General features: G+C 42.0%; 2 protein-coding genes across 2 annotated transcripts in view; both read left to right on the forward strand.

The window, feature by feature from the left end:
* The first annotated feature begins 25301 nt into the window (after positions 1 to 25301).
* On the forward strand, positions 25302 to 57698 carry LOC146621887 (protein mono-ADP-ribosyltransferase PARP14-like). The gene is made up of 23 exons (XM_085367585.1): positions 25302 to 25504; positions 26177 to 26259; positions 30477 to 30504; positions 30874 to 30942; positions 31765 to 31938; positions 32871 to 32996; positions 34582 to 34683; positions 35212 to 37387; positions 38494 to 38682; positions 38769 to 38835; positions 42053 to 42289; positions 45033 to 45254; positions 45648 to 45753; positions 46242 to 46391; positions 46489 to 46551; positions 50063 to 50245; positions 50594 to 50797; positions 51412 to 51536; positions 52492 to 52727; positions 52809 to 53077; positions 53259 to 53404; positions 54217 to 54391; positions 57395 to 57698. Exons 1-23 carry the CDS (start codon positions 25321 to 25323, stop codon positions 57676 to 57678), a joined length of 5598 nt encoding a protein of 1865 aa, XP_085223711.1. The 5' UTR covers positions 25302 to 25320; the 3' UTR covers positions 57679 to 57698.
* Positions 57699 to 72044: 14346 nt separating this feature from the next.
* The window catches only part of LOC146621888 (GTPase IMAP family member 8-like), a 2900-nt gene continuing 2855 nt past the window's right edge, over positions 72045 to 72089 (forward strand). Inside the window, exon 1 of the mRNA XM_085367594.1 lies at positions 72045 to 72089. This exon is cut by the window's right edge and continues 1207 nt beyond it. Within this exon, the coding sequence (XP_085223720.1) occupies positions 72045 to 72089 (45 nt within the window).

Consider the following 72089-nt stretch of genomic DNA (forward strand, 5'->3'; position numbering starts at 1 on the left):
GCCTCTGCTAGACGTTCCCAGCACACCCTCACTACCCGTTTAGGTGCACCAGGTCTGTCCAGCGTCCTCCCCCGCCACCTGATCCAACTCACCACCAGGTGGTGATCAGTTGACAGCTCAGCCCCTCTCTTTACCCGAGTGTCCAGAACATATGGTCGCAGGTCTGGTGATACGATTACAAAATCGATCATCGACCTACGGCCCAGAGCGTCCTGGTGCCACGTGCACTTATGGACACTCTTATGTTCGAACAAGGTGTTCATTATGGCCAAACTGTGGTTAGCACAGAAGTCCAATAACAAAGCACCGCTCGGGTTCAGATCAGGGAGGCCGTTCCTCCCAATCACGCCCCTCCAGGTCTCGCTGTCGTTACCCACGTGCGCATTGAAGTCTCCCAGCAGGCCAACAGAGTCTCCAGGTGGAGCACCTGAGTAGAGGTGAGCCCGACTATATCTAGCCGATACCTCTCAACCTCACGCACTAACTCAGGCTCCTTCCCCACCAGAGAGGTGACATTCCATGTCCCTATTGCCAGTCTTGGCAGCCGGGGGTCAGTCCGCCAGGGCCTTCGCTCCTGGCCGCCACCCGGCACACAATGCACCCGACCCCTATGGCGCCTCCTGCGGGTGGTGGGCCTGCGGGAGGATGGGCTCATGTCTCCTCTTCGGGCTGTGCCCGGCCGGGCCCCATGGACTAAGGCCCAGCCACCAGACGCTCGCCCTCAGGCACCCTCCCCGGGCCTGGCTCCAGGGCGGGGCCCCGGTAACCCTATCCAGGGCAGGGTAAACTGTTCCCTCGATGTGCTTTTCATAAGGGTCTTCAGAATCGCTCTTTTCTTGCTCCTCCCCTTTTGTGAGTGTGGACGCTTCATCTCTTTGCTCTTTGCTTCTTTTATTGATTTTTATGCTGATTTTTTTCCCTTTTTTCCTTATGAGCTTACCTGCGATAGCTTCTGGACACTTATAGATCATTAGGACTAAAGTGTTCTTAACAGAAACAGCAACATTTTTATAGTTACCTTATCCTCAGCGCTCCGTGTGTCTGTGGCCTAGACACAGCTGAAGCCTGATTACAGCGTCTGGGCACCGAACAGCCTCAATAGCCTGGAAAGGTGCTAACCGCTAGGCTAACTAGCAACAAGATGCCTTCCCTCTCCACAGATAACTACCACAGCCTCCTGCAGAAGATTGCAGTACTGGAGACAAAAATTCATCGCTTAGAAGTAAACGTGGAGGTAAATGGACTGTGTGGAAATGAAACAACCTTGCCTTTGATTCAAAACAATGGCGATGAGCAAGCTAGTACACAGCTAAGGAGCACAGATAACATGACCAAGAAAGTAGACTCTGTGCATTATTATAAATCCTCAAGTGATAATCCCCCCTTGGACTGTCTTGGTGCAAAACCAAGACATAAATCATGTCTCCTGGAAGGCGGAGGACGTACCACAGGCAGGGCACAGCGAGCTGAAATCTCTGAAACCGACTGGCCTTCACTTCCTACGAGACAGAGAAGCTCTTCTACCCCTGTATACGGGAGGAAACAGGACTGGACAACCGTGAATAGGAAGGTTAGCAACAAACCTCCAAAACAACTGAATGTGAAACTGCAGAACAGATTTGCTCCACTATCAAAGGACCCTGGATCTATATTGGACAACCATCCATCTAAAAGCAGCGAAGTAAGGTCTGAAAATCTGTTGAAAAGTGAAAGGCCACAGGGAAAGCTAAAGGCTAGGCCTGAAACTCTGATTGTGGGTGACTCTGCCGTAAAGGATGTACAAAGGATGTGCGGTAAGAACACTAAAGTCCTCTGCTTTCCTAAGGATATGGTCAACAACCTGAAGGAGAGAATTCTTCAAATTGCAGATGAATATCCAACTGTGACAAACATTGTTCTGCATACAGGGTCAAACGATGTGTCCAAACAACAGTCGGAGGTTCTGAAACGGGACTTTACTGGATTATTAAATACTGTAAACTCTCTGAATGCAGCTGTATTCATCAGTGGACCTGTACCGCCGGTCAGAGGAGGAGACGAGAGATTCAGCAGGTTGTTTACACTGAATAAATGGCTTATATCAGCATGTGCCGACCACTCAGTGCATTTTATCGACAACTTTAATATTTTTTGGGAACGCAGGCATCTGTTTAAAGCAAATGGATTTAATTTTAACAAGTCAGGGGTGAAACTGTTCACCTCCAACTTGTTTTATTCCATACGTCATCCATCTGTGCTTGGTGCCAAGGCTGAGATAAACGAGGAGTTATCTCATAAAGAGGAACAAACAGTACTCCAAGAACAGACAAAGCCCAGCAGAAACCTTGAGGAGGAGCTCCATTTGCCCCCACCCGGGAAGAGCCTCAGAAAGGAGAGACACCTAAGGCATCTGAGGAAGAGCCTCAGAAAGGAGAGTCATCTAAGGCAAGAAGAGGGGTCCCTATTTGCCTCCAACTCTCTCAACAACACCAACGACCAGGACAAGGGACCACGACCTTCCCCAGTCCCCAAAACCCCTGACAGGCCATCACCCTCCTCCCCCTCCCTTTCTCCCTCCTCCCCACACCTGAAATTCACTGAGGAGATGATGGAGCGGGTCAATGCTGGGCTCAGATCTACCCCCCGTCCCAATCCCTTTTTGTCCCCCATAAACCCCCCACCAGAGCGACCAAAGGTTCGCCATCGAGCCCCACCCTCAACAGAGCAATCGAAGTCACATTGCCCAGCCTCGCCCCCCTTAGTTCCTCCTTACCATCTTCATGCTCTGTCTCCGCAGTCTGATGCGTGATGTGTGAAGGGTCCGGGCTGCGAGGATTATGGCAGTGGTGACTTTTCCCAGGAGAAGCTGGGACCCTGTTTACTAGAAGGTTTTAAAATCTCTGTACTTTTAAGTGACAGGAGACATGTGGCCTGGTCAAAACACAGAGAGCTGCACTCTAAAAGATCTTTAAACATAGTAAACATACCTTGTGTGCCACAGATTGCTCCCAAACACGAGAGGACAAGTAATGCCTCTAAAACACTTAAGTTGGCTTTATTAAACGTTAGATCTTTAGCTGGGAAAACATTTTTAATTAATGATTTAATTACTGAGCACAGCCTTGATTTTATGTTTTTAACTGAAACTTGGTTGGACCAAAGTAACAGTGGAGCTGTTCTCATCGAGACGACCCCTCCTAACTACAGTTTTATCAGTGAGGTCAGGGCGAGCAGGAGAGGAGGAGGGGTTGCTGTCTTATTTAATGAATCATTTCAATGTAAGCAGCTATCTCCTGGAAGTTTTCAGTCTTTTGAATATGTGGCTTTACAGCTGAAGGCCCCATCCAAAGTTGTGTTTCTTAATGTTTACAGGCCTCCCAAATACTGCACAGACTTTTTTAATGACCTCAGTGAACTGCTGTCTGTGATCTGTGTTGATTTTGACTGTGTAATTATTGCTGGGGATTTTAACATCCATGTGGACAACCCTCAGGACAAAGGGACTAAAGACCTGAGTAACACTCTGGGCAACTTTGGGCTGACTCAGCATGTAACAGAGGCCACACATAATAGAGGACACACTCTTGACCTACTGATCTCCAAAGGCCTGAGCATTTCAAAGGTTACTGTGTCTGATGTGGGCCTGTCTGATCATTACTGTGTTTAAAATCTCAGCCCACACAAATATATCAACAACAGTGATCACAAAACGGTGTATAACTGAACACAGTAGTGAGATCTTTAACCAGGTCTTCCCATTAACACCTGACCTGCCCAGAGGGTCAGTCAATGAGCTCGTCAATAGCTTCAATGCTAACATGTTAAATGTAATGGACACTATTGCTCCCATTAAGGTGAAGGTTATCTCTGGAAGGAAAAAGTCTCCATGGAGAAACTCCACACTGGTGAAAAATGAAAAAAGAGAGTGTAGGAAAGCTGAGCGCAGATGGAGAAAAACAAACCTCCAGGTTCATTATGACATCTATAAAGAGAAACTTCACAATTATAATTTACAACTGAGGAATGCAAGGAGGTCCTACTTCTCTGACATCATCACTAAAAACAGCCATAATGCTCGGGTCTTATTTTCTACAGTTGACAGGCTAACAAACCCTCCTGTGTCAGTGGCAGCTGAACTTCATTCGACCATGGCCTGCAATGACTTTGCCAAATTCTTCACTGAAAAAATCCAAAAAATTAGACAAGCAATTGGTACATCAACAGCAGATCCAGGATATGTACTGTGTCCACCAAAAAACTGTTTAAACACCATGAAACAGTTTCAACCTATTAACAGCAAAGACCTGGAGGACATCTTAGGTCAACTGAACTCCTCCTCCTGCTGTTTAGATGTCCTGCCAACAAGTTTTTTCAAAAAGGTCTCAAAGACTTTAGAGTCAGACCTGTTACAGATCGTCAACTTTTCTTTATTATCAGGTGTGTTTCCAGAATCACTAAAAACTGCTGTAATCAAACCTATACTGAAAAAGGACAATCTTGACAAGACACAAATGAACAACTACAGGCCGATCTCAAATCTCCCGTTTTTAAGTAAGATCATTGAAAAAGCAGTTTCTCAACAGCTCAGTTACTTCTTAAAACAGAATAATTGCTACGATGCCTTCCAGTCAGGTTTTAGACAGAACCACAGCACTGAAACCGCTCTGACCAAAGTGTTTAATGACATATGTCTGAATACAGACAGTGGAAAAATGTCAGTCCTAGTTTTACTGGATCTCAGTGCAGCATTTGATACAGTTGACAACAACATATTACTCAAACGACTGGAGAACTGGACAGGTCTTTCAGGAACTGTACTAAACTGGTTCAAAACATACGTAGAAAACAGGAAATACTTTGTATCAATAGGTAACTTCACATCTGAGCAGACAAGTATCACATGTGGAGTTCCCCAAGGTTCTATCTTGGGACCCCTTCTGTTTAACATCTACATGCTCCCACTGGCACAGATTATATTATAAACAACAACAAAATAAACTATCACAGCTATGCAGATGACACACAAATATATATCACAATGTCACCAGGAGACCGAGGCCCTGTACAGGCTCTTGGTAAATGCATTGAGGAAATCAATGACTGGTTGTGCCACAATTTTCTCCAGCTAAACAAAAACAAAACTGAGGTAATAGTCTTTGGCGCCAAAGAAAAACGATTACAGGTCACCAGAGAACTTCAATCTATACATCTAAAAACCACAAACCAGGCGAGAAATTTGGGTGTAGTGATGGATGCAGACCTAAACTTAGAAAAACACATTAAGACAATAACAAAGTCAGCTTACTATCACCTCAAGAATATATCAAGGATAAAAGATCTGATGTCTCAACAGGACCTGGAAAAACTAGTCCATGCATTCATCTTTAGTAGGCTTGATTACTGTAACAGCATCTTTACAGGTCTACCTAAAAAATCAGTCAGACAACTACAGCTCATTCAGAACTCTGCTGCTCGAGTCCTCACTAAGACCAAAAAAGTGGACCACATCAGTCCAGCTCTGAGGTCCTTACACTGGCTGCCTGTCCGTCAGAGGATAGACTTTAAAGTTCTGATGCTGGTCTATAAAGCTCTGAATGGTTTAGGACCAAAATACATCAATGACCTCCTGACCCAGTATGAACCATCCAGATCCCTCAGGTCATCTGGATCCGGTCTTTTATCAGTTCCCAGAGTCAGAACCAGACACGGAGAAGCTGCATTCAGCTTTTATGCTCCTTATATCTGGAACAAACTCCCAGAAAGCCTCAGATCAGCTGAAACACTCAGTTTATTTAAATCCAGGTTGAAGACTCACCTGTTCTCAGCTGCATTTGAATAAAGCACCAAATCCACACTTTAAGCTTAAATTTCAAAACTTACATTTAACTACTGATTTTATCTGTTTTGATTTTATATACTGTTGTTTGTTTGTTTGTTTGTTTGTTAATTAGTTAGTTAGTTTATTTGCTTGTTTTAATCAATTTTAAATCATGCTTTTTATTTGTTTTTGTTTCTAATGTCTCTGTAAAGCACTTTGAATCACCTTGTTGTTGAATTGTGCTATACAAATAAACTTGCCTTGCCTTTGTCGGGTCCCTCACCCAGGACCAATTTGCCATGGGAGACCCTACCAGGGGGCAAAAGCCCCCAGACAACATAGCCCCTGGGATCCCTGGGACACACAAACCCCTCCACCACGATAAGGTGGCGATTCAAGGAGGGGATAAAAAGTGTTTGTATCTGTAATAATCAGAAAAATGCATCATTTGTGGCCTACAGCATTTAAACACTGAACCAGCTAATGTGTGTCATATTGTGTAATGTGGTGGGACTGGTGGAAAACTTCAGTGAAGAGTAGCTGACCTCTGGCTCTGATGAAAACTCAGAACACACACACACACACAAGTAATTGTAAGAAGACAGGCCTAAAGTCACAGTCTGGCTTTGCTGCTGGGCATAAGAAATACATACGAATTTCAACTTTATTTATTTCTCTATAAAGATTATAAAGATAAGTAGTTTATGTCATTGTTGGTAAGATTTTTAATGATAAACCTGTGTGCAAAACAAATAAAGGAACATTAACAGTTTAAGTAGCTCCTGTCTTAAACATTTATTTATGTGTTTTGTTCTCTTCCACCCAGAGAGCTGACTGACAGGAGGAATGTCAGGATGGGTGTGTACTAATGGAAAATGTAAAGAGGAACGCGGAAACTTTCATCATCTCTGAAACACAAACACAGTAAACGTATCTGTTTGACTGGCATGCAGTTCAACAGCTTATTAGTGAGTTTGTTTCTCAGAAGCATCTCAGGGTGACGTCACATGATTTGGATTTCCTCAGCCAACGCTACCTATCAACCTATCCCAACTTTGATGTGTGAAAAGCAGGATACATCCTGGATAGGTCACAGGTCTGTTACAGGGTCAGCACACGTACACAGATATGCAGCCACTTTAGGAGTAACATGTGTGTCTTTGGACTGTAGGAGGAAGCTGGAGTGTCCAGAGAGAATTGTCAGGGAAAACATGACAACTCCACACTAAGTGTTAAATATAATGTCCAAGCCTAAATTCAGTGTTTAAATGTGAATGGGATTTGTTATTACATAAACATACAACAATTAGCAGTAACTCACATTTTATCTTTTTTATTTTATACAAGAAATGCATAATAACTGTAAGTTAAAAATCATATTTATAAAAACGAGAAAGGACCATTTTATCTCTTCAACAATTGCTTTTTAATTTTAGTGAACATGTTTTGTAACCAAGGCAGCACTGTGGTTAGCACTGTTGCTGCACAGCAAGAAGGTCCTGAGTTCAATTCCAACATCAGGCCGGGGTCTTTCTGTGTGGAGGTTGCATGTTTGCCGATGGGTCAGTGAGATGTCGTCTTTCTCACCCGATGACACGGTCATGGCTGAAAACTCACTGATTCTGATCCGTCGGCGGGTCCGCGCTTTGTGTTTACGCTCTTCTTGTGATTATGAAGCTGCAGGTTTGATCTCTCTCCAAACAATATTGACTGAACCAACAGCAAAAGAAGATCCAAACTACACTTCACATAAACATCGTCATGAATTCCCTTAGTTTCGCTGTTTTGCTTCCACCACGGTAAAAATCACTTCATGCACAGCTTTCTCTCTCTCTCTCTCTCTCTCTCTCTGTGTATACTCCAAGAACAGTTTCCCGTCTAAAAATCTGTTTTCTGCATTATTCACTTGCTTGTTACGCACAAGTTGTTTACAGCTCTGTCAGACACTGTTTTTTTTCCTTTTACTTACTTCCAAAAAAAGCCCCATTTCTGCTGTTCAATGGGCTTCTCAACAAATTTAAACTTTTTAAAATTATGCAAAATTGCAAACGCTCAGCTGTGTCTCTAATAAAACCTTTGTAACTTTGCTCTGCTTCACTTCAGCAGCATCAGGTAATGTTCATATGTTGATTAATGGTTTTCTTTCGTTTTTGATCTACTGCAGAATATTTTTACAAAATCCCAGGCCAGGAAAATCACCTTCATGTTTTTCTCTGTTTTATCCTCTTTGACACAAAGGCATCTGCTGTGATGCTTATACACCTTTGCTGAAGTCTTGCAAGTGTCAGATTTCTATTTATAGATATAAAAATATAGAAATGTACTGAATGTGTCTGAATTATAATATTTCTGACTGTCTGAGGCAAAATTTTCCTGATTCAAATCAAATCGAATTGAATTGAATCCTAGATTGAATCGATTCGGGAACTTGTGAATTGGAATTGAATCGATTCTAGAAATCAGTGACGAAACCCAGCCCTACTTAGGAACACCTTGCTGGTGCTGGCTTGCACCCAGTACAGAGGACAGGTCAGAGCTAAAGAGAAACGACATCCAGATTACCTCAAAGTTTGACATTTAACAAAACAATAGAGAAAAGCAGTAACTTCCAGGACACAGACTGATGGGGTTCAAGCAGAGAAAGGAGGAAACAGCTGTCTTGTTTACCTCCTACGCAAACCGGATGTTTGATATAGAGAAACAAGAGAGAGAGGACCATTACAGAGTTCCTATGAGCAGCCACAGCAGACATGATTTCTCCATCATGCTTCTTGTGTTCTTGATCCATTTCTTTTTTTGAACAGTTCAGTCACATCCAGTAAAAGCCCTCATCCTTCTTTCTCTGTGAGCGAGTGTTTTGATTGCCTCCACTGTTCTGCTTCTTATATTTCAATACATGAATAAATAATAAATAAAGCAATCAATTATACTGTAAATGATCATAATTATACTGTATATAAATTTTGTCTATAATTCGTAAAATCTGGATATTTTAGAAATCCCAGTAAGTGCCTTTAAACCTTTTATGGACTCCATCAAACTAACTGAACCTTCAGGGGAGAAAAGTCAATGCAGATAAAAACCTAAAACTGGATTTCAATAAAGATTTAACTTCTGGCAAAGCTGCTAAAGCAAATGAAAACCATCAACAAAACTTCATTGCTGATGAAAAGGAAACATTAAAGAATTGCTCGAAGGAAAACCATCAACTACAGCTGGTACAGTCCTGCACACTTACCAATGAGAGAGTCCGAACAGGTTGAATCTCCCGTGGTAATACTAGGTATGGACCGATCCGATATTACGTATTGGTATCGGTTCGATACTGACCTAAATTACTGGATCGGATATCGGAGAGAAATAAAAAATGTAATCCGATCCATTAAATATCCCATAGCGTAACTCAGCTCATAACCTTAGCAGTATGCCTCACGTGATAGAGCAGCTGTGGCGTGCGAGACCTGTCGGCAGTCGGGTTGAGCATTTGGAGCCTCGCTACCAAACCAATATTTCATCTCCCAGAAAGTTATCCCAAGAACTAAAGCAAGTTTGTCTAGCAAAGTTTTGCCAGGGGGGCAGGTGGGGCATCAACAGGGAAAGGGGGGCACAAAGAAATATCTTTCTTTCTTATTTTCATTTAAAATGTCTAGCTTTTAATAAATAGTTATCTGAATCTTACAACCAAAGTTTTAATCTGATGTAAAATGTATAGAAATCCATTACTGTATATAGTAACTATTAAGTCTAATATACCCTAGTAAGCTGTAGTACTTTTTCCTTTGGGAAGGTGCCATCTGTGCAGTCTGCAGTTCTGTTGTAGAAAGATTTTGAATCTATTTAATTATTGTAGGAATATAATCGATTTCGGTTCAATTTTTTATTGAACGACTGGCGACCTGTAGCCCTGACCCCCATCGTAAGCAAATGCTTCGAGAAGCTGGTCAGGGACTTCATCTGCTCTGCACTACCCGACTCACTGGACCCTCTACAGTTCGCATACCGCCACAACAGGTCCACTGATGATGCCATAGCCCTGACACTACACACTGCCCTGTCACACCTGGAGAAGAGAGACACGTATGTGAGGATGCTGTTTGTAGATTACAGCTCAGCATTCAATACCATCGTTCCCTCGAAGCTGGACAGGAAACTGCAGGATCTAGGACTGAGCAGCTCCCTCTGCAGCTGGATCCTTAGCTTCCTGTCTGACAGACGCCAGGTGGTCAGACTGGGCAGCATCACCTCATCCCCCATCACACTGAACACTGGTGCTCCACAGGGGTGTGTACTGAGCCCTCTCCTGTACTCACTCTACACCTACGACTGCACAGCCACTAACAGCTCCAACATCATTGTGAAGTTTGCGGACGACACTACAGTGGTGGGTCTTATCACCAACGGTGATGAGACGGCTTACAGGGAGGAGGTCAGCGCCCTGACCCACTGGTGTCAAGACAACCATCTCACCCTCAACGTCGCAAAGACAAAGGAGTTGATAGTGGACTTCCGGAGGTGCAGAGAAGTACACACCCCCATCACCATCAACGGCGCTGCTGTGGAGAGAGTGAGCAGCTTCCGGTTCCTTGGTGTACATCTGGCTGAGGATCTTACGTGGTCAGTACACACAAACAAAACAGTGAAGAAGGCGCAGCAGCGCCTCTTCTTTCTCAGGAGACTGAAAAGATTCGGCATGAGCCCCCGCATCCTCAGGACCTTCTATCACTGTGCCATTGAGAGCATCCTCACTGGATGCATCACCACCTGGTATGGCAACAGCACCGCCTACAACTGCAAAGCTCTCCAGCGAGTAGTGCGGTGCTCTGAACGGATAATTGGAGGTGAGCTTCCCTCCCTCCAAGACATCTACAGGAAGCGCTGCCTGAGGAAAGCGGGGAGGATCATCAAGGACTCCAGTCACCCCAGCCATAAACTGTTCAGACTGCTTCCATCAGGAAGGAGGTTCTGCAGCATCCGGTCCCGTACCAGCAGACTGAGAGACAGCTTCTTCCACCAGGCCATCAGACTGCTGAACACGTCATAGACACCTCAGCTTCACTACTGGAACTTCAACATTATGCACTCCACACTGTATATAAATGCCACTTGTTTTGCACATATTCAACTCTGTATATTTTATATATTTTATTATTATTATTATTATTATTATTTTATTTTATTTTTTTACTATTTAATTTGTAAAAATGTGTATACACACACACACACACACACACACACACACACGTAGGAAAATATTTAGTATACACATCCAGAAATGCATACACTATTATATATTGTACATATATTTATTAGTTTCAGGTTGGCCATTCTTGTATTTTGCTCGTTTGTGTTGTTGTGTTTGCACATCTCTGTTGCTTGTGGGGCTCGCACACAAGAATTTCACTCGCATGTGCTGTGCCAGTGTGCCTGCACATGTGATGTGACAATAAAAAGTGATTTGATTTGTGATTTGTGTTATACATGCATTAAATTAAAGTTGATTACGTTGATTGAGCAGGTTGCTGGTTCGAGTCCCGGCTCCAACAGTCTCGGTCGTTGTGTCGTTGGGCAAGACACTTCACCCGTTGCCTACTGGTGGTGGTCAGAGGGCCCGGTGGCACCAGTGTCCGGCAGCCTCGCCTTTGTCAGTGCGCCCCAGTGCGGCTGTGGCTACAATGTAGCTGCCATCACCAGTGTGTGAATGTGTGTGTGAATGGGTGGATGACAAAATGTAGTGTAAAACGCTTTGTGGTCCATAGTAAAGCGCTATACAAATACAGGCCATTTACCATTTTTTTATACAAAAAGCAGCAAGATTTTAAATAAACTGTTTTATTGATTGAAAAAACACTATATCGGATTCATATCGGTATCCAAATTTATGATATCAGTATCGTCTCGGACATGGTATCGTGCCATCTCTAGTTAGTACTGGAGGGTCGAATGACTGCAGAGTGGACCCAGATCTGTACCATAGAGAGTAAGTGACACATTAAGAAAAAAAAGTTTTATTTTTCTGATTCTCCTTTATAGATGTGCACTAGCTGTACAGGAGAAAAGGGGATGACAGTTGAGTCAGTGTCACAAACACACACAAAGTTGTGTATTTAAGGGAAATGTAAAGAGAAGCGCTGAAACATTCATCTTCTCTGACACACACAAATAACAAAAATGTCTCTGTTTCACTGGCATGCAGTTCAACAGTTTATGGTGAGTTGGTTTCTCACACACACCTGAAGATGAAGTTGAAGTTGATGAAGTCAAATGCATTGATGAGTGCAGCACTCTGACATCCCAAAAGCTGTACAAATGTGAGAAAATGAGCCACATCTTGTCCAGAGAGCACGACTGTGACTTCATGTTAGACCCTCCTCAGCACTCCCTGAAATAAAACAGAGACACAGACTTTATGATCAGTTTATTTGAACATTTGATCAGGGCCTCAGTCGCAACTGTGTACTTATGTAAACCTGTGATTGTATATTCTTACTCTTTTCTCATCAATGCTATGTTGTGTACGTGCTTGGCTCTCTCTCTGTGGATCTTATCATAAATAAGTATGTCTGTGTTTCATTGTGTGTTTTTTTTAAAGGAGGATATATATTTAGTTTCTTTTCTGTGAAAATGTGATAAAGGTTTGCAGCATTACCCATGATCACAGTAAGTTCACTGGAATCCTGCTCATCCAGTTTGTTTTGTTGTTGTTTGTTGATTGTAGCTGATGTTAGAAAAGCTTTAGAAAGGAGTTCCACCTCCACTACATGCTACATCAACACGTTCTCACTCCTAACTAGTCATATACACGTAAAATCTCTGTCTTGTTCCTGTTTCTTTCATTTAAGGAATATTTCTAAACTGCAACATATGGTCTCCTTAGCTGAACTGGAAAAAATTGTCCATGCATTTGTGTCATCGCGTTTAGATTATTATAATTCCCTGTTTACCAGCTTGGATAAATCATCACTTTCTCGCCTCCAAGCTATACAAAACGCAGCAGCCAGACTACTAACTTGCTCTAGCAAGCGAGCTCACATCACTCCTATTTTATGTTCTTTACATTGGCTCCCAATAGATTTTAGAATTCGTTTTAAAATTATTGTTTTAACGTACAGGGCACTAAATGGCCAAGCCCCAGATTATTTATCCAAGCTTCTCACAAAATACACTACTGCTCGCCGTCTCCGCTCACAGACTAAGAGTTTGTTTGTTTCTCCCAGAACACGTCTGAAGACGAAAGGGGTCTGTGGCACCAATGCTGTGGAAAAGTCTACCTCTACAACTACGTTTGGTTGACTCTGTGGAATCTTTTAAAAAGCAGTTAAAAACTTTACTGTTCAAACAAGCTTTCTGTTGACCAATGCTTTTTACATTTTTATATTTTTAATTTACATTTAAACTCTATATTGTGTATATTGTGCAGCTGATTGACTGAGCAATGTCATGACGTGTGTGTACTGATGGAAAATATAAAGAGGAACACGGAAACATTCATCATCTCTGACACAGTAGAAATATCTGTTTGACCGGCAGTTCAACAGCTTATTAGTAAGTTTGTTTCTCATTATTATTTGTAAAAATGTATACAAATGGTTGGTTTTTTGTACTGTTTTTATCAATAAATCTCAGCAACAAAGGACAAACACCCATGTGTGTTGATTTCTCCCTAAGACGGCAAACTGAAACACTCCAAGTTGGTGACTTTTGGAGATTTATTTCCCTGGATGATTGAGAATGCATCAAGATGAAACACAAAAGGAAGTTCACAGCTTTTAGCAGCTCCCCCACCCCCTCATCCACACACCCCCACTCCCCTCCCTCCTGAATTCCTTTTTAACTCCCTAATATACATATGAATGACTAGCCAATTTAGCTTCCACTTGGCTGAAGCTAAAGCTTAGCTAAAAGCCTACCAGCCATTTGGCTGGTGGCGGGTTTTATAGGTAGAAAGGTAGAAGCCTGGGACTCCTAGTGTTAAAAAATGCATTTCTAAATGGCCTGCTCCCACCAATCAGAGCACATGTAGAGAAACATTGGGTCACAATGAACACTGGCAACCTGCCGGATGCCCTGTTACATGCTGAACACGCCACAAAAGTGCACAAACAGAAAAATAAGGCTGACGTCTTCACCATAGATTCAGAGACAGGTTTCCTTGCATTTTCGGGAGGCTATCAGAGGCAGAGAGGGAAGCAAGGTAATCGGCAGCAAGGCCACAAACACCCAAACAGAAACAGCAGATATAACAAAGACAATGCCTGTTTTAACTGTGGAAGAGAAGGTCACTTTGCACGAGATTGCAGGAGTAAGCCACAGACACAAAATAATAGGAGAAACAATGACAGGCAAAACAGTGGCGAATCTATGGAGAACAGCGACATGTGACTAGAAAACACACAAGACATGAACATTGATGAGGGAGGGGAAGTTTTTAACATAGAACAACTGCTATTAGGATCAGAATACAAACCAATGCTGCTAATTCATGTGAACGGGCAACCAATCCAAATGTTATGTGACACCGGAGCATGTAAAACGGTTTTAAGGCAGCCGCCTAAAAACTTACAGTACTCAAAAGACACATTAGTTGTGAAGTCAGCCACAGGCCACACCACTGTACAACAACTAACTGCCCCGTTAGAACTAATGCATACCGAAAGTGGCCGCAGGTGCTTCATTAAGTGCATATATGACCCGTCATGCCCAGTAAACCTACTAGGAAGAGACGCTCTGACAGAACTCAAGATAGGCGTGGTACCGGAAGAGAATGGCATGATTGCTGAATGCATGCTAAATGACAACACACCAGAGCCAGATAGCATTAACACGACACACAGCAGCAACGTGTGTCTCTCTCAAGGCTACGGTGTCCCACATTATTACTGGACTCTCGAGTTGCCAGAGCTTACAAAACTACACAATGTGGCCCGCAAATATACACCCCCCACATCCTATTTCCAGAAACCCACTGACTATCACAACACGTTGAGATTTAAACAAACTCCAGGCCCAGACCCACTTTACGATCAGCAAGTGTGGAAGCTAGGACAACAGAGTCTGACTTTACAACACCTGTATGTCACAAAGTCGGGAAATGCAGTGTGCTCAGTAATCCAATCAGCAGCCGTGAAGGCTTTGAACCGCATGCCTAAGCCACACGTGTCTGTAGCGCATAACATTGACTCAGAGTGGAAGGATTTAGGAAATGTGTTAGCCAGGGTTGAAGCAGACACTTATGAAAAAACGGAAGACACTCATGAAGGCTGGCTGCAAGGCCGCCGGACGGGGTGTTTCCGATACACACTGGGTTGGTTGGTCACAGTCAGGCCCGCTGTACACCTAACCGATGTCGCTGAAACACACGCACAACTGACTGAATGACACCAGGCAGCACTAGCTCAGCTGCCTGAAACTCTCTGGTCTACAGGCCCTGCTGATGTAGGCCTTATAAAAAATGCAGATGAAGTAAGAGTAAAACCTCTCTCAAAACACAGACCACTGATATCTCAATACCCACTCACTACTGAGGCTAGACATGGCATTCGCCCAGTGATAGCAGACATGGAAAAGGCAGGAATTTTAATAAAAACAAAGTCAGCCACCTGTAACACTCCTATCTTTCCTGTTAAAAAAGCTATCACGGGTGCATACCGTCTAGTACATGACCTGAGAGCTATAAATGAAGTGACTGAACAAATCCCACCTGTGGTTGCTAATCCACACACTATTTTAAATCAGGTCACACCGAAAGAACAGTGGTTCTCAGTAATCGACCTCTCAAACGCCTTCTTCTCAGTTCCACTACATTCAGACTCACAGCCATTGTTTGGCTTCACCTTTGAGGGTCAGAGGTACACATACACTCGTTTGCCCCAGGGTTTTCAGAATAGCCCAACCCTCTATGCAGAAGCACTAAAGAAGTCAATGTCTAACTGTAAGCTCCCACAGTTAGGTCAATACTTGCTGTATGTAGATGACATTTTAATAACCGGTCACACACAGCAGGCGTGCAAAGACAACACACTTGCTGTGCTACAGCATTTGGCTGAACAGGGCCACAAAGTCTCACAACACAAACTGCAGCTGTGGAGTGATAACATTACCTATCTCGGACACACACTCACAGGCCAGGGCAAAACACTGCTGGGAACCAGAAAGCTGGCAGTGCAAAACACACCCAAACCTACAACAAAACAGCAGATGATGAGCTTTTTAGGCTTGTGTAATTTCTGTAGAGCTTGGATTCCAGAGTATGCACTAACAGTTCAGCCACTGCAAGACATGATTTATGGCAAAAACCTCGCTTTGCGCGACACAATAACGTGGACGGTAGAGGCAGACACAGCATTTACTAACCTAAAGGTGGCTTTACAAACAAATGTAGTCCTGGCCCTGCCTGATTATGACAAGCCTTTCGTGCTGCATGTTGATGGGGGGGCCGGCTACATGAAGGCAGTTCTGACACAGGCTTTTGGTGACAAACAGCGCCCTCTAGCATTCTACTCGTGTAAGTTAGACGCTGTAGTTTCGGGCCTGCCGACTTGCGTCCAAAGCTGTGCAGCAGCCACAGAAGCAGTAAAGAAGTCAGCAGACATTGTCTTAGGGCACAAATTAGTTGTCAAGGTCCCACATACTGTCACATCTATACTGCTGCAAGCCAATCTCTCTTACCTGACTCATGCCAGACAGCTATCGTATGTAGGCATTTTACTATCACAGTCTCACATCACACTGGAAAAATGTGGCACACTGAATCCAGGGACTCTAGTGAGCACACCAGGTGATGGAGATCTGCACAACTGCCATGCAGAATTAGACAAAGACACCAAACCCCGCCCTGACATCCATGCTGAGCCACAAGCTGGTTTTACTGATGTCTTTGTGGACGGATCAGCCTCTAAAGACAACACAGGCCGAAATTGTGTAGGTTACGCAGTAACCACAGACAGTAGAATAATAGAAGCAAAACCACTTTCTTCTTCATATTCTGCACAGAGCGCTGGGCTGATAGCTGTTATTCGTGCATGTGAAATCCACAAAGATAAACCAATAAACATTTATACAGACAGCCAGTATGTTTTCTCTGCTGTGCACCATTTCGCAAAGCTCTGGCATAACAGAGGAATGATTACATCAACCGGAAAACCAGTTCAGCATGCCAGCCTTTTACAACGTCTACTGACTGTAATAAATTTACCACAACAACTCGCATTGTGTAAATGTGCAGCACACAAAACTGATAGCTCTTTCATTACTACAGGCAACAATTTTGCTGACAGAGCAGCAAAACAGGCGGCACAAAAGACAAACATGACATTGATGGCAGTAAACACGCATCAGATTCCACTGGATGTGTTGCAAAGTGAACAAAAAGCAGCAAGCACAGCAGAGCAGGCAAAATGGCTAAAACACGGTGCAGTTCTGACAAACGATTTAATGATGTGTTATGGCAAGCCAGTGTTGCCAAAATCGCTCCACAAGATGGCGGCATTAGTGACTCATGGCTGTACGCATTTGTCATCGGGGGGAATAACCTGTATTGTCAACTCTCATTTCTACACTGTAAATTTTGAAACTTCAGCAAAACAATTTGTCAGAACGTGCATGACGTGTCAAAAATATAATGCTCAGGGTAACCTGCGACCAAAAAGAGGCCGTTTTCCAACTCCGCCTCATCCTTTTCACACAATTCATATGGATTTTATTGAGCTAAGCGAATGTCAAGGGTCGAAATACGCCCTAGTGGTTATAGATGTGTTCTCAAAGTGGCCGGAAATCTATCCAGTGAAAAAGGCAGATGCAATTTCAGTAGCAAAATGCCTGTGCAATCACTTCATACCCACATATGGCATTCCAGCTTTGATACGATCAGATAACGGCACTCATTTTGTAAATGATGTCAATACTAAGGTCTCTGAAGCACTCGGTTTCAGCATAAAACACCATTGTGCGTATCACCCTCAGAGTGCAGGCCTGGTAGAGAGAACTAACGGCACTATAAAGCAAAGGCTCAGGAAATGCATGGCAGAAACAGGAAGGCCGTGGCCTGAATGTTTGGGTTTAGTGAAGATGTGGATGCGCTTAACGCAAGGCTCCCATAAACTAACTCCATTCGAAATAATTCATGGTAGGCCGTTCCCACTGCCCATCACCAGTCAACCAATAGATCATGTGGAGATCAACCGATATGCTCTGCTACGACACATCAACTTGACTAAGACCCTGGGAACCGCCTTAGCAGGAGAACAGCAGGCCATCAGAACGATGGTGCTGCAGAACAGACTGACTCTAGACCTGCTAACAGCATCACAAGGAGGAGTTTGCAAGCTGATCGGGGAGACATGTTGCACTTTTATCCCTGATGGATACGAAGCTGGAGGAGCCATTTATGAAACTTTGCAGAATTTGACCGCTCTGCAAAAATATGTCACTGACCACACACCTGGAGCAGCTACAGCACAAGGCTGGCTGGACTGGCTGGACCGGCTGTTCAGCGGTTCATGGCTGGCTGCTGTAGCAAAGCCATTTGTCCTTCTAGGTCTCATCATGATAGCACTGCTCATATTAGTGTTGTGTGTGTTGCCATGTCTAAGAGTAATGATTTCAAAGATGATAACAACTACAATGACTGCTTATGTTGCCGTGCCTCAAGAAGAACAGCATCCCGTTGCAATTCTGTTAGAGGAGAACCTGTAATAGCTGCTAATAAATGACGTGGTGATTAAAAATGACTTGTCAAGTGATCATGCACTGATTAACACATTAGTAGTTTATGCAGGTACAACATAAAGTTTATATTCTTTTTCTTTTATTCTTTTATTTTTTGTAGTTTTAGTATTCCTCTTGTTATTTCATTTACTATGTTTTTCTTTGTTCTTTTTATTATTTTATTTGTTTTATTCTTTAGACCACATGATTTAAATTTCTGCTTTGCTGACATTTTGAAAATTAAAAGGTAGCTGTAGTTGCTAAAGATACTTAATAAATAATATTGCAGACAATTGTTGTACACATTTAAAATAAGTTAAAACAGGAGGGAATATGTTACAGGAAAAATGATTCTATGTTTCTTTACCTTCTTTTAAATGTACAAAGATGCCTTTTGTCTGCCCTCTGCCTGTGGTTAGATTAGTTTAGAATTATCCTTTTAGACTTTCCCAGCAAACACATCTTGTTTCTGGGACATATTGTTTTAGATTGTTTTATCTTCCCTAGCTCTCTGCTGACGAGACTAGCACCATATATGGAGTTGTTTTATTTTATCTGTTTATTATTTGTTATCCTGTTCTCACTGTCTCTGTGCTCTGTGCCTATAAAAATTACCAAGCCACTGTGCATGGTGTGAGTTGTTCTTAGCAGCTCACCCGTGTACACGTTTAGCAAAGAAAGTAACTTTGTCTCATTGTGTCTTTATTTCTCCTGGGTTTTTTACAGAGTTTTCCCCCAACAGTTATGAACCACAATTTTGAAAACACTCTGGCAATCCTCATATGTTTGTACACACTAAAACTGGTGCACCAAAATGTCCTACCAGGAGGTTCTTTAAATACATTTGATTGACCTTTATTAAAATTATGTATTTATTTTATTTTCGTTTTTTAAAGACGGGACAGACATGACTGGGGGACAGGACAGGGAGAAAGAATGAAAGAAAGAGAGAAAGAAAGAAAAATAGAGGAGGGGAGAAGAGACGGTGAGAAAGGGGGGAGGAAAAAAAAGAGAAACAAATAAGAAAGAGCAACATAATAAAAACAGCACCATCACAATAAACTAGCTCACAGTAGGTAACAGTAGTTACTAAATATTACATTTTATTGTGCAGCACGCAAGATCAACAGCGCACAATGTGCTTTGAGGCAGCAGCCAAGAAAGGTGTAGCTTGTGTCTGTGCACACCTGTGTGGATCAGCACGCTTGTATTCAAAAGGTTTCTCCATGTAATGATCTGCTAGGGAGTGTGGGGGGCTATAGCCCCGTCCCCCAGGGCATGAAGCAGGTATGGAGGAGATCCAGGCCCCAGAATATGAGGACCAAAGGAGGACCACCGGGGGGGGCAACCGTGCCACCCTCCTGGGGAGAGCTGAGGAGAGCCCCAAGGGAGAGGTCACCCAGCAGCTACGGAGCAGAGGCCAGAGGGGGTTGCAGTGGCGTGCCCGCGGGCTCTGCTGGCAGCCAGCTGTGCCAGAAAGGACCGGGCCTAGAGGCCGCAGGGCACCCCACCCCCCAGAAGGGGCCCAGCTGGGCCACAGGATCCAGGCCCCGCCAATCGACCACCAGGAGTGAGCCGGTACATACATGAGCGCCCAGACACCAAGAACCACCAACACACCAACGTCTGAGGGCATCAGCCACCAGCAGGGAGTGTGGTGAGGGGAGATAGACCTCCATACCTCGGAGAGCCTGAGATGTTCCCAGGGAGGCGGAGTCTAAGACCCAAGCTGACATATAGACACGGAAAAACAGGCGCACGCAGACACAGACGTGCACCTGCTGTCTTTGGCTGGAGGACAAGAGGAAAGTTACCCAGCAGCACGGGGCAGGGTTACTGGTCCCTATAAATTCAGGGACCAGAGGACACCCCTCCTTCTTTCTGTCCCTCTCTGTGTGGCTCTCTTCTCTGTGCTTAAGGCTGTACACCCCAGGGCTTTGCTTTTATGTGTTGCTGTTCTGTGTATGTACTTCTTGCTGTTCATTTGATTTGCTAGGGAGGTCTGGGCTTCTCTGCTCAGGCTGCTGCTGTGATGTGGAAATGGATAGATGGATGGAATACTTTGTGAAAATATATAATAAAGTCACAATCAGCTGCCTCTCCAGGCAGTTTGTCATCTCAAGGATCAACTCTGGGATCATAGTCAGCTTCCAAATATTCTGCCTCTAAATGGAAGCTGGTTCATGTTCTGGTTTCTATGGACTTTAGACAGATAAATGACATCTAAACCCCCCCAGACAGCAGATGGGAGGATGTCCACCCATCAATTCATGCCCTGAAACTCAAGACCAATTGGGTTATGCAGCAGGAGAACGATCCAAAACAAAATTCCCCAACTCTGATTGGCTAAAAAAATAAATAAAAAATAAATAAATATATAAACAAAACAAAAAAAAACCATGAAGCTTTTGGAGTGGCCGAGTTGAGATCCAGACTTAAATCAGACTGAGATGCTGCCCGAGTTAGAAACCCCAGCAGTGTGGCTGAATTACAGCAGTTCTGCAAAGATGAGTGCTGATCCATCGTAGTGTTCAGATTTTTTTATTCCCAGACCTGGATCATCAAGAAAAGCCCTGATAACACCATAAATGTTACATTAGGGTCAAACTACATGTTAAAACCACTTTGAATTAAACTATACCAACACATGAGCGTATGTAATTAAGAAGTACATCACATTTTATTGTACAGTGTTATTATTCAGTATTTGCTCACATTTATCTTAAATGTTCTCACCAGAAACTAATGTTGCATCATTTTTGCCTCCAGTGAACAAAAGCACAGTCCTGACAGTAACCAAGGAGAGCTGAATGCAAACAGGGACAAAGGGTGTGTCGGGGGAGAGGAAGACACCTGACGACAGAGACTAACGTCATCAAATCAAGACATTTATGAGCAGACAGGCTCAGTGTGAATCAGCAGTTTATGAGTATAATGAAATAAAAATACAGCAACGATTATGAGATAAGCTTGAGATGCAGAGTCTTTATCATTTAATGTTTTCCACTCACAGAAATAGACTAAAGGAAATTTAATGGCTTTTGAATTAAAATTTAAGCTTTTTTAGTTTTTCTCTTCGACACTTATGTTGTTCTAACTTTTGAATTTCTCACGTGTTGGATCAATAAAGTATCAATCTAATCTATCTTATCTATTTATATCTATCTAAGCTTTAATGGAGAGGAAAACTGCATAGCAGGCATCACTCCAAGTATTTTGCTTTCACAGTATAAATCTGGTCACCTTCAGATGTGCCAGATAAAAAATGTTCTGCTTGATATTTGAGGAGTTTCCAGACGTGTTTGTCTACGAGTGTCCTCATCATAACAAATGTAAGTACTGAGTGTATGTTTACCTCCATTATCTCTAAAGAATGAGTTGTTCAGCCTCTGCTACATGCCTTTGTTGCTTTGGTCTTGGCTAGCAGGTAGAACAGGGCCATGCATCAGATTGTGTTCTGGTACCTCTTGTTTTTTCAATCCTTCTACCAAAGCTCAGAAGGTTAGTGCCGACACAAACACACAGTGTCACCTTCTGGTGTAGCGTGGAATTACATCAGTTTCACCACAGTAAATCAAATCTTGCTGTTTTGTTTGAACCTAAATTTGTCTGTTATATGTTGCACCAACAGCTGTATTATGTCAACCACAGGGTAACATCATTGTGTTGAGTATTTGTGGGACTGTGGTATGAAAACACTCATTTTAGATCAACTCATTGCTTCGCCTGATCGAGATCTAAACCTGTTCAGATGATCAACATGAATCAAATGATGAAATCAAATGAACGTGTAAAACTTCAGCACTGGATTATTGGCCCTTCTTGCCCTCACGTCCTGACAGCCCCCACCACAGCTCTGAGGGAGAGGCTTTGTCAGGCGGCTGAGAGGCACAAAGTACGAAGAAAATGACAGTAAGTCTGGATGAATGTACTCTGCATCTCTGAAATATTATTATGCTGAAGGTACGACTCTTTTATGAAATCCTGCACACGGTGCACTTGAACATATAAAAGTGATGATCACCTCTTTCATTGGATTTTGAGTGTTTTACTCAACCTTGTTACATCATTTATAGGAAGTGATGTAATGAGTTAATGGGGCTGAACAACCCCTGAAAGACCCACTGAACTGAATTTGGTGATCAAAGTTTGTTATGCTACTAAAACTGGTGAATTATGATGGGAACACTAAAGTGGGATGAGGTTGCCCAGAATCGGACGGTTAAAGAAAGTGTAATGCCAGACATCATAACAGGGTTGGAAATGTGTGTTTTAGTCTCAGGACAATAAGACGTTATAAATCACCTCCATCTTAGCCACGAGCTAAGGTAACAAATGGAACTTCATATTTTATAAATAACCCTGCATTCTCTTGACTTGATGATCAGTGCAGTCCTTTAAGTGATGCCTGTGGAGCATATGTGACCAACAAATGTGACATAACTAACAGAAATATTGGTAAATGGCCTGTATTTATATAGTGCCTTACTAGTCCCTAAGGACCCCAAAGTGCTTTACACATGCAGCCATGCACACATTCACACCCTGGTGATGGCAGCTACATTGCAGCCACAGCCACCCTGGGCGCATTGACGGAGGCGAATATTCATTAATTCATATTAATCCCTACTGTCAGTTTACTGTATCAAAGCTGAAGTAAAGAAATTAAATTGCAACAAATTATTAAGAAATGAAACTCTGTCCTGCTTTGTCACACTTGTTCTGCAGATGTGTTAGCGACAGACCCAGCACCTGCTGCCCTCCCCTGGTCTCAGGTGGAGGAGGATCTGTAAGGAAACCTATGCAGCACAACTTTATTCTGTCGTCTCCAGAGAGCCCTTGTGTTTGTTGTAGATGATGTCACATGACTGATGGAGCTCTCTCCGAGTATTAGACTTATAGATGATTCTTTTACTTGAAGTCATTAAATCCTCTGAGGGCAGAGTAAACGACAACCTAACAAACATCCCTCACTGAACTTTAAATAACGTTCGAAATTTGAGAGGTTTACATTTATAACAGTCAGATTGTTCACTCTGACTTATGGACAATTCCTTCAGTCAATAATATTCATACGAAATTGGCTGCAGTTCATCTAGGGGGCGCTAATGAGACAGTCCTCAATGAATAGCAGTTAATGGGGCCAAACCATTATTTGTGTGTATGTGCAGCAGCAGGTGTGGTAACTGGAGGCGATGCTATGAGACTGCTCCACTGTGGAAATGCAGCACTTACAAACATGTCACTAAATCCACGGCCCCATCCTCCACTTGTGGTCGGCAGCTCCACACAGCTCCACCTTTCTGGAAAACATCACGACTCCCCCAATAAAACAGGAAATATGAAAATTCCTCTTTCCCCTCAGTTATGATTCAAATATCTCATTGCCCTCTTAATGCACAGCACAAGAATCATGCAGCTAAGAGCAGCTAAGAATCATGGGTAGTGTAGTCACAGAGAGACGTGTCAATCATTTCAACTGAACATAAACCTGATCACAGATCAGATCATCAAACTGAACTCTTTGTACAGCTGTGGGAAGCAGATGTCTGTCATGTCCTGTTTGCTGAATATGCCTCAAAGGACCAGGTACCTGCAGGTGTCCTACACCTGCACCAAGGCAGCAGTCATTTTAAACAGCAGCACAAATATTTGAATCTGTTTTGGTTGAAGTGGTTCTTCCTCCTCCTGATGCTCATCACGGTTCCTCTGCAGGTGAAAACAAAGCGGCCTATGAAGCCTGAATCGTCTCATGTGGTCAGAAAAATATTTTTGCGTCTTAGATTCAGGAACTGACCTGTAAAAGTTCTTGTGTGGATTTCTGAAACATTCAACAGTTTGAGCTCATTTACAGCAAAAAGACTTGAAATCAATAAAATAACTTTTCCTGCATCGTCGTTAATGTTGTGAAATGAATTTTGTTTATTGTAAATGTCACATGATCTCCTATGACAGACTTCTAATGCATGTTTATTATAGGTCATTAGTTAACTTCCTGTTTTTGGATCATTTTGCAGAAAGTAAAGTCAGAAGTAAAATTCAAACATGTAATCTCTCTGTCAGGTGACGGAAAATATATCAGCTGATTGCTGAACGAAAGGTCATGAGACAGAGGGTCATCTTTCTAAATGTTCAGCTTTCGCTTTCTGCAATTTCAAAACAAAACCCACCGCAATGTGCAGCTGTGTCCACCAGGGGGCGGTATTCGGATCTAACAGGTTTATAGAGAAAAACAAAATGTACTTGAAACAATACACGTAAGCTTCCCTTTACAACACATTTAAAATGATGAAACATAATTAAATCTAAAATGTTAGTTTACATTGAAACTGCTGATGCTCACTTTTAATTATGTCACCTCAAAAAATCATTTTTTAATTATTACTGTAGATTTTGTTTGTCTTTTAAAGCATGTTACACATTAACAGCGCTGATTATCAGGTTTATAATATTTACTCTGCATTTACAGCCTCGCTTCATTAAATGCGGTGTTTTCTGTGGTTTCTAGTATTTTATCCTCAAATGTATTCGTGCATTTCTTTACTGGGTTTTCTCTCTGCGTGTTTATGATTTCAAACATTACAAAAGGCCTTAAACAATATTTGAGTTTCATCCCAAAAGAGTAAAATGATTCTGAACGTAAGGAACGACTGGTTAAAGAAACGTGTTTGTACAGTTAAGTTTCGTGTGTCAGAATAAACAGTGAGTCAGGCTCCGGAGTTCTTGCTCTTTGTGAAGAAACGAAAGTGAAAGTAAAGTTTAGTTTGAGGTGTGTTCGGCTGTCAGTGTGTGTGTGTCCGTGTGTGTGAGTGGACGGCAGCATGGAGGGATCCGAGTGTCCGCCTGTGACCGTGGAGGGGGACTGGACTCCGGCTCAGACCAAAGCCCTGAAGAACAAACTGCACATTTACTTCCAGAGCAAGAAGAAGTCGAGCGGAGGAGACTGCCGGGTGGAGGCGGAGGAAGGAGCCCCGAGGGCGGCCGTTTACTTCAGCTCACCGGAGGGTGAGTGCGCTTCATCGTGGTTCAGATAGTAAAATAAACCATTTAATAATTAAAAACACCGACAGACGGAGACCTGCGAGTGTAATGATGGAACAAACAGGTCTGAGAGTCTCACTGTGACCGGACAGACTGCAGAGAAAGTTTGGCCACAAAGCTTTGAAGGATCTCAGAACTTCATGTTTTTAACCTTTCAGCTCAGAGAGGAAAGTTTCAGAGAGCAGCTGACTTACATCAGCTTTAAAATATGAAATTCTTCATATTGTCACATCTGTCCGGTTATTGAAGCTGGTTAATAAACACCCAGAGCCTCTGCGATGATTTCCCGGCATGCACTTCCCCCTCCAGTGCCACTCCTTCCTGTTGTTGAGGCACAGCTCCTCTGGTCTTCAGTGCGGAGCTCCTGGAGGGTTTTATTCCCATGCTTCGTGCGTGGAGCCTTCATCACTTTTAGAAACGTGTATTTAAATCATGAAAATGATTCCACACCAGGACTCTGTGTGGCTTTGATACTCAGCAGCTGTCACCAAAACATGACAGGAAGCAGGCTTTTATTCACAGGAAGTGGAAGCAGGGAGGGATTAGTTTCTTACTCTCTTACAAACAGCTGATCATTAAACGTGTGTGTGTGTGTGTGTGTGTGTGTGTGTGTGTGTGTGTGTGCTGTGATTTCAGTGAGAGAGCGAGTCCTCGCGAGGAAGAATCATGAGATCATCCTGGACAGTAAAACCATCCAGTTGCGGCTGAGCTCAGAAGCAGTAAGTCCAGTTTTAGATGTTTCATGTGGATGTTTTTCATCACTCAGAGCTTCCTGTTTGCTGCTCACTGTCACTGCTCTGGGTTCAGCTCTTTGGACCAAGCACCTTTAGGTTTTTATGACTAATCACTGAGCGCCTCCCTTTATACAAATATCACAGTTAGTTCTTTAAAAACAGAAAACTGTGATGTGTAAGCTGTGACATCAGTCTCGGTCCTCTGATTCTGAGCTGATCAGAGATCTGGAAACATCAGGTACTGACTGTAAAATAATCCACGCAGGAGTTTTATGGCTGCTGAGCTTCTTATCAGCTCAGGACACAAACAGATTCACAGCTCCAGAGTTTCATTTCACAGGAAAATAATAGTTTAACACAAACGTCCCGCAGAAAAGGACGAAGCAGTTATTAAAGGAAGGTGAATATTTCCACTGGTTCTCTGATCAGATTTATTTTAGGGTTAATTTAGGGGCAAAAATAGTTTCCCCTATTTTTGTAAGTGAAACTTCAGTTAACTATTTGGCAGATTTTTATTCCAGAAGCATCGATAATCATGGAGTCACTGAAGTGGTTTCATGTTTGTGATGCAGCGAGTGATTTATTAAAGAAACCTGGATTCCTGTTTCAGTGCTGATCAGTCCAAAGAGTCTTAATAACAGCACGGAGGACGGATCAGCTGTCCTTACGAGAGGGTGAGCTTCAGTCTGTGTGGCAGGTTGTAAAGGTGTTTTCTTCATGGGTGGAAATAAACTCCTGGCTGTGTGACGGCAGCAGGAGCCTGACTTCCACTTGCAGCTTCTCCTCCTCATTGCTGTTTGTGTGTTTTGCTGCTGTGTGATCGGGCGTGGCTCCTCTGAACTCCAGCAATAACCAGCCTGGCTGACATGGTGATGATACGTTCTCTTCACGTTTATAAGGCAGTGAAATCACAGCTTAACCTCCAAACCTCCCAGCTTGCACTTCTCACATCCGTTTGATCCCCGCCTGATATCCTTGGCCAGGGTGCTAACCTGACGTAGTTCTCCATCAGACTGTTAGTGTCAGAGAGAAAGCTCTGAAAGTATGAAAGGATAAACAAGGCGTGCTGTATAAAGCGCTGTTAGTGTTTGAGCACTAAAGTGTCATATAACAATCACTGTGGTGGGGTGTGGCTTGCGAGCTGCAGGGGAGGGGTGGAGCAGTGGCTTCAGGGTGTGGTGTCAGGGGAGTCTGACTCACACACCTGACCTCATCATCCAATCATATCTGACCTGTTAAAGCTGTTGCTGGGAGGGGAGGGCTGTGTGTGCAGAAGCAGCCGGAAAGTTAGAAAAGAAAAGACGTTTAAAAAGTTCAACGCTGCTGTCGTCGGGTCCTTCACTGCCACAGTGTCACCAAATATGACTAAAATATGTCAACACTGGACTCTTTAAAGAAAAATCACAGTTATGATGTAATATCCTTTCTTCTTTTCCTAAAATCACCTTCCTGGATTTTTGGAGAAACATGAGGTGAAGGAAAGCTGTCGTGGATTAAAAGAGAAGCACGATCTGCTGTGTTCAAAGTTTCCCAAATTTAAACCAGAGAGTCTCAGATACAGATGCAGGTTTTAAAGGTGGACAGCCTGGTGAAAAACACTGAAGCTGGGAATAAAAGAATGAAGTTTCACAGTCACACAGGTCAGATGGTCGTAATCAGACATGTTTCTGTCAGACATGTGGAATTATAGATGAATGAGGACCCAAATGCAGACACAGATGCAGGAGAACGTTTTGGACAGAAAGTGAGTTTTTACAGCCGATCAATACTGCAAACAGGTGGAACAGAGAAAACTAAGCAAACCTCCACCGAGGAAAGCTAAGCATAAACACAACCTGAGGGATGAGGAACCGGGAAACACAGGGAAAGCTGACGGAGGCGACGCTGAGGCAACACGGGGAAGACGTGCAGCGGTGACACAGACGGACCAGTCACGAGCAAAGAACACACAATATATAAGCAGTGTTGGGAAAGTTACTTTGAAAAAGTAAATAATTATAGCTACTAGTTACTTCTTCAAAAAATGTAATTGAGTTACTAACTGAGTTACAAGATTTTAAAAGTAATTAATTACTTGAAAAGTAACTATTGCGTTACTTTAAAATAAAAGTTTAACCCTCTGGGGTCCAGGGTATAGTCGGCCATTTTTGACTACTTTGATGTTTCCTCCACATTTCACCTTTAAAAACTGTTTATTTGTCTTGTTTGGTCTCATCAGCACAACCTCACGTGTCTGAATTTACAGTCATGTTTTCATTTTGACAAACTGTGCTCACACAACTGATCTAAAATCAGACAAAAAACATAAAATCAGAGTAGAAAAAGTCATATTTTTACTGTAACAACCACAAACATGTTTAATGATCATATTTCATAACTTTCAATGCAAATATAAATTTAAATAAATTTTAAAATCATATGCTCAAGTTTTGCAAACAACAAAGTTATTTGCAGCCATTTAACTTTTACCCTTTTTCTTTAATAACAATTTCAAACTATTTACAGAACAATCAGCTGTTCTGCATCTAATAAGATGCCACACAAATTATTTGTGTCCACTTTATAGGAGAACATCCCAGCCTGATACCTGGAGACAGCAGTCACCTCATTGTTCTGACACACAACATACAACTATCCACAACACTACACACTAAGTACACACTCAGAACACACTAAACCTCACAAATCTCTCACGTCTCAAAACACTCTCTCTCTCTTTCTGCTGTCTTGCTCGCTCTCTCTTCCTAAACAAACAAATGTCATTTTTGATTGGTCGACATGGTGCATTTTTCTACCAACACGAATAGCCTGTTTTTTTGTTTGTTTGTTGCTCATAAGCAGAGAGTGCTCGCTGCGCTGTCCTTAGACAGTAAACGTGACGAAACTATTGAGGGAAAAACACGCGTATAGTGGGTTTTCACGGCATCTCATCAAACCGGAAATCGCCATATTGGAGATACTGGAGTTAAACAAAGCACGGACATGCACGTGTTTTGGGCTGTACCAATCGGTCAGACTGTGAAAAACATTTGCAGTTTTATAGACTGCCAAAAGTTATTACAAATCAGGGAGAACAATGCAGGAAGTTATCAGAGGAAAGGACGCAGTTGAGGTTAGTGTGATGATAATATAATTCATATCAAGCTATTGACTTGAAAACCCTCCATATGTTGTTTATCATGACTCTGGTTTTACATGTCCTATCAGCACAGTTTATAAACTGGTATATGTCACCTTGTTGCTTTGTCATCTTGAAGTGGTCATGTGATTGGTTTACCACGACTACTTTATTCTTCCTCAGTCAAACAGCAGCACCGATTGTTTTGCCCCCTTAGCTCCAGATGTTGTGCCAGAAAGTGATCACCGTCCGCAGGAGCGCGCAGCTGCTTAAAGCTGTAGCGCCCAGATTACTTACAGCTACTGCCGTGCTGAGACACAGCCAGGACTGTGACAGAGTCTCAGCCGGTGATCCGCTAATGCTGTCACTTCCTGCTGAAGAGACAAAAACACTCATATTTCTTTTGTTCCTGCATCTCTCAGGTAAAATAATTTCACATCACAAAGTGTGTCACACAAAGACAGCGACTTCACAACACAAACTTCAGGTCTGTGGAGACGTTTCTCCTCTTATCCACAAAGCTTCTTCATTTCTAAATCAGCTGGTGGAGTGTAAATAACCCCTAGTGCGGGCTGTCTCCAGTGGAGATGGTCTGAGGGTCGTTAACACTCTCGATGTACCAACCCCACCTTTATATGACTTACTGGGATCACCTGAACAAATGTGTGAGTGTGGGGTTGGACTGCAGGTGGCTGATAGCTGGAGTCCTGATTCAGCAGCTCCATCCACAGTGGGCACAGACAGCTCCTCAAACCTTCTTCTCAGAGGCCTCTCGATGAGGGCGAAACATCTTTACAAGCCTAAAGAGGTCCAGTCCTACACAGATGCTTGATAAAAACTTTTGATTAAACTTTTGATCACAAAGTTGACGTCATTCTCATGCGAACCATCGGCAGGACTGATCGATGTTCTGACTTTGTGAGCCAGCAGGAGGTCAAACATTTGATTTGCAGTGCTTTGGTCAACTTTGTGTTGATTTTGGTTAATGTTGTTCTTTTCTTGACCAAAACTCTTTGAAATACTCATTAAACTGATTGCAGATTATTATTTTTTTAGATTAAATCTTATTTTTGTTTTTTCTCAGAGCCCAACAAGCAGCGACGATGTCTCAGGTAAATCCTCCTCCTCAGCTCCTCTCCTCAGTTTTTATCATCACAGTTTATTTAGTTTTTTTAGCTTCTTTGTGTAAAATGAGCTGCAGTGATTGTTTGTGGTACTGAAGGGAGATTTTACTGGACTTTATTTAAGTTGAAGCACATTCACATCATGATTCGTCATGATGTCAGATACGTTTGTTAAACATGTTCTGATTTGACTGATTATTCATCGTTTTTATGAAGAAAAACAATAAGATCAACTTTAAATCAGTTTGATGTGTTCAAGCTTCATCTGAGCTTTTCTCTGAGCGCCTGTGGTTCGATGTGTTCATGTTTGTTGATCATTACTCTAAACTGGACAAACTGGATCCTCTTGATTCTCAGACTCATCGACAGACTCAAAGAAGCCTCCGGCTGAACCTGGAAGTGGAGCTGCTGCTGCCAACAAAGAGGGTAAAAACAAACTGATGGAACAAATGTTGTGACAGTAACTTGTGAAAACTGTGCCACAGTGCCTCATCAAAGCTGGAGCTGGTTCAAATGTAATATTTCTGTATGTGACACTTTGTTTTAATTCCACTGGATTCCTCTGCTGTTAAAAGCTGTGGTCACACATGCACTGCAGTGAACATTAGCATGAGCTAAATGTCTGAGTGACACAGTAAATGTATTAAAACCAGTGTGAAGTCCAGTTGTGAGCACGTGTGAACAGAGCAGCAGCATGTGTGCCGATGTTCACAGTGTGGAGTAAATGTGCTGTGTGTGCAGATATAATAGTCGGGATAGAGAAATGCATCGAGACAGGGGGGTGACTTTGTTACTATATTATGTAATGTCAGTGTTCATGAGACTCTCAGGTCTTATTGATGAGTTCTTGTTCATGAAGATGTGGTCCTGATGGAGTGGATCCCCCTCTTCAGAGGTCGGCTCACTACTGCACACACTGGACCTGCACTGTACTCATGCAGCTCACCTGGTTGTCACAGACTCTCAGTGTCGCAGGTTGACGCCTGTAGTCGTTGTGTGAAAGAGGTTTACTCAGCAGTGTGAATGACTCACAATTAAAATATTTTTATTAGAAATAAATAATAAGCACTTACACCCTAGTGTTATGGAAACGGACACGTGATTTCAGTCTTAAGTGAACAAAGTCAGATCTGATTAGTCTCAAATTCTCTGAATCTATGAAGGAAAGTTTTAGGGAACACCAGCCTGGAATCAAGAATCATTTTCCTCCAACACTGATGGGCTGTTTCTGACTCGTGTTTCTCTCAGACTCAGAGTCGTCTCAGAGCTGTGCGGTGGTTTTGGAAAACGTCACAGACAACATGTCCACAGATCTGCTCTCCATGCTGGTGGAGAACATCTCCGGGTTGGATGAGAACGGCTACAGCATGGAGAACATCTGGGAATCCAACAGCACCGTGGTCACATTCAAAAGCCCTGCAGGTAGGACACACCTGGACTTTTCCTCCCACACACTACACTACAGGGCAGGCATCCCAGATCTACTTTGTTAAAACCTTTGATTCTGATTTTACATTTTAAAACTCTCTTTATGCAGCACTCAGATAAATTGTGCAGATTTGTCCATATTTACAGCAAATCAATAAAACTATAAAATAATAATTGAATAATTATTTTAATATATGTTTTTACAAAACTTGAAATATAAAAAACTGTTATCTTAATGTACGCTGTTTCAGGCACATGTGGGTTACTTTTTTCCTCTGTATAACCTTTCACTCCACGTCTGAGCTCAGTGTTCACGTTGGATTCAACCCCAGATCTCATTTCCCATGTTTTGGGGCGATCGTGGCTCAAGAGTTGGCAGTTTGTCTTGTAGTCGGAAGGTTGCCGGTTCGAGCCCCGGCTTGGACAGTCTCGGTCGTTGTGTCCTTGGGCAAGACACTTCACCCGTTGCCTACTGGTGGTGGTCAGAGGGCCCGGTGGCGCCAGTGTCCGGCAGCCTCGCCTCTGTCAGTGCGCCCCAGGGTGGCTGTGGCTACAATGTAGCTGCCATCACCAGTGTGTGAATGTGTGGATGACTGGATGTAGTGTAAAGCTCTTTGGGGTCCTTAAGGACTAGAAAAGCGCTATACAAATACAGGCCATTTACCATTTTGGAAATGTTGCTTTAAGATGTTTATATTTTCAAACCGTGTCTTTCAAATGTCCTTACAAACATTGTAGAGCTGATATCAGTGGACAGCTTATGCTGGCTCAGTCTTTGAGATTAAACATTGATTTTAACCTTGAAACAAGTTCTATTAGAAATAACACTAAAATAAATAAATCTGACATTTTATAGCCCAGCTCTGTCTCTCATCCTCTGATGAAACAGTTTAAGTCTGAAAGGATTAATCTGGATTATTTTGCAGATGTGGAGAGATTCCTCTCTGTAAGTCAGACCAGCTCAAAGATGAAGAAGCAAGGACTGACCGCTCGGCCTCTGGAGGCGGCAACGAACATCCGAGTGGAGAGTCTTCCTCCGACTGTGGTTGAAGGTACATATGCTCCTAAAAACCATAGACTGTATATAAAAGTCTAACTTCAATAATTACTTCCTCCAAACCATCAACGTGTCTTTTAGACCCCATTCCTACAAAACTGCTCAAAGAAGTCCTGCCATTAATTAATTCTTCAATCTTAAATATGATCAACCTATCTCTAATAATCAGCTATGTACCACAGGCCTTCAAGCTGGCTGTAGTTAAACCTTTACTCAAAAAGCATCTCTAGACCCAGCAGTCTTAGCTAATTATAGGCCAATCTCCAACCTTCCTTTCATATCAAACATCCTTGAAAGAGTAGTTGTCAAACAGCTAACAGATCATCTGCAGAGGCTTATTTGAAGAGTTTCAGTCAGGTTTCAGAGCTCATCACAGCACAGAAACAGCTTTAGTGAAGGTTACAAATGATCTTCTTATGGCCTCTGACAGTGGACTCATCTCTGTGCTTGTCCTGCTAGACCTCAGTGCAGCGTTCGATACTGTCGACCATAATATCCTATTAGAGCGATTAGAACATGCTGTAGGTATTACAGGTACTGCACTGCAGTGGTTTGTATCATATCTATCTAAGAGACTCCAGTTTGTGCATGTAAATGGAGAGTCCTCTTCACACACTGAGGTTAATTATGGAGTTCCACAGGGTTCAGTGCTAGGACCAATTCTGTTTACATTATACATGCTTCCCTTAGGCAGCATCATTAGAAGACATAGCATACATTTACACTGCTATGCTGATGACACCCAGCTCTATCTGTCCATGAAGCCAGATAACACACACCAATGAGTTAAACTGCAGGAATTCAGATCAAACTGAGGTTATTGCACTTGGCCCTGAAAATCTTAGAAATATGGTATCTAACCGGGCTGGACGACTATTCATTATTATCAGGAAGTCCTAAAAACTCCCTGAAAAGCCTTCAGCTGATCCAAAATGCTGCAGCAAGAGTCCTGACAGGGACTAGATTCATGTGAGTTTGCTGATTGTGTATTTGTGTGTATTTTGAAGCTTTGTTGCATATTTGTTGATGATTCCTTTTCTCCTGGTTTTCTTTTTTTGTTGTTACCATTTCACATTATCCGGGTTTTAAATTTCTTTAAACACACTGTAATATGTGTGTAATATAATAAAAAAACAGATCTGTTTTTTTCCTCTTTCGTGAGGTTCAGCACATATTACAGTGTGTTTTCAATATATGGGATGAATTATTAGAATTGTAGATCCTAGCATGTCTCAGGATTTCTTGCCAAAACTGTTTCAGAAAAACACCTGCAGTAAAAAAAAGATTCTCACACGTAGTAGATTCTATATTATTAGAGTTTTTTGTGATGTTTTGGAAAAGTTATATCTGTCAGTTTGAGCTGACTTTTATTTACGGCATAAATATGTGTTTTAAAACAAGAGTTATGTCATGTTATTTACAATGAATGCTGGATGTCCTGAGGGGGTTCTGCTGTTCCTGAGCTCATTCATCATTACACAAACCTCACGTTATTGTCAAATTTCATGGAGACGAACCTTTAGAAATTGAATTTATCCTTTAAGCAGCTGTAAAATTGTGTATTTCTGTCTTATTTCTAGACATGCTGGAGCTGTATTTTGAGAAGACCTGGACTCTGCCGGCCAAAATTGTCATGATCCCAACTGAACAGGCTGCCATCATCACTTTCAGCGACCCTAAAGGTTTATTTAGCACGGTGGCATGTTGGTTAGCACGGTGGTTAGCATGGTAGCCGCACAGCAAGAGGGTCCTGACCCTAACCCTATTCACACACTGGTGGAGGCAAGCTACAGTTGTAACCACAGCTGCCCTGGGGCAGACTGACGGATAGGTTAATTGATTAATCTAAATTGCCCATAGGTGTGAATCTGTGAGTGAATGTGAGTGCGAATCGTTGCCTGCGTCTATGTGTTAGTGTTCTGGCGACCTGTCCAGGGTGTACCCCGCCTCTCACCCTATGACAGCTGGGATAGGCTCCAGTGCCCCCCGCAACCCTGGAAAGGATAAGCGGAAGCGAATGGATGGATGGATGAAATAATTTGAATATGAAAGGAGTTATAGAAGAATGTTTTATGTCTGTGGGGTTATGTCAGATAAAAAAAAGGTTCAAAACCCCTTGTGACTTGGATAAATCTTTATAGAAACATTAAAAAAAATCCCCTTAACACCACTTACCTAACCTTTGCTTCTCTGCTCCTTGTTTGCTGCAGTTGTGGAAAAGATTTGTGTAAAGAAAGACCTCGAGATGAAATCTATCACAGTGAAGGTATATCCATACTATGAGTCACTGGGAACCGCCTTGTACAGCAAAGAACGCCCAACATGGAAGATGCCCGAGCCCTTCACAGAGCCTGTTCTCCACGTTATCTGGAAATTCCTTGTGGAGAAGAAACTATCAGAACACATCAATGATCAGATGCGTCCACACTTCTGCAGAGTGGATTTGAATGGCCCCGATGTGAAACTCAGCCCTGTGCCAGAGTTTTTGAGGCAGCAAGGTCTGACTGCAGAACATGTAGAAAACTGGATGAGTAAGGCCCAACATGCCTTCCGTCGCCTGATGTCTCAGTACATGGCATTCGAATGTCAAGCAAATACACCGGGATGGACAGCTGCAGAGAAAGATGTACGTTCAGTTGTGAAGGAAGATGCCATCCTGGTGCTGGATGCATCCAAAGGAGTTCTGACTGTTGCTGGCCGAGCTGATGATATAAAACGAATCAGGGCTCCTGTGGAGAACATTCTTCTGAAAGCCATGAGTCACATTGAACGACAGACAAACAGCATCTCTGAGGAAATGATTTTGTCCCCTGCATGGTTCTACATCCTGAAGCAGGAAGGGCTCCAGAAAGCTGCTCTGGACATTTCTCCTGAGATGAAACTCTCTTATGATGAAGGCACCCAGAAGTTAACCATTACAGGACTCACTGCAGAGGTCTACAAGACTAAGTCATGGATCTTGGAGAGGAATGTGAATATGAGTAAGAAACAACAGAATGTCCCCCCATGTCTTCTAGACTTTCTCAGAACATTGGATCCCATGGACTTATCCCAGGATCTGTTCACATCTCAAGGCATCAGTGCAATCTACACCATCGACAACAAAGGGCTTCTCCTGTTTGGGAGTTCTGACAGAATCCTTGCTGATGCAGAAAGTAAGATGAAGGCTGCTTTGGCTCATCAGATTGTAAATGTGGAAGATCCGGAAGTTCTAAAACTCCCTACCTGGGTGGACCTGAAACAAAACCTGCTAGATATCTTCAACTTATCGAAGAAAAAAACTGTGGCCATTCAGATGCACCCAGAGAGAAAAATAACAGTGGCTGGTTTTGTGAATCCAGTGAAAGAGGTCAGCCAGAGTCTGAGGGCATTTGTTGAGAACTACTCACGAGTTCAAGAAACCATTCGTGTCCAATCCTGTGCTGCTGTTCAGTTTATTGAAAAGAAAAGAACAGAGGAATGGTACAGTATTGCCAAAGATAATAATGTTTCAGTAAGTTTTCATGTACAGAGGCCAAGAATCAGCTTTGCTGGAGCTCGTCTTCATGTCCAGAAAACCAAATCCTGCTTTATGGAACTGGCCAGTGCTCTCTTCACTGACACCTTAACTGTGGACAAGCCCGGAGCAAAGAAATACTTCCAAACCCAAGGAAGCATTTTCCTGCCTACAATAATGAATGAGTTAAGATGTGTTATTCTCCTTCGTCCAGAGATTGAAGAGGAAGAAGAAGAGGAAGTAGAGAATTATGAAGAAGAAACTACCCTGTGCAGAGTGCAGACCAACAGTGGAGTACTGATTTCTGTCAGTAAGGTGGACATCTGCAGCTTTGGTGTGGACGCTGTGGTCAATGCAGCTAATGAGGACTTAGACCACATTGGTGGCCTGGCTTTGGCACTGCTAAAGGCTGCAGGACCACAGCTACAGAGAGAAAGCAGCGACTACGTCGCTAAAAATGGACGTCTACGTCCTGGTGACGCCATCATAACAGATGCCTACAACCTGCCTTGCAAACATGTTGTCCATGCAGTTGGTCCACGATTCTCTGACTTTGACAGGAAGACGTCAGTGTCACGCCTGAAGACTGCCGTTAGAGAAAGTCTGAGACAAGCAGAGATGGCCAACTGCTCCAGCATTGCACTGCCAGCGATCAGCTCAGGCATCTTTGGTTTCCCTGTTGACCTCTGTGCTGAGACCATAGCCCAGGCAGTTCGGGAGTACTGTGACAGCCCACAAGGTCTGAGATCATTAACTGAGATTCACCTGGTGGACAACAACGATACGACCGTCAGAGTCATGGCCACAGCTGTGAGCAAGGAGTTCTCTGACCTCGGACCTACAATGACCATCCCACAGCAAGCAGGCGGGAAACGAACAGGGGCTTCAGGGTAATGTTAAAGTTTTTTAATAATGAACTTTTACTGCATGCAACTCAACATTGATGCCCATCAACAATAAAACATAAAGCAAAAGCTGCAATGAGCAAGTAGTTAGATTAGATTAGCAAAAATGCTGGAATCAGGGCAAACAGCTAGCTTGGCTTGCAGCATTGGCTCACATGTAACAACATCCATGTGCTTTTTTCCAGTTCTTGTGCTAAACCTTTAGCTTTGCCATGCTACATAACTGACAGTGTGGTGGTAATCGCTCTCCCTAAAACAAATAAATACAATATAACTTTCTTTAAATCTTCACTCAGATTTACTGTTTTTGGTACCCAGCATCTCTGGTACCAAAGAGCTACAAAAAAGGAGGGAAGATTCAATTTTATCTGCTATAACATGAGGTCGTTATGTAAGTCCCGGGATGTGTGGCATCCACAGAAACCTCTGAATCTCAGCTAAAAGCTATAAACCATTTCTACAACCACCCAACACAGTAAACACAACAAACAATTAAAACAGCAGTAACATCATTTCGCAAAATGTCCATCAAAACAAGCAACCGAGCCCCATGTGCACGGAACCACAACTAACCAAGCGAACCATACATTTTCTAAAAGCTGAGCTCTCATAGATTCCAAAAAGTTACAGCCCCTCAGAGTTTAAAGGGACAAGGGGTATTTAAACTGACTGTGGCACAAGGCAAAACAGGCCCAATGTATGTGAGTGTGTGCGTAATTCACATGTTCACATGTTGATTACTGGTTTTCTGGAGTTTAATGTCTTCTGAAGCATATTTTCAAAGTGTGTGTGTGTGTATTGTGCTATTCTTACTTAGTGTATTGTCTGTCTTTGTTACCGTTTGTTTATACTGGAGCACTGTAACCAAAAATAATTTCCCCTAGGGATCAATAAAGTATTCTGATTCTGATGATTCTGATTCTGATATTTAAACGTCTGATGAAATCTCACAAGTGTTAGCTTTATTTTGATACCAAGATAGTTGACACAGGGTTTGTGCTTGCAAAGAAACTTACATGCAGCATGTAAGTTGAATGTCCACCATTTTATTAAAACAAAGTGAACTTAAATATTTTAAAATTGTTTCTCAGTGGATATCACCGAGGTCGAGGCGAACGAGGTCAGAGCCAGTCACATGGTGCCAGTTGGTCTGAAACAGGAGGAAGAGGAGGAGGACGAGGAGGAGGACGAGGAGAAAGAGGTGAATCTTGGGGAAATCATCAGGGTAACAGAGGAAGCCAAAGTCCCAAGCAACACACCAGCCATGGAGAGCACGGAGGGTAAGGTTCCTCATCTTCTTTTCTTTGGTTGTATAAAACTCTGCCATAGTGTGATGTCATCAGTGCTGTTATCTGATTGGGTGTAGGTTGGAGCAGACCACGGCTGAGGGATTAAAGATCATTCTGTGCAAGGGAAACATTGAGGACCAGACTGTGAGTACCTGTGGTGCTGTTTGGATCACGACTGAGAGGATTCTGTAAACTGCTGGTTTAGAGCTAATTACAACATGAGAACATAGAATTAGATCACATACACATAAAAACCAAGATTAAAGGTGAATTCTAGATTATTACAATTTGTAGAAAACCTTCATAGTTTTGTCCATTGTTGATCACTCTCTGTTGACCCCTATCTGACCACTCACATTCCTTTGCTTATCACACGTCTTTTTATTAGTCTTTACTTCTCAAACTTTGCAGATTACTAGGATAAACACAGTGCCTTGAAAATGTATTCACAACTCTTCACAACTTTTCCACATTTTGTCACATTTCAGCCCCAAACATAAACGTATTTTATTTCTATTTTTGTGAGATTGGTCAATCAAAGTAGCACATAATTGTGAAGTGTTTATACCTGGTGTTTTTACGAATAGAAATCTGAAAAGTGTGGCGTGCATTTATATTTACCTTTACTCTGATACCCATAAATAAAATATTCAGTACTATCTTTACGAGTTACTGATACAACAGCCAAAAAAAAAAGAGAGAGAGAGAATTATGACACTGAAAACACAGGATCAGCACATCTAACAGATCACTATTTACATTCACAGTTTGGTGTCAGCCCTCTGTGTGTCACAGTAACAGAGATTATGGTTTAGTTTCAGCCTAAATAACCCACGTGTGTTATTTAGGACCTTTGACACTGTTCTTAATACTCCGTTGAATGTCTGTTTGGAAGTTTCTCCTAATATTTCCAATAATTTTCTGAACTTTTTTATTGAAAAGGTTGTCACCACCAGGGCTCTTATCACAGCTCCTGACTCTGACCCTCTGTCTCTGCCCCTTGCACTGCTGTTTTCACTCAGTTTGAACTTGTGACGCTCTCCACTTTAGAGGATGTGGTTCGCCACATAAAGCCCACATGTTCCCCTCGGGATCCTTTTCCTCCACAAATTGTTTTTAGTCAGCTGAAAGATTTTCTAGTTTATAATGGCGTCTTTGAGGTTTTTCAGTCAGGTTTTAAAAGCCTTCATTGTCACGGTGGTGGAACGGACTCAGGCGCAGACTGAGGTAGCACGGTTCAACAACACTTTATTAATCACTCTGGTGCGCTATGTACACGTGAAGGGGGTGGGGGGGGAGACACCAGGGTCCCAGGTAGGGATGGGTACCGGTTCTGACATAAACGGTAGTAACCAGACCGAAAAGCAGCGCACATTTCGGTGCTTTATTTCGTTGTTTTTTATTCCTGAGCTGTCATACACTTTGAATTCTAGCCAATAATTTTACGTTTCCGAGGATAGTAGGCGGGTCCAGGTACGTACGTTCTGTTAGAGCAGAGCTACAGATTAAAAATGTCCAAGGCGAAGCGGTCAAAGTCTGGCTGTACTTCACAGCAAAATATGCAAACTCAGCAGCAACAAGTGCTTTAAGCTGATACTGTGATACTGTCAAAGGAGGTAACACCAAGAATCCGATGAAACACCTGGCGACGCATAGCGTTTTTTTTAAAAGCCCAGAAATGCGCCGTATTTGATAGCTTGCTGCGAGACCTCACACCGAGCACATCTACTGCGGGTGGGTTGCCTGTTATGCAACATCCCCCAAAAACCCGAAGAGGAGAGTCCTGGCCCCTAGCCCTGCCAGTGTAGCAGAAATGATGAGGATGATGATGCAGCAGCAGCCGTTCTTCTCTGCGTGAGGAGCTTAATGTTGTTCGTGTGTAATTTACGTTGAGTAGGCTAACCACGTTATTACATTAATGCATGTAAGGTGAACTAGCAAACATCATCATAGCTACATGCGGCTGTCTTCTTGTTTGATGGCAGATACTCCCTTCACCCTGGCCAAAAAGGCTAAAATGACCAAAGAAAAAGTGGAAAACAGCTAAACATGAGAGGTTTTTGGACAAAGTTTGTGTTCTCCATTCTTTAAGCACCGTTTGAGCACCGGCACCGTTTCAAAAGTACCGGTTTGGCACCGGTATCGGGTAAAACCTAAACGATACCCATCCCTAGTCCCGGGGGTCAATAGGGGGGAAACACACGTCTTCACACTTGCTCCGCTCCTTGTCCAAACACTCCTCACACCCACTCACACTCACGGGGTCCAGGAATCAAAATGGGCGGGTCCAGATAAACCTATAAACATAGACGAGGGTAAGACAGCAGCAAGTACGGGAACAACTAATTCACAAAGAAGCCAGGCAATACTGACGAGGGTCACTCAATATTCCAGCGACAAATAGCTCAGAGCCCCAGCCTTAAGAAGAGCCAGAGGTCGACTGCAATTCACTCGAGATCAGCTGCAGGTGCGTGGGCCAAGGGTGGAAGCCCAATCAGAACTCCGCCCAGGCAGACAGGTAGGAGAGAGAGAGAGAGAAAAAGAACAAACACTTGTGGCCACACTGGGCTGGCCGGGGAGGCACAGGGAGCATGACATTTATAGCACAGAATCTGCATTATTAAGGGTTTTTAATGACAACCTTCTGGCATGTGATTCTGGTAACCATGTTGTTCTTGTCTTGCTTGACCTAGCTGCTGCTTTTGACACCGTAGAACACAATATTCTAATTTCTCAATTACGTGATGTACAGTGGTTGCAAAAGTATTCGACCCCCTCGAACTTTCCCACATTTTGTCACATTACAGCCACAAACATGAATCAATTTTATTGGAATTCCACGTGAAAGATCAACACAAAGTGGTGCACACGTGAGAAGTGGAACGAAAATCATACATGATTCCAAAGGGGGCTGAATAATCACAAATAATCACGCACACTTTTCAGTTATTTATTTGTAAAAAATGTTTGGAATCATGAATGATTCTGGTTTTCTGGAGTTTAATGTCTTCTGAAGCATATTTTCAAAGTGGTTATAATGCAATAAAATCCAAAAATAATTTCCTTGTTATCATTTAATGTGAATTATCAAAGGAAAAACTTTTATTGTGGGGCTGAATATTTGGCTCAGGGTTGTTTTTGCTGTTTTAACGTTGGCATTTTACAAGAATCTAATCTGGCCAGCCTAAACAGACGCCTGCTTTGCTGTAAGCAGTGTGGTATCGTCTGCCACACTGTGCAGACATTTAGTTCCTCGGCCAATTTGTTTTAAAAATGAAAATCATAAAATATTTTTGTATTTTTGTGTGAACTGTTGATTGTTAAAGCTTAAACTTTGTGCCATTTTGCTTTTGTTCCACAGACTGACGTCATCGTCAACACCATCTCACAGGACTTGAACCTGAGCCAGGGAGCTGTGTCCAACGCCATCCTGTCAGCGGCTGGAGGGAGTCTGCAGGACGCCATCTACTCTGAAGCCAGAAGGGACACACTGTGGCACGGGGAAGTCATCATCACTGACAGCTACAACCTCACATGTCACAAAGTCTTTCATGCTGTTTGTCCATCCTGGGACAACGGAGGCGGCCAGGCAGAGAAGGTGAGGCTGTTTATGTATATATAAAATCACATATTAATAAATAGCTGAAAAAGAAACATGTAGCTGTAGCAGTAAACAGTGTGTTAAGTGGATGCGTTGTACAGGGAGCCACAGGCAGGAATGATTTCCTGTGTCGTTCAGTGGTGCATCATGGGTAATCTCAGTCTCTCACTGAACGAGCTCCTGTGACTGACCAACATGTCATGGAGTGGGTGGGAGGTGTTATCCAACATTGTCTTTATCTTGGACAGCATCCGCCTCTCCGACACCACCTTGAGGGAGTCCAGCTCCATCCCCACAACATTGCTGGCCTTACGGATCAGTTTATTAAGTCTGTTGGCATCTGCGACCCTCAGCCTGCTCCCCCAGCATGCAACAGCATAGAGGATCGCACTGGCCACAACAGACTCATAGAAAATCCTCAGCATTTTCTGGCAGATGTTGAAGGACCTCAGTCGCCTCAAAAAATAGAGACGACTCTGGCCCTTCCTGTAAAGTGCTGTGGTGTTTTTAGCCCAGTCCAGTTTATTGTCAATGTGTACTCCAAGGTATTTATAGTCCTCCACAATGTCAACACTGACCCCCTGGATTGAAACAGGGGTCAAGTGTTTCCTGGTCTTCCTGAAGTCCACGATCAGTTCCTTGGTCTTTGCCACGTTGAGCTGCAGATGATTCTGCTCACACCACGTGACAAAGGAGTCGACCACAGCCCGGTACTCTGTCTCATCATCCCTGCTGATGCATCCAACCACCGCAGAGTCATCAGAAAACTTCTGAAGATGGAGGTCTCTGTGCAGTGGCTGAAGTCTGTGGTGTAGAGGGTGAAGAGGAAGGGGGAGAGGACAGTCCCCTGTGGTGCCCCTGTGTTGCTAATCACCTTGTCAGACACACACTGTGGGAGACGTACATATTGTGGTCCAGATGGGTGTAGATACGATTAAGCAGGGAGATGATATTTAAAGGTGTTACGTTCCCCTAAAAGGGTCCAGGCGGTGAGGGGGAAGTAACAAAAAGTACTCTTTAATTTAAAAGTGTTAAATTAAAGAGTTTTATTAAAGTTTCTATTGATAGCTCAACTAAAAGAGACGGACAAGCTGCTATCACCATTTAAAGAAACAAAACAAAACTCAAGCATCGGTCAGTAAACTGAAAAGTAAGTCAAACAGACATTAGTAACCAAACACACTCTCCACTGAGCAGGAGCAAGCAATCACAACATACAGCTCACTAGCCGCATATAGTGATGTGTTCTGTGTGTCGAAGCTTCGAATCGTGTGTCGGTAATCTCGGGGGAGTTTTTGTGAAGTGCGTATCGAGGCTTGCTTTGATTACGTATGCAGTGACGTTCGAGGCCTCGCGGGCAGTCCGTACCATGTGACTGATTCAGGAACTGGCTCGCCGGTTTGCGCCAGATTCGAAATAAAATGGGCAGCAAAACACAGCTGATTTCGCCATCACTGTGTTGTGGAATTGGATTACGTACATGCTACGTAGCTACTTGAGCATTTCTTCTTCGATGGAACCAGCAAGGAAGAGATTTTTTTTATCTCATCTCTCCTAATAAAGCATGCACACAGTCATAAATGTCACGAATGATAAGCACCATGAGATAAATAAATAAACAACACTACAGATCCTATAATCTGATTTCTGTCTTTTAGTTTATTAAAAAGTGAAGCGTCACACACTAGTTTGTGTCATTATCCAGATGTACATAAGCATGATTACACAGTTACACAATCATGTCTGTCCTGATAGTTTCCACTTTCTCGTTTGTATCAGACATACTGAGACAATATTCGGGATAAATAACCATGAAAACAATTTACTTATTCAGTTTAGAGGTTTACACGTCACATCATTATAATCACAGAGCCTGTTTCACTTGAATCGTCCACTTGATGGCGCAGTAGAACAAAGGAATCACCACAATGCTTCGAACCATGAGTCGACCAGTTGGATGGAAAGCTTCAGTTCATCACGAGGCTTCATCTCACCATCACTAGCTGCAACCACCAACATGGCTCTCTGGCCCAGAGCTCACCTTTCCCTGGGCTTAAATACCTGTAATTGCTGATGCTGTACAAAAGAAAAAGGTGGCACCTAAGGCAGGAGAGCTGGTAGGACACGCCCACACAGGCAACTTCAGGAGGAGGCCCTGCTCTTTAAACAAAGAAAAGTCAAAGGAACCTCTGAACCGTGAGGCTCACTTACATGATTCAGAAGAAATATTTATTTTTAATTGAATATTAAAAAGATAAAGCCGGGACCTTTTTGGACAAATAACAAATATCGAGACAGAAAATAATCAGACAGAATACAGAGAAGCTGAACGGCAGAAGACAGTGGTCGTCTATACGAAGGCCTCATATCCCCACAGCACCACGATCCTCTTCTGCTCCACATTCATAGTGTCTGATACTATTTCTATGGTAATGCAGCATTAAGCTTGTTATGAAGCCACGTCCAAAGTTTTGCTTTAGTTAGCATTCTTCAGTTAAACACACTCAATTAGAGAAATTTTAGAGAATATGCAGCACTTTGATTAGAGCGTTTTAGATGCTTTAGCGGCACCTAGTGGCACCAAAAAGTAAATTCAGCCACGGTAGCATGTGATGGAAACATGTTCTCCAAGATCTTGAAGTGATTAAAATTCTTAAAAAAAAAAAACAACATATGCACTGTACTGTTTATAACCCGTCACTAAAGTCCAGCTTCACTTTGTCTTATCTCTGTTTGTCAGGAGTTAACGTCCATCATCAGATACTGTCTCGTGGAGGCTGAGAAACGTCAGATGACATCGTTGTCCTTCCCAGCCATCGGGACAGGACACCTGAGCTTCCCCAGAGCCCTGGTGTCCAAACTCCTGCTGAGGGAGATCCGCTCGTACAGCAGCAGCAGAAACCCTCGCTGTCTGAGAGAGGTGGTCATCGTCGTTCACCCCAGTGACAGCCAAACCGTGGATGTGAGTTTGTGACTCTGATAGGAGCTGTTTAAGTGCTTATCATGTTCTGACAGTGAGCACTAGAGACGAGCAAACCCACCCTGTTAGTGAGTGAAAGCACAGAGTAACACACAGTACATACTGTTTATCACATGAAACGGGTACGAGAAGGATGAAAAGGTTTAATTAACTCAGCCTGCAAATATAGCAACAGGAAGCAATAAGAACTAGAAACAGACAAAACCAGACTATATCAAATAGTTACTTTTAGAATTTTGTTGTCTTAAAATCTAATTACAACTGCTGTGAGGTTTAAAATGATGTAATGTGTGAACATAAGTCTAACTGTTAACTTATCAATTCATTGAGCTGCAGTTATAGCAGTAACATCTAAGTTATATTGTTGTTGGTCAGTGTTTCACCAGAGAGTTCACCGGTCAGAGGAACGTCCAGCGTGAACGGCATGATTTTAATGAGCCACCAGTTCAACAGCCTGTCAGCCAATCACAACACTCCTCAGGTAAGAAGTCCTTTTAAACTTTACAATGAGTGATTATTTAATATTAAACCACTATATGATGATTTAATAGAGTTTAGTTAGGTCATAGAAACATGATGGCAGTCACAGTTTTATAAGAACAGCCCTGATACGACCATCAGTAACAACTCGTGTCTTTATGATGTAAATAGACGATGGGTTAAGGTTGTGCAACAGGTGTCGCTTTTTAGCTTTATGTTAAAAACATTATGAGCCGGACTCAGATGGCCAGTGGTATGAGGCAGAAGAGAGAAAAATTATTTCTAACCACTAAACCCCATCAATTCTATTCAGTTGAAAATTCTTGTTTTAACACATTTAAGACAAATCAGCTGAGCTATTTAATTAGTGATCAGAAAAGGACTCGTTATTTACAGATAAAGATCTTAGTCACTGGTGTTATTTCGAGCCTCCAGATAAAATCGCAGGTCTAAAATCATCCGCTGAAAGTCTGCGTGTGCTTGTTTCAGCCACTTTTGGCCCAGTTTTGTCCACCTCCCTCGGTGTGTACCAGATGCAGATGGGTCAGCTCGCCTTAGAGGTGTCGTCAGGTGACATCACCAAAGAGACCTGTGATGTCATTGTCAACTCGTCCAATCAGACCTTTAACCTTAAAGCAGGTGAGTGTTTCTGAGTGCTAAAAACACAAAGACTGTATTTAACTGTAGAAAGTCAATGTGACGTCTGACTTACTGCTCTCCTCTTATCTTTTCTCAGGAGTGTCAAAGGCGATCTTGGACGGCGCTGGAATAACAGTTGAGCGAGAGTGTGCGCAGTTCGGTGTGTGCCTACAATTTTGTTGTACATGTACACTGATGATGAAGGGCTATTCTACTCTATTCTATTCTACATGGAACGGCACACTTGACTCCCTTTTCAGCATCACCAGGCAGTTAAAACTGAAAATTTATTAATTTCAAAACCCTGAAGTCTGTTTCAGTTTATTCAGAAATCAAACGTAAAGTAGTTATTTGTGAAATAGGTTCCCTGAAAACTGTCCAGAGCTCATAAACAGAATCCTAGATTTCAGATGATATACAGGAAATACATCATTCCCAACATACACTGTACGTACAATGCCAACCTAAATCACTAAATAAATAATACAAATCCAATGGATCTAGACAGTCGTACACGAAAATAGTTGTGTGAATTTAAGTATGAACTTTAATATTGCGCTATGTTTAAAGTTCAAAGCTATATTTACTATACAGGGTTCAGAATCAAACATATTTTAGTAGCAGTTTATCAAATTCCTGTTAAAGATAGTGGTTGATGACAGTGGTTAACATTTATAAAGTGTTTCGAAGCTCTTACTTGTCTTAACACAAACTCGTACATTTACGTTTGCATTTCTTTCCACTCAAAAATTATCTTTCCTTCGTGTTGTGAGTGAGTCTGCTGTTCAGTCTTAATGTCACGTTACACATAACACAGACATTATGAAAGTGTTACAGTTAACGTCAGAAGTTTGTAGGATCATCTTCTGTGGACTGTGTCATGGCTCGTATACCTGCTTTATGTAAAGTCTGTAATCTGTTGAGATAAGTAGGAGACGCTTTGTACCATATAAGATTACAATCATAAAAATAAGGCTCAAACAAAGACTGGTACAAGGTAAGTAGAGCTTCACATTAAAGGAATGGAAAAAATTAGCTAACATATTTAATGTCTTTATTAATTCTTAAAGGTCAGATATTTACCAATTTAAACCTTTAATAAATTATTGAATTTTACTTTCAACTTTCAATAACTGGACCATTTATCAGGATACAGACATGTTCAATACGTTTCCAATTTCAGCAAACATTACAAAATTCTAGAGGAATAGACACCGAATCACTGAAATATGAAAGGAAAAGACGTCGTCCTAATATTGACCACTTTGAGATCACAAATGTAATAGTTTTACTAATGTTGATTTTATAGCATTTATTTATAAATGTGCATATAACTTACAAACGAGTGCTGTCTCTCTGATGGATTTTGAAATTAATCGCATCAAATTCTTTTGCTAAGATTCCACCTCTGTGATCAGCATCTTTAATTTCTTTTTTCACAGATATCCAAGTTAAATAATTAACTTGTAAAAAATGAGAGAGAAAGGAGGGTAGGATGAAGAGCAGTTAGTGAATAAGGAAGTGCAGGCAATTAGTAAGGAAGTGATGCCAGCTATGAAGAGAATAAAGACTGGAAAGGTGATTGGTACAGATGGCAGGTATGGAGAGGTCTAGGACAGAGAGACATTTTTAGGAGACTGTTTGACATATGAGAGGACACCTGAAGAATGGAGAAGTTTACTGATATCATTAAGAAAATGATATGTGATGTTTGCAGACACTGTGCTCTGTAGTGAGAGTAGAGAGCAGGTAGAGGACCTCTAAAGGGAGCAGCTGAAAAAAGAGCATGGCCTTGTAAATGCAGTTTATATTGGCACTCGGGAGGAGTAATAGCCCAAGGAAGGTTGTCTCCTTTGGAGATAAACTGGTCAAAACTATTTGCAAGATTTTCATCATTTAATAAATTCTGGCACAATTTCTTGCTCAACTGTTTTTAGGTGTTAAATCCTCCCAATTCTTTCGATCTTTGGGCTGAAGGAAGGACACTACTCGGTGTATAAATGCTCAATCAACAATCTTTTATTCCATACAATTCAACACTTTATGAGCACAAACCATCCGGATGGGGAGCCATGCATGAAGAGGGTCACAGCAAGTCTCAAACTGGTGGAGGGTTACTCAAACTCTCCTAGCCTCTAGTGGCCCCCACCTAGTCGTAAAAACCTAAACATTCACATTCTCTCTAACTCCCAGCGAGCCTGACTTATGGCCTTGGCTCCCTATTTTGTCTGCCTGGGGTGGGGGTGATGTGCTCTCTGTCTCCTCCACTATCAGAAAAAGCAAAGTCAGCAAAGTCCTGACTCTCTGAAAACAGTATTTCCTATAACTCAGCAGTATAATGCATCATAAACAATATCATTCATTCAATCAGCAGTCTAATGTAATACAAATCAGTTTAATAACTGTAATAGTTTTCACCTTCTTCTAATTCAGGAGAATCCTGCAAACTAAAACTACATAATAGTTTCACAATCTTTAATTAGGGGTCTAACATGGCATTAGATAATATTATAATCCCACAGAGGAAGCACAGGTTTGTATGTTTCTATTGACTTACACTTAGTGTCACCTTATTTCTGTATTTTATATATAATTCTTTGTTTCCATCACTGAGTTTTAATATAACATTTATAAAGTATGTTCTTTTTTAAACTAAATTTTAATACCTGAGTAAGCCATTTTTTATTTATTTTTAAAATGACTTCAGGTATGGTGGAGTTTGTGCACAGTGGTTAGCACTGTTGCCTCACAGCAAGAAGGTCCTGAGTTCGATTCCACCATCAGGCCGAGTCTTGCTGTGTGGAGTTTGCATGTTCTCCCCGTGTTTGCGTGGGTTCCTCCTGGGTACTCCGGCCCCCTCCCACAGTCCAAAGGCATGCAGTTAGTGGGGTTAATTGATTCATCTAAATTGCCCATAGGCGTGAATGGTTGTCTGTCCCTGTGTGTTGGCCCTGCGACAGACTGGCGACCTGTCCAGGGTGTACCCGCCTCTCGCCCTATGACAGCTGGGATAGGCTCCAGCACCTTCCGCGCCCCTGAAAAGTATAAGCGGTAGAGGATGAAGTTTATTGAATGAGTTATTTAATCAATTAAAGCATTAAATTTTGCATCTGGTTCTTTGCAACTAAATACTGAAACTCATGATCGATATATGTTTTTTCAGTTTTCATCCTTGTCCCTTGTATACAGAGATTTATCTAGAGTCTCTGAATCTTTTGGTGATATTATGTACTGTAGATGATAAGACACTTAAACACTTTGCAATTTTGCATTTACTGAAACGTTTCCACAGTTTGCACAGCTACTCACACAGAAACATGTGCAAGTAGCCTGCAGGAGGTCATTTTGACAGTGCTCCTCTTCTTCCTCACACAAAGGCGCATATACCAGTCCTGTTACTGGGTTGATGCACTTCTACAGCCCTGTCCAGCTGTGTTTGGCCCATCGCTTAGACTAACAATCAATATCGATCAATATCTTTACTGTAAAGTCACTACCTTGCTGTTACTACCTTTTACCAAATTTCAGGTTCCGATGTGAAAAATAGAATTTCAAAGTTATGGATCAGATTGGAATACTTTTTAAAATATTTCAAACGTGTAACGCTTTGGACTGGAAAATACCAATTCTGCCACACTGTGTTATAAGCCTCATGTGCTTCCACTCTGCAGTGAGTTCCATGGCTCAGCCTCATGCAATGATCCTGACATCAGCCGGGCAGCTGCCCAGCAGGAACATCGTCCACATCATCGGCCAGAACGACCCTGCAAACATTAAAAACATGGTTTACTCAGTGCTGAAGTTCTGCGAGGAGAACAAGTTCAGCTCTGTGGCCTTCCCTGCCCTGGGAACAGGTCTGTACATATTATTTATGGTATTCACTGATTTGCTGTGCAGCAGTGTGCAGAGGTCATTACTGCATGAGGAACTGTGGCAAAGGTCCCATCAGAGTTTGTGTCACACCAAATTAATATTAAGCTGAAACACACCAACTAACCAGATCCCTTCTACAGAGTCTTTGAGATCTTAGATTACACCAAAACCATCAGTTTGTTGGTTTTGTCCAACTCTTTCATCTTCGAGCTGTAATGAATGTTGCAGCCAGATGTGAGATTGTTGCTCTGTTGAGTTTCACAAAGTGTACTCTTCATCCTGTTTCCATCCTTTCATCATCACCATCATCATCCTTGTCTGCCTGTCAGGTCAGGGAGGGGCCAGCCCTTCAGCGGTGGCTGATGCCATGGTGGATGCAGTGGTGGAGTTTGTGAGGAAGAAACAGCCGAGGTTTGTTCAGAGTGTGAAGATCCTGATCTTCCAGACGGCCATGCTGAACGATTTCCACATGAGCATGAAGAAGAGACAGGGAGAGACGGTGGAGGAGAAGAGTGTCTTTGGCAAATTCAAAGGTACGTCGCTGTTGTTTGGTAGGGAAACCCAACTGTAGATGGGAAATTGTTTACTTATCCATTTCATTTTGATCATGGTGGCTTAAAAAGTACCAGTAAATTTCTCCTAAAAGACAATGTTTGCTCTTTTATTGACCAAAATCAAAAAGGCATTTCAGAATAACTTGAACTATCTGAACATCTCTGTGGTTTGATCCTGAAGATGTAAGTCTCTCTTGATGTGTTTTTAACATGTTTTTTAATTTCCCTCCTGGTCATTGTGGTGAAGGCAATGGTGCATTTGATAGGCAGTGTTCTTTTAAAAAAGCAGTAATAATGTTAATGAAACTGTAAAATGTCTTTGTGTAAGGATCTGTTTTCTATGTTTTTTGTAATTGGGGTTTTAGTACGGGCAGAACTTGAATTTGAATGCTTTTTAAAACTGAATTTGAATGAGCCCAAGTTAAAATTCAGTGTATTGGTTTGAAAATGATCATCACTAAATTGAAAGAAAGAAATCATTTAAAGGCCAGAATTACCCTGACATTCATGCTCACAATGAGTGTTTGGAAACTTCTGATCATAACATAAAATGTTGTCAGATGGATTCACGTTGGATATTATTATTGTTTCAGCAACAGTCCGCCAGTTCATGTCAGGTCTGGTATCCGGGTCGGCTCAGTCCAGCTCTGTTGACTTAGTTCTGGAGAGGGAAGAGTTTGAGCCCACAGTGTTTCAGCTGTGTGCCGACGACAACAAGGTACGCATTTATTCATTTATTTTTTATTCCAACAATATTTAATTTTTTGCACACACATGGATGGATGGAAAACAAGCAAACAATCAAACATATCCTGCCTATTGTAGCAAGGCAATCTGGATCGAGCAACGTGCCCAAAGTCAAACTGCAAATCTTTGTGCTAATCAGAGAACAAAACAAATCAAAGCCTGTGTGGTCTAAAACAGAAGATGGCTCCCCTCAGCTGTAGCTCCCACAAGCTTTGGTGAAAAAATAAACCTAAGAAAATGTTAAATGTTTCAGGCATAACCTTCCCTTTAAGTAGGTAACCTGATGGGTAATGTATTCTGTGCCAACGGTTGAATGTTGTGGTGAAGACAGGGACCGCCTCTCTCTCTGCAGTGTGTGTGCGAGTGAGAGTAACATCTGCAGTACGAAGTTTACAGCGAGTGAGAAGAAGAAAAGTATGCTTATAGTAGCAGCTGCTGCAGCCAAAAGAGAGTCGAACAGGCCCAGCTGTGAGCGAAATGTTAGGATTCAGCTGATCACTGTGTTTACCGCCTCCAGAGGAATAATGTTCTGCTGGTGCAACTTTCCGATGCCTCTCTCCACTTTGCTATAAGTTGACCCAGACCAGACAGCTGGTTAGCAGCTACAAGCCAAACTCAACATGATCTGTGCATAACAGGTGATTCGTCCACACACACTTAAAGTTTTGTGAGTGAGCGAGAGAGGTGTTATGTGTAGTTTTAGACATGTGTCAAGCTGAACTTAAATAAATAAATTCTCTCTCCAGACTGGAACGATATTGCTCACAGACAAATCTGGCTGCTGTCAGAGAGCCTGTGTAGAATTACTGGACAGACTGATGCACATTAAATGGTTCCAGAACACTGAATAAATCTATTTCTGTGAGTTTAAGAAAATGTATCGATACCTGTAACTAAAATGTACCACGATTTCTCCAACCCTGCAGGCTTTGAGTGAGGCCAAGAAAAGGATTAATGACCTGATTGTTGCTGAGCAGGCACAGAAAACCATCTCTGACCCATTCATTAGTCAGATGTCACAGGCTGACATGGAGGAGCTGAAGGCTCTGCAGAGGAAACTGACGGTCAGCATCCGTCTGGACAAAGGAGCAGAGGACCAGGACCCCGAGATCCACCTGGAGGGTCTGACCAGAGACGTGTTCACTGCTGAGTCTGCACTTAGGTCAGCAAACAGAGACGTAAATGTTTTTCAAGAATGTTCAGTGCAAGGTCCTAACTGCTTTTTCTATTTGATGACCATCAGGGACATCATCCGGAAAGTGGAGAGGGCGGAGAACTCAAAGAGACAGGCTTTGTTAGTGAGCAGCCTGGTAGAGTGGCAGTATCCAGACCGCAGTGGTTCAATGGTGCCGTTTGATATTTACACCAACCTCAAACTGGAGGAGGCGCTAGAGAAGAAACAAAAGGTGAAGATCAAGATCAACAATGAAACGTACACCGCTGATCCAGGACTTAGAAAAGCAGTTACAGCAAAGAGGCACCCTATGGAGCTCTTTCGGAAAGAGGTGAAGGGTGAGTCATCTAGGCACTTTGTCTTTTATGGAGGTTTTACCTCAGAAAAAATAAGCTGAAAACAGAAGAGGTGATCAGTCTGTAGCCACCGCATTTTACATCTTCCACTGAAACTCTAATCACAGCATGTTGTATATATGCACTGTTAGTTTGAACTGAGCTCTTCCAATGATTTTTACAGATGACACTGCTCTGCCTCTGCCTTCTTGTTGGGAGGACATGAAAGGAGACCTTGTGAAGTTGTTTGCTCTGACTCGAGGATCTCAGGAATACAACGACGTGGAGCAGGAACTGACAAAGAATCGACTTCATGTTAACATCATCAGTGTATGTTCAGTCACAAATACACGGAGCAGACTGTATGACTGTGACGGTTAAAAAAATTGACTAGTAAAAGTCTCCATAGTAAACGAATGTTTTACATATGCTGTACATAAAAGATGGATGAAGTCACCATGGAATCACCCACTGGTGTGAGGTTAAAGCTTTGGTTTTAGCTTCACCATTTATAACTGGATTAATAACAAGTATGATTCAGTGCAGAGAGGTCTGTTAACACATGTTGAGTGAGAAAGATGACTGGAAAGGAAAAACTCAATGCATCATGGGAATCATTGAGTCCACAGTGAAATCCTATAATTTCACTGTGGCCCAAAACTGGAGCTCTGTTAGAATAATTAACAGAACTTCAGCCATATTATTTGTGAGATAATAGGACAATGCTCCAAAAGGCTCCAACAGCACACACATAAATCAAACAAGTAAGTTATATAAAAGTTCCTCCTCATCCCCAAAGTTGGTATGAAGGCAGTGATTATCTATAGAGACCAAAACACAACCATAACGTATGTATTTCTGCTATAAAGTTTGGACATTTAAAATGGGAGTCTATGGGGACTGAAACTGCTGGAGCCAGCCTCAGCACACCTCTTTCATATGGATGAAATCTTTCAAAGTTCATCTATGTACAAAGAGAGCCAGGTGGAGGTTTCTGCTAGTAAAAAGGAGTAAGGAAGAAATGTTTTCATGATTGAGCAAAAAAGATAAATATCCATATACACACATCATTAGACAAAATAAGCAGAGGTAAGAAGGTAAGAACTATGAGAAGTAATAATGTGTTTGGATTGTGTTGGCAGATTGAACGGGTCCAAAATCCAACACTGTGGCAGAACTACCAGATCCTGAAGAAGCAAATGGAGGCAAAGAATAAACATAAAAACAACGAAAAGCTTCTTTTTCATGGCACCAGGGCTACATCTGTCGATCTCATCAACAACAAAGGCTTCAACCGCAGCTACGCAGGAACAAACGGTATCTGAACACTCATACACGGCACATTTATAGAACAGTAATATCAATTAGCAGACGCCATAATATCCTTACCAAATATGTAACAAATAATGTGTGCAAAGAGAAACAATAATATAAAATGTAAACTTTTCATTCATTCAGTTTGTTATTGCAGAAAATTCTGCTGTTAATGTGTGAAATGATGGAATATTGACACTACTGACAACATGATTGGGAGATATCAAAGATATCAAAGATATCAAAGTCCATATATTCAGTATTACATGTAATTACATGTTATTATTGTGAACATAAAATCAGCAAATCTTTCATAAGATTTCGTTAGATTGGTAGATGGTTGCTAGGTAACATGAAGACGTCATATCTATTACTAGTAGATTAATATTGACTGCTAACTTTGAACACCTGCTTGTGTAGGAGAAAAACAGAAAACAAAAAAACAGAGGTTTGTGTGTTGCAGTAAAATATAAGGAGGCCTATAAGGTCAAACACTGCAAGTAAAAACAAAACAAAACACAACAGCAGTTGAATTAAACACAAATGAATTTTAATAGAACAAAGTGAAAGTAGAAAAGAAATCAACTCTTAATTGACAGAGGAAGTGTTTTTGGGGTGGCAATAATGTGACGGACCAGCTGCAGAAGTGACAGAACCCAATACGTGAGAATCACTGAAGGCTCTGCCTCCCATTCTACTTTTAAATACTCGAGGAACAACAAGTAGGCCTGCAGAGCGAGAGCGAAGTGCTCTAATAGGGTGATATGGTACTACAAGGTCATTAAGATAAGATGGGGCCTGATTATTTAAGACCTTGTATGTGAGGAGCAGGATTTTAATTCTGGATTTAACAGGAAGCCAAAACAGGAGAAATCTGCTCTCTCTTTCTAGTCCCTGTCAGGACTCTTGCTGCAGCATTTTGGATTAGCTGAAGGCTTTTCAGGGAGTTTTTAGGACTTCCTGATAATAATGAATTACAGTCGTCCAGCCTGGAAGTAATAAATGCATGAACTAGTTTTTCAGCGTCACTCTGAGACAGGATATTTCAAATTTTAGAGATGTTGCACAAATGGAAGAACGCAGTCTTACATATTTGTTTAATATGTGCGTTGAAGGACATGTCCTGGTCAAAAATGACTCCAAGGTTCTTCACAGTGTTACTGGAGGCCAAGGTAATGCCATCCAGAGTAAGAATCTGCTTAGATACCATATTTCTAAGACTTTCAGGGCCGAGTACAATAACCTCAGTTTGATCTGAATTAAGAAGCAGAAAGTTAGCGGCCATCCAGGTCTTTATGTCTTTAAGACATTCCTGCAGTTTAACTCATTGGTGTGTGTTATCTGGCTTCATGGACAGATAGAGCTGGGTGTCATCAGCATAGCAGTGTAAATGTATGCTATGTCTTCTAATGATACTGCCTAAGGGAAGCATGTATAATGTAAACAGAATTGGTCCTAGCACTGAACCCTGTGGAACTCCATAATTAACCTCAGTGTGTGAAGAGGACTCTCCATTTACATGCACAAACTGGAGTCTATTAGATAGATATGATACAAACCACTGCAGCACAGTACCTGTAATACCTACAGCATGTTCTAATCGCTCTAATAGGATATTATGATCAACAGTATCGAACGCTGCACTGAGGTCTAGCAGGACAAGCACAGAGATGAGTCCACTGTCAGAGGCCATAAGAAGATCATTTGTAACCTTCACTAAAGCTGTTTCTGTGCTGTGATGAGCTCTGAAACCTGACTGAAACTCTTCAAATAAGCCATTCCTCTGCAGATGATCTGTTAGCTGTTTGACAACTACTCTTTCAAGGATGTTTGATGTAAAGGAAGGTTGGAGATTGGCCTATAATTAGCTAAGACTGCTGGGTCTAGAGAAGCTTTTTGAGTAAAGGTTTAACTACAGCCAGCTTGAAGGCCTGTGGTACATAGCCGATTATTAGAGATAGGTTGATCATATTTAAGATCAAAGAATTAATTAATGGCAGGACTTCTTTGAGCAGTTTTGTAGGAATGGGGTCTAAAAGACACGTTGATGGTTTGGAGGAAGTAATTATTGAAGTTAACTCAGAAAGATCAATTAGAGAAAAAGAGTCTAAGTGAATATTAAGTTATTAAATGAAGTCATTACCAGTTAACGTTAAAGGGATGGTTGGCTCAACAGAGCTCTGACTGTTTGTCAGCCTGGCTACAGAGCTGAAGAGAAACCTGGGGTTGTTCTTATTTTCTTCAATCAGTGATGAATAGTAAGATGTTCTTGCTTTCCGGAGGGCTTTCTTATAAAGCAGCAAACTATTTCTCCAGGCTAAATGATGATTTGATAAATTCGTGACATGCCATGAATCATATTTCTGGAGATGCATGTTTGCTATTAGCCGTTTACTGTTTCCTTGTCACTTCAACAACTCTTCCATTATGTTAAACAAAAACACTCGCGTTGTATTTCTGTTTCTGTTTTTTTTCCTTGTCTTTTCTTCCACTGCTGCTCAGGTATAGCTTGAGTCAGTGAGAGACATTTTCTGCTGTCTTGTCTTTTGCTGGCTCAACCCTGTAGGCCAGACAGATGTTCCTCAGCAGTTATTATGCTGATTTCCATGTTTTATTTTTTGGCATGTTTTATTTAGATTATTTACAGTCAGTAGTTTATTAATCAATGGATGACACTTTCACTGGTTGTTGGAGAAATAAAACATCCCGTGTTTCACGACAGATTTTCAAATTGCTCAGTCGGATCTATCTACATATTCTTTAGAAGAACAGGCACAAACCTTTTTTTTTACCAACATTTAGGGCGGATGTTCCCGGCTACACCTGGGCTACCAGAAACAAGCCACAGCTTTTTTTTACCCTCCACCTACAAACTGATAGTTAAACACTCTAATGACATACATGATACATATCTGACAGAGACCACAGCTGTGGAGCAGCGTTCACTTAAAAAAAACTTTTGTCGACCATCTTTGACTAAATCTTTTTATTTATTCACTCTGTCAGTAGGTGCAGCAATCGGCAAAGGTTCTTACTTTGCTGTGAACCCAAACTATTCAGCACAAGGCTACGCCAGCCCTGACGCCAAAGGACACAAGCGCATGTACCAGGCCAAGGTTCTTGTTGGAGAATACACTCAAGGAAACAGTGGCATGATCACCCCTCCAGCCAAATCTGGGAGCGCTTCAGACCTGTATGACAGCGTCACAGATAACATGTCGAATCCAACCATGTTTGTGGTCTTCAATGATATCCAGGCTTACCCAGAATACCTTATAACATTTACATGAGCTGCCACCACTGTGCAACATTTCTGAGAAAAAAATAATAACCTTTCCTCTTATGTTTGTTCTGACTGTTCATTCTTTAAAATTACAAATTATATAAAATATTGTTTGTCTGTTTTCATTTGCTGTTGTCACATTATTTTTAAATATTTTGAAGCACATTTTAAAGGAAGATTAAACTAACGCTGAAATAAATTCCAGTGATTCTCTTCTCTGTTATTTCTTTAATGTGAACAATAATCGGAGAATCGTAAAAGTAAACTCCAGTTTAAATTGTCTCCTGCTGCCATTCCCATTCCCTTCAGGTCACCCAGGGTGTCGCTATGATTAGTCACATATCTAGAAAACTTTGGTGTAGCTGTAACTCACGTCACTTGGTAAACTTACTCACTCAATCACTTCTGGTTGTCACGGGGAATGAGGGACCCGGGTGTGGAGCTTCTGAAGGAACAGACAGTGCTTTTATTTACAGTGAAAAAGGAAGGGTGACAAAGAGTCCAATGTTCAAGTAGTCCTCCATGTGAGTGAGTTTCCCGTTTCCCAATTGTGTGTGGTACTGTGTCTTCTCCCCTAGTGAGCCAGCATTCAATTCCTCTCCAGCTGAGCCTCCCGTCTCTATCCTAGGAGAAATTAATACAAAAAGTTAAGTCTTCTCTTCAGCAGGTTAGTCTCTACTTAGCTCGATGCCAGCAATTACTACCAGGCTCGGTACAATACTCCCACGCTGACTGTCGCCCAGCACCGCCATTAAATAGGCCATACAATATGGAGGATGATTAGGAACAGCTGGGCACGGAAAAGGGCTTTTCGGCCCTTTTGCTCTCCCTTTTTGTCACTGATGTGTTGGCTGCCTTAGTCTGTGATCGCCTAACGCTCCTATCTATTCGATCCTCTATGATGGGTCTGGATACCTCATCCTCCTGCGACGGTATTTTCCATCCTCCGCTGCCGGTGTCAGGATCTTCGTCAGGCGTCACCAGTGGTACCTTTCTGGATCTACACAAATCACGGAGGAGGAGAGGAAAAAGAGCAGGTGTCCAGGTGAAGCTTAGACTGTTCTGGAAGCGGAGACTAGCTGGTAAGGGGCGGCAAGCATTTCTGGTCCCCTGTGCTCAGACAGTTTCTATGAAGGGGAACTTTTCTTCCATGTCCTTGCTTGAATGTAACGGGCCTGGACCTATGAGACTGTTCATCCAGACTCCCCGGTTGCTTGACCTTCAATCCCCTTGGTGAGTGGAATTAATGAGCATCGCAGATCAAACCCCTTAGTTTCTACATCCCCTAAATTGTGCCACTTCTCTTTGGGTGTTAAAGGTTGCTGACCCCTGTTCTAAATGTTGTTGGCGCATTTCAGGAGCACGCTGTTAATAAAGTTACACAATTGCATAGTGAATTCACGATTATTATTATTATATTTACAAAATACGACAGTTTTTTTTTCTTGGTCGTATCATTTTATTTTGTTGTATTTATCCACAACACCTTAAAGGCCGGTCCGTGAAAATATTGTCTGACATTAAACTGGTCCGTGGCACAAAAAAGGGTTAGGGAACGCTGATCTAATAGATTCCAATTTGTTCATGTAAATGGAGAGTCCTCTTCAAACACTAAGGCTAATTGTGGAGTTCCACAGGGTTCAGTGCTAGGACCAATTCTGTTTACATTACACATGCTTCCCTTAGGCCAGGGTTCTGCAACCTTTAACACCCAAAGAGCCACTTGGACCTGGTTTCCATGCAAAAGAAACCACTGGGAGCCGCAAATACTTTTTGACATCTAAAATGAAGATAACACTGTATATATTGTTTTTACCTTTATGCTACTAAGGTGTGTTGCTTATGAAATCCATGAAGTGCTACAGAGAAAATTACGTTTTATTTATTTAATTAACACATTTTGAACTCTTAAAGAAATATAACAAAAGGAAAGACACCCAGCTGAACTAAAAGGATCCAGCAAACAAAAACTGCTGTGAGCCGCCAGCCTCGAATCGCCTTTGTGCTTTTAGAGCCTTGAACTGACTTTTAAAAAATAATTGGAAAAAAAGCTCTATGCTGCTGAAAAAAATAGATATTTGCACAATTCTGCCTAAATATGTATTTTACCTGGTTAATGTGTGCAGCGCCGCTGCATGTCAAAAAAGAGCATGTCAGACCTGCAGGTATCAGGCTGTGATGTTCTCCTTTATGGTGGACAGAAATTATGTTTTTAGAGTGGCACAAATAATTTGTTTGATTCATTAAACATGTTTGTGGTTGTTACAGTAAAAAATATAATGAAAAGATAACTGTAAATTCAGACATGTGAGGTTGTGCTGATGATACCAAACAAGACAAAGTAAATAGTTTTTAAAGGTGAAATGTGGAGGAAACATCAAAAGTAGTTAAAATGGCCGATTATACCCTGGACCCCAGAGGGTTAAACATTTTTTTTAAAGTAACGCAATGGTTACTTTTCAAGTAATTAATTACTTTTAGAATCTTGTAACTCAGTTAGTAACTCAGTTACTTTTTTCAAGAAAGTAACTATAATAAATTACTTTTTGAAAGTAACTTGCCCCAAACTGCTCTTTTGTTTCCTCTTTTAAAATTTGTTTCAAATGTTTGCAAGACTTGTAGAAGGTTACTTTTATTCAGAGACAGCAGTGTGTAGTTAATGGACAATTCAGCTTATTTGTATGTGTAGCATCTTTGTGTTCAAGTGTGTCTTGTATATGTTGTAAATTTTAGCACAGTCTGGATGACAAATGACATTTTACAGTTATTGAAATGATTCATGGTAAACTCTTTTTTTTAAGAGAACTCAATCAATATCCATGTTATATCTGTGCAATACCTGCAAATAAATTATCAGACCACATTTAGCTGGTAAATGTGTGATCTACTCATGTAAAGGGAAGATGACCTTTACAAGAGCTACACTGCTTATGGAATGAAATCATGTTTGTCTGGTTTCTGGTTGCTTACAAAGGAGGAGGCCACTTAAAACCAAAAGTGGAATTTGGTTCAGGAGAGATTGTCTCAGTACATCATCACTCTTACACTAATTTCTATGAGTATAAATAGTATAAATTTTCTCTGCCTGTGAATTAGTGATGGTAAATTTGATTCTTTTTACTGAATCGAGTTTTAATGAGTCACTCACCAAAGTGAATCGGTTTTTTGAGTCATTTGATTCACTGAGTCAGTTGACCAGAGAGTGCAAAAAATGTACATTTTCACTCAAACCTAATTTGTTTCTCTTTTCATGTAAATCCTACTGCTAAGATGAATGATTCTAAAAGAAATCAACTATTTTATAGAGCAAAAACATTTCTAAAATTAAGCAATTTCCTATCAAAATTGCTTAATAAACATTTATTTTATTTTATTTTAATATATTTGTATTTTTTATTTTATTAGTATTTTCCTTAAATGTGTTAAATATATATTTTTTCATCTAAATGTCCACTGAGCTGTGAGCCAGGGGGCGGTAATGCGCCTTAACATTGGTTGCCAACCAAGAAGAAGAAGAAGCTGTGAGCCAGGACGGAGGGGGTGAGTAGCTCAAATGTGCTGTTAGCATGTTAGCAGAGCGATGTTACTGTGAACCGAGGAGCTATTTTCTTGATGTGAGCTTCTACTCAGGGTTTTTTCTTCCAGTTCAGAGCAGAAATTTTTTGTTACAATACTGGATGTTGTGTTTTTCTCCACAATTTTAATTATAAGCTAGATACATTGCTGCTAACAGCAACAGGGATGAGTCAGTTGGGCTTGTGAATCATGATTCATGAGTCAGTAAAGTGATTCTCGAGTATTGAACAATTCATTCATGATTCGCGCATCACTACTGTGAATGCTTTGACTAATCCATCTTTTTGTTGGTTGGGGAACAATTCTTTGAAATAAAGTTTGTCTGACCTGGTGTTTGGCTGAAGTGAAAATGCAAAAGCACTGAAAACTGTACCAACCAGGTACAGGTTGGTACAGTTTTGATACAAAACAGGTCAGGCAGGTCTCTCTTTACAGAACTAAACATGCATAACAGACGCCGTGTGAGCTTTTAGGATTGAGAAACATTTAGTGATCTCATATGGGCGATACATTTGTGGCGACAAACAAATTGTGCTTGCTGTAACTCTGGCCTAGTGAGTTACAATGAGTAAATGAAAGAAGAACAGTTTCTTCCAGGTGTTTTTATTTCTTGCTTTCTTCTTTCCAAGATATTTAATTCTTGTAGACTTTAAACCCTGTAATATGTCTGGGGTGGCTGTAGCTCAGGTGGTAGAGCAAGTCACCTACTCAACCGAAATGTTGGGGTTTTGATTCCAGGCTGCTTTAGTCTTCTTGCCAAACATCCTTGGGTAAAATGTCTTGATGCTCAGGCTCAGTCATCCAGGTAAGTAAATCCCAAAAAGTTGATTGTGTTCATCTGGATGTTTTCAGTGGGAGAAACGTTTCGTCACTCAGTGACTTCTTCAGTCTCAGCTGACTGCAGGTTTCCTCGACCTTATAAACTGTACATTTGCATAATAACCAACCAAACTAGCACCATTGAATTAACAATGGAACCATTACTGATCAAAGCCCATTGACTCAAAACACCACATCTCAGTAGCTTTTACTCCCCAAAACTCACTAATTTCTTTGTTTCAGTGTATTGATTGTTGCAAAACATTTTTTGATGACTTCTTCACGTTTTTTACAAAGAGGACTTTAACCATTAGGGGGAAAAACATTATCAGAGCACAGATATGGTGGGATTTAACATCTTGATGTCTGAGTCCATGTTTCTCAACTGAAAAACAAGCTAGTGTTACCTGACACATTTTTTTCCAAACCACACCCAGTCCACATATTTCACAGGCAGAACTGGAGTTTTATTTACTTTCACTTTAGCCATCTTGGTGTGAGGACACAACTGACTTCAGCAGGTAAGTAATACCTAGATACCTAAATGCTTCACCGAAAGAAAACAAGGGAAACTACTGACGTAAATACAATTTTCAATGTGAGGGAATAAGTGGTGATTTTTGTTTTGTTTGATCTCAGCTGACACTTCAGATTACTTCTAGCAATTTATATAAGCATTTTTGTGAAATTCTTATATGATTACATACTTTTATAGAGAACATGTCATTCCACCTCCAGAACCAGATGCTTCATGACATTCAGTCACTACTGGTTACAACAGGTAACCTTCTGTGTAATCATAAATTATATACTTGTGAGTTTTCAGTTATTTTGTTTGTATTTATTGTCCTGGTCCTGGGTCTGTGACCCAGTGAGTTGCACTGTTTATTATTTATTTCCCTCATGTTATTGCTGTCTGTATTTCTAGGTCCTAGTTTTGATCCCTTTGCTCCTCGTGTTATTCTGTGCTCCCTCTGTTCTGTGTCTACTCATCTCTGCCTGTGTTCCAGTGTAGTCAGGTCTCTGTGTAAAGCTTGTGTCTCTGAGTCTGTGTGTGTTGAGTTTCCTGTTTTATTGTGAAGGTCTGTGTCTCATGTATTCTGTTTTACTTCCTTGTCTCGTCTTGCCCAATTAGTTCCAGCTGTGTTGCCACCTGTTCCTCATTCCTTCGTGTTTCTGCTTGTGTATTTGTAGTGCAGTCAGCTCGTTCTCATCGCTGGTCCGTCTGCGATGTCTCCTGGAGTCTCCCTGTGTTTCCTCTGTTTAAGTTCCCCTTAGTTTCTGTGTATGCCATTCTCCGCTCCTGCTGTATCCTGCGCACCTTAAATAAAGCTCACTTGCATCATAAGCCGTGCTTCCATTTTGGGTCCTCGATCATAACTCCACACGTCTGCCGCCGCAGCCGTGACATTTGTATATATTTTTTCTTAAATAGTTTGAATTTTGAATACGTTTCGTAAAATATGTTCAGCAATTGGTAAATATGCAATGGAAATGTGTTTCAAACATAGAAAACAGCTGTAAACACTTTGATCTTTGTAGCACTCACAGTTTGTATTAAAACTTTACATTTGGAGAAATATCGCCATGTGAAACACTTTTATCTTATTTTATTAATCCAGGCACAGCTCTACTTTAATTCATACCTCTTGAACTGTCAAGTTAATCTTGGTGTAAGGAGACATTGGAGACATCAGCAGGTGAGTGAACTAGAATGAAAGTAAATTCTTCCAAATTAAATGTAAATGAAGATTGTCGATAATGTATTTAGAAAGTAAATCACTGATCTCACCCAAAACTGTCAAATTAATTATTATATCAAAATTTTAGATGAAATAATAGTACAAAGTAATACTAAGGGGCAATGCGTAGGTGATATTTTTTAAACACCAAATCACAGTTATCAGCCATATGAACATCTTCAAGCAACTTAAAACCCTTCTTAGGCCATGGGACCATTTTTGGTCCCTTTAGTTTTTCAGTTACAAGCCATTTGCACTGTGTTGAATGGAATATAGCCAAATTCTCTAAAAAAAAGTTTGGCATAATTTCATTTCAAAATTCAAGTCTGACTTCCTTAAATTAGCTTCAGTGGCTAAGCTAACAATACACATCCTCTTAGAGCCCTAGGGACCATTTTTGGCCCATTGACTTCCATTATAAACGCTATTTTTCACTGCAGAATTATTACCGTTAATGTCTTGGTGATTACTTATCTTTCCGTTTCGTTTTGGTCTTTGGGCCTTAGAGTTGTAATTTTTTTATTTGTCCACCGGGTGGCGCCATTGCTCCACATTTGATCCCTGCTGGAAAACAGCGGGCTGCTTGGACAGACCTGCGGGAAACGAAGCCTCATTTCCGGCGTGCAGCAGCGGCTTCGCCCGCTGATCGGGCGGGACCATTTTCGGTCCCTAGGACCGTGAGAGGGTGCATTTTTTTTTTTAGTCAACAGGAAATGACGTATTTGTTGTCACGTGGTATCGGACATGTGTGCTGGAAAAATGAGTCCCCGGTGATCGTGCCCCGGTCATCGTCGCGACTTACCCCGGGAAGATGCACTTTTTTCGGCCTAGAGGAGCAGCATTTGCCGCCTGGAGACCATTTTCTGGTCCTGAAAAAAAAAATAAAAGGCGATCGAAATGAATGTTGGTGCCAATCTTTAGTCCATCTAAAGGCCTAATTATAATAACAATTGAATATTACCTCAAATGGTTTTTTTGGAAAATATTCAAGTTTTATGTTTTTTGGGGCAAAAAAAGCAGTGCGCTCATGTGACGAAACCGGGATATAAAGGGTTAAAATCCGCGAAATGTAATTCAAACTTGACATGAATATTTCAAGGAGAAGTAGGTCTAAAAGATTGGCTAATTTAAAGTGGAATAAAATATTAATATATAAAATTTTTATAGCACTTTTTTGGGCGTGGTCGATTAGGACCGATAGTGTGTGCATTTTATGAAATGCGCTCCTGCAAAAAAAATAAAAGTGGATCGAAATGAATGTTGGTGCCAATCTTTGGTCCATCTAAAGGCCTAATTATAATAACAAACAAATATTACTTCAAATGTTTTTTTTGGAAAATATTTAGTTTTTTGTTTTTTGGGGCTAAAAAAACAGGGCTCTCATGTAATAAAACTGGGATTTAAAGGGTTAAAACAACGAAAATATAATTAAAACTTTATATGAATATTTCAGGGAGAAGTAGTTTTAAAAGACTGACCAATTTAAAGTGGAAAAAAATATGAATATATAAAGTTTTTATAGCACTTTTGGGGCGGGACCATTTTTGGTCCCCAGGGCTTTAAAAGGATGCATTTTTAAGGGCCATCCAGGGGAGAAGTCCAGACGCTTTTCTTTCCAAGCTCCTTAGACTACGATGACCTGGATGACTGAGAACCTCTTAACTCTGAACTTTTAATATTATGTTAATATTAATGATGATTATGCATAAATTACATGCTTCTGCTTCTTCCATACCTATCACTTAATTTAAATACTAATAATTAAAAATGGCATCATAGTTAAGGTTAAAGATTCTTTTTGGTTAGAAGGATTAATTTTCTACAGTCGCCTTGCTTTTGGAGTGTGTATTTGTCAGTGTTGTGTTTATAGCATCAAGCACTTTCCCCTCTACAGGTCAACCAGTCTATGGTGTTTTCAGCAGAGTGACATCATGGCCTTTTCAAAATCTGGTGAGTCCAGTTATCTTCACTGAGATAACACACTGCACTGACACTTTGCAAATATTTCACAAGCACTTAGACAAAAAGAGTTTAAATATCAACATCTTTACGGGCTTGTGCACGAGTAATCACACAAGCTGGGTACAGCTTCAGGGTCAACGAAATGTCTGGGGCCTTGTGACTGAGGGAATTATCTAGAACAGTGGTTCTTAACCTGAGTTCGATCGAACCCTAGGGGTTTGGTGAGTCGTCTCAGGGGTTCGGCAGAGGCTCCGCCATGACATGCACGGCTCATTTTGTGCACCAGTAAAATCTGTGTCTTGAATTTGAAAAAAAAAAATCATATTTTATTTTTCACTAAAGAGGGGTTCAGTGAATGCGCATAGGAAACTGGTGGGGTTCGGTACCTCCAACAAGGTTAAGAACCACTGATCTAGAACCTCCAGACTAGGACGCACTAACCCACCCCAACAACACGCAAGGTTAGCAAGGTTGGGCATACTGCGATGGGAAAAACTCCCGCAACAAGTTCTGATTTTATATAAACCCATTGAACTGGTCTCAGAGCCATCTTTATTCCACGCAGTACAACATTAAAACCACATGCAGTCTGCTGAGAAAGGCAAAACACTAGAAAGAATTAATCTGAGCACCTCTAGCGTCTCTCAATATGCGCACTGGTTTCAGGTCAGTTTTTCTATTACTTAGTGAGACCAAACCATCAAAGATGAACGGCACCTTACCGCCACAGCCAAGCAACTCAGGATTGGATGCTACTTTCACAAAGGCAATACCTTTAGTTTGCTGAGAATTTAATGCTTCAGGTCCAAACAGTTCACAATGACATGTCCCGGTTTATAACAACACGAAATTCATGACTCTTTTGAACCTAAAGTTTTAGCCATGCCTGCCTGCTGCACGGCACTGAGCCATGACTTCTCATTAACTGTGAAAAAGGATTTATGGGTGAGCACATACTCATCAGCAAGAACAGCTGCAGTTGCTAAAGTGTTTACTTTCTGCTCATTCAAGTGTAAAACTACACTCTCTGGAAGGCCCTTTTTAAAGTCTTCCAGTGACATCAATTCACGCAGTGATTAATAATCATTGGCTTTTAACGCAGAGTACTACTTGTGTCAAAAAGGATCCCTTTTTCCCTGGTAAACTCCCCATATGTTTGGGAGGGAAGTTTCCTGTTGCCGAAATTTCTGCCTGTATGCTTCAGGGACCAATTCATAGGCCTGAAAAACAGCCGATTTTACACTGGAATAATTCAAACTGTCCTGTAAAGGAAGTGTGGCCACCACCTTCTGGGTTTTGCCAGTCAGTTTACACTGCAATAAAAGGGGCCATATATCACTCGGCCACTGCAAAGTCGGGGTAGAACCTGGAAGAACAGCAGAGACAGATGAGGCTTGTGGCTGAGACTCCAGCTTACGCAGCCTCATTCCTTTATCTGCTTCTGTCTCCAAGCAATGGATCTCAAGCTCTAGCTGAGCTCACCTGACCTGGGCCTTCTCCTCAGCCTCCAAATGGAGCCGTACCAGTCGCACCTTTAACCGGGCCCCAATCCATGCTTCTGAACTTCCAGAGGAGAGGTGATCATAGCCAGGGAGCGTGCGCGGTGTCTTCGCCCGCTCATCTCCCACACCATCCATACTAGAACCATCTTTATGGTCGCTCTCAAACAAGGAAGTTCGTCTTAGCTCACCAGAGCCTTCAGGCAGGTAAGAGGCTTGGATCAAACCAGCCTCCACCAACTTGTCTGCTACTAGTTATTTCAGCTTACTCTTACAAAGTGTTTTAAGGACACGAAGCTTAAGGTGACCTGCAATCCGCAGCAATTCACACTTGTGGCAGCTATCAAGGAGCTCAACAGATGGAGCAGCTAAGAACCAATCCAAACAAAATGCAGCCAACATGGTGCTCAACCAGGGAGGAGGGCAGAGGGGAAATAAAGGTAGCAAAACACAGGTTCTCACTTTTTCACAAATGGAATTCTCTCCTGATGGGGGAAAAGGAGCCCCGGACGAGCCCCTGCTTATGTTGTGACACCCTCTGCTAGGGAACTTGGAGGAGTAACATACATAACCCCTCACACAGGAAACTAAATGAAGAAAATATTTTATTGCAGAGGCACCGTAGGGGTCTGGTGCAGTGTGTCGGGCAGCAGCCAGGAACAAGGCCCTAGCGGACTAATCCCCTGCTACCAAGACAAGAAATTGGGACATGGAATGTTCCTCTCTGGTGAGAAGTTAGTTAGTGTGTGAGGTTGAAAAGGCACTGAATAGATATAACTGGCCTCAACACACAGCTTGGGCTCTGGAACCAGTCTCCTGGAGAATGGATGGACTCTGTCTCCAGCTGGAGATGCCCTTGGTGGGAGGTAGCAGGCCGAGGTGGGTATTCTATCCCCTCAGGTTGCTGCCTATATGTTGGGTTTTTTTCCCGTGGACTAGAGGGTTTGTTCCCTGCGCCTTCGGGTCGGGGAATGGGTCCTGACTGTCATCTGCACATATGCGCTGAATGATGAGTACCCAGCCTTCTTGGAGTCCTTGGGTAAGGTGCTCCACCTGTTGTCCTACTGGGAGACTTCAATAGTCATGTGGGCAACGACAATGAGACCTGGAGGGGCGTGATTGGGTAGAGCAGCCTCCCGGATCAAAAGCCGAGTGGTGTTTTTTTTGTTTGTTTTTTCTTTCTTTCTTTTTTTAAAAACCTTTATTTAAATGGTAAATGGCCTGTATTTGTATAGTGCTTTACTTAGCCCCTATGCACCCCAAAGTGCTTTACACTACATTCAGTCATCCACACATTTAACCAGGAAGATCCATTGAGATTAAAAACCTCTTATTCAAGGACGACCTGGCCAAGACAGGCAGCAGGAAGAGTCTCACAGTTACAAAAGTTACTCAATTAAACACAGCCAGCAGCAACAACACACATGCAAAAATAAATAAAAAATAAAAAAATAAAAATATAATTAAACAAAAATTCCAAATTCTGTTAAAATGACAATCAGTCTAATGGAAACAGTTTCATGGATTCTTAGTTTACATTTAAAAGCACTTAATGAAAAGAATTCAGTCATTTTCCAGTCGTTCTGCAGGTTGTTCCAAGCACAGGGTTCTAAATTCAGTTCGGGCAAATGGAACAGAAAGCAACAAATAACCTTGTGGATGAAGAGGATAGCGACCAGCATGCTTCATTGCAAGCTGGGAACATATATAAGAAGGCAGCAATCCCAGTATTGCCATATAAATAAAACTGCATAAGTGAGAGTTCCTCCGACTTGCCAAAGCAGACCATCCTACCTGAGAATAGAACTCACAGTGGTGAGTCTGAAATGTACGGTTAGTGATGAACATCAGATCAACCATTTGAAGAAATTGAGCAGCAGAAGCATTCATATATAGAATATCCCCATAATCCAGCACAGGTAAAAATGTTGCAGCAACAAGCTGCTTCTTTGTATTAAAAGAAAAACCCAGATATTTCTACGTGTGAACAAACTCTATTATATTACCCTGAAGAGTGGTTACTGATGGAATTGTTTGGGTCCATTTCCTTGATTTAGAAAACAACACTAGCTTTGTTTTGCCTGAATTGAGAACAGTTGTTGAACAACAGTTGAGTTGCTCGTTTGGCTCTCGGCGAAGGCGGTCACACTTTTCTCCTCTCCTCTCCCTTATCTTCCCTGCTTAGCTTCTTATGTCCTTGTCTTGTCTCGTGTTTTTATTTCTCCCTGGAACACTCTCTCACAGTCTGTTTCTAAAACCTAAAAGAGAATTATGGATTTGATCAACTGGTCTCTGAATGCAATTGACACACTCTTCTCAACGAGAAGCCCCGGGTCAGGAGAGCCCGAGTGCCCTGGAAGGACTTTCCCTGCCGGACACACGATGGACGGGTGGCATAACTGGAGGGTTGTGTGCCTGGTGGGACTGTTGATCGAGGACGCTGAAGATATCTACCTATTCGGAACCATGATAACAGGGTTCTTACTGATCGGAGCTGGCTTGGCCCTGACTTATCGGAGAATTAAGAAAGCAGAACCGGCTATTCAAACCCCCCCAAGGCTGCCCGCTGGGATTGAAATGTTGGGACAAGGTGCAACTTCTCAGAATGGGCTCCCTGAGTGCAGCATGGTTAAGATCTTGGAGAAGCTTACGGCTGCCATGAACACTCAGAATAAGACCTCTGAGCGAAAGTTGGACCACATCGTGGAGCAGCTCACTGCAGTCGTGAGTTCTCAGAATCTGCTCTCTGAGCACAAGAATGACAAGACCACGGAGAGCAAGTTTGATAACATCATGGAGAAGCTCGCGGCTCTCCAACGGGAGATTGAGAGACCAATGTCGGTGTCGGAGTGTTAAAGTACAACTTTGAAATTCTCATGAGTTGTTTGTATAAAAGAAAAAAATACCATCTAATTGCGGCTATCCCTTCGGCGCCAGCTGTGGGCTCAAGGCTGGAGCCGTACAACAACACCCTGATAACGACTGTGTTTAGACTGTTCTTCCCATTCCATGCAAGGCCACCTGGGTTGGCTGGTAGTCTGTTTACTTAGCCTGATAGTGCGAAGGACACTGTCTCAGCTGAACTATGGACACACACACACACATACACTTACACTGATAAGCACTCACTCTCCCCCCTCCCCTTCCAACGCCTTCGATGCTTGACTCCTCTTGGGGAACACGAGGCGGGTCGGGGAACACGAGGCAGGTCTGGGCCCGCGCTGGAGAGACGGCGCAGTGGCAGGATGGCTGCTGTGTTGCCTGGGATTACTCCTCACCCCCTACCCAACCCTGTTGCTGGTCACGTGCTCCATATTTTTGTGCTGTGGACATTTATGTGCTTTTCTGTGCGGAGGAGTTTTTTTGTTTCCTGTTCTCATGCTGTCCTCCTATAGCACAGCATGAGCAGAGGTCTCTTTTTTTTCCTCTTGTACTTTCCCATTGTAGTGTACATTTCAGTGTTTTTCTGTAATGCAACCGTTCTCTGACTTGTATCCCCATGTGATGTCTGTGTTGTGTGTGTATGGTCGGGGGGCGGGTTCATTCCACTGCAGGGCACCCTGCCACTGCATGTGGCGAATAAAAGCTTTAGTTTAAGCTAAAGTAATGAGTACTGGACAGGAGAAAATGTTTTCTGCAAGAAGTCAATGGCTTGGACAAGAGTTGAACCACAGCTGTAAATAACTGTGTCATCAGCATAGAAGTGCAATGTTGCATCTAGCACATTTAGACCAAGATTGTTTATGTAAATGATAAATAGAAGCGGACCTAATACAGAGCCCTGTGACACTCCGTTTATTTCTCGGACTTATGGGCAAATCCCATTTTGTCCATAACGAGTACCATGTTCGAACATAGGGGTTTCCATAAGTGCACATGGCACCAGGATGCCCTAGGTCACAGGTCGATGATGGATTTTGTAAATGTATCACTGGACCTGTAGCCATATGTTCTGGACACTCTGGTAAAGAGTTGGGCTGAGATATCAGCTGATCACCACCTGGTGGTGAGTCGAATCACACGGACAGACCAAGCACACCTAAAAGTACAGTGAAGGTGCGCTGCGAATGCCAGGCAGAGGCTCCAGTCCACGAGATCTTCAACTCACAGCTGTGGCATGTGGAACGTTGAGGCAATAAGTCAGACTCCTGGTGGGAAATGGCCTCCAGTTTGCCTGTAACAGGCCGTGGCCTAGTGTGAGCAGTGGGGATGAGAATCAACATTTTCAAATTTCCACCATGTTCCTCAGTCGGAAAAGTTTGAAGAGCCCACTCTGGGTCATGGATGAGATCCTGTCCCAAGTGGAGGATTTTAGGTATTTTTAGGTGTTGTTCACAAGTGACGGGAGAAGGAAGCAGGATATTGAGAGACGGATTGGTGCTGCGGCTGAAGTGATACGGATGCTGTACCAGTCCATCGTGTTGCAGAGACAGCTGAGTGTAAAAGGAAACTACCCACACCTAACTGTAACTGGGGACTGCATTTAGTAAATACGGTCCATAGTTTCACACACACACACACACACACTGCGACAACATGGTGAGAGATGGATGGATCAGTCGACAGTGAGATAATATTCAAATTTGATGGCAGTTGTTAGGTGTCACTTGAGTCTGTAACATTAAGTTTTCTGTCTGTGCTGATCCACCTGTAACCAACTAAAAGATATAGTCAGAAATATTTTAAAGAACATTTTTCTGGTCTATTTAGTTATTGAAAACTACATAATGAAATGTGGTAAATAGGAGTGTGATGGAAATATGTGTGTTCTCATTATGAAATTTTTTTTTTCAGCACATGAACTCAGAATAATGCTGTTT

The sequence above is a fragment of the Diplotaxodon limnothrissa genome, linkage group LG12 (genome assembly GCF_057381915.1).
Source record: "Diplotaxodon limnothrissa isolate DT_005_m linkage group LG12, D_limnothrissa_male_GT1.1, whole genome shotgun sequence".
Classification (NCBI taxonomy): domain Eukaryota; kingdom Metazoa; phylum Chordata; class Actinopteri; order Cichliformes; family Cichlidae; genus Diplotaxodon; species Diplotaxodon limnothrissa.

Coding starts and splice junctions, on each gene's coding strand:
- LOC146621887 (XM_085367585.1), top strand. CDS start 25,321: ATGGAGGGATCCGAGTGTCCGCCTGTGACCGTGGAGGGGGACTGGACT. Junction 31,939..32,870: donor CACATTCAAAAGCCCTGCAG/GTAGGACACACC, acceptor ATTATTTTGCAG/ATGTGGAGAGATTCCTCTCT. Junction 32,997..34,581: donor TCCTCCGACTGTGGTTGAAG/GTACATATGCTC, acceptor TCTTATTTCTAG/ACATGCTGGAGCTGTATTTT.